General features: G+C 45.3%; 2 protein-coding genes across 7 annotated transcripts; one reads left to right on the forward strand and one right to left on the reverse strand.

Moving 5' to 3' along the window:
- Positions 1-18,116: 18,116 nt before the first annotated feature.
- On the reverse strand, positions 18,117-50,023 carry WDR93 (WD repeat domain 93). 5 transcript variants are annotated; one of them, XM_081171136.1, is made up of 18 exons: positions 49,909-50,023; positions 47,902-48,230; positions 46,901-47,111; positions 43,934-43,998; positions 42,075-42,153; positions 40,208-40,365; positions 38,782-38,823; positions 37,584-37,671; positions 36,307-36,490; positions 34,878-34,948; positions 34,554-34,640; positions 33,289-33,420; positions 31,460-31,667; positions 30,558-30,618; positions 29,624-29,780; positions 22,366-22,519; positions 20,015-20,134; positions 18,117-18,731 (listed from the first exon to the last, which is right to left on the reverse strand). In XM_081171136.1, the coding sequence occupies exons 2-18, from the start codon at positions 48,166-48,168 to the stop codon at positions 18,713-18,715; spliced, it is 2,103 nt and encodes a 700-aa protein (XP_081027262.1). In that variant the 5' UTR covers positions 48,169-48,230; positions 49,909-50,023; the 3' UTR covers positions 18,117-18,712. The 5 variants fall into 5 exon arrangements, with proteins under 5 accessions (XP_081027262.1, XP_081027258.1, XP_081027261.1 ...); XM_081171132.1 differs by having other exon boundaries at positions 40,193-40,365; XM_081171135.1 differs by having other exon boundaries at positions 40,193-40,358; positions 42,071-42,153.
- Positions 42,319-59,615, forward strand: PEX11A (peroxisomal biogenesis factor 11 alpha). Of its 2 annotated transcripts, none has more exons than XM_081171323.1 (3): positions 42,319-42,611; positions 55,543-55,658; positions 57,880-59,615. In XM_081171323.1, the coding sequence occupies exons 2-3, from the start codon at positions 55,562-55,564 to the stop codon at positions 58,434-58,436; spliced, it is 654 nt and encodes a 217-aa protein (XP_081027449.1). In that variant the 5' UTR covers positions 42,319-42,611; positions 55,543-55,561; the 3' UTR covers positions 58,437-59,615. The 2 variants fall into 2 exon arrangements, with proteins under 2 accessions (XP_081027449.1, XP_081027448.1); XM_081171322.1 differs by lacking the exon at positions 42,319-42,611 and adding an exon at positions 50,021-50,196.
- Positions 59,616-67,646: the final 8,031 nt, after the last annotated feature.

Below are 67,646 nucleotides of genomic sequence, written 5' to 3' on the forward strand. Positions count from 1 at the left end.
GAGAGAGAGAGAGAGAGAGAGAGAACGCTCCTTATGCTATTAGTAATTCCATTCCTACTAAGGGAATGGGGAAACTTAAGTTATACCATTCACAGGTTGCAGTCATATATTAATAATAATAATAATAATAACTTAGTTCCCAAATGTTTCGGCTCCCGAACATCACAAACCCGGAAGTGACTGTTACGTTTTGCGAACTATATTTGGAAGCCGAACGTCCGACGGGGCTTCCATGGCTTCTGATTGGCTGCAGGAGCTTCCTGTAGCCAATCAGATGCTGCGATTTGGTTTTTGAACATTTTGGAAGTTGAACGGACTTCTGGAACGGATTTGACTTACAAGGTACGACAATAATAATAATAATAATAATAATACACAATGGCAACTCGGTGAGACTTATTTCCGAGCAGACAGACACCCACGGGGCTGTGCTGCAAGTTCTTTTGCATTTGGATGAAGCCGCAGTTGTAGACAAGAGCCGGGAATTGGCATCATGATTTATTGCATCCGTCCCACCGCTGAATCCGATTTGCACACATGCCTCTGCAAAATGCTCACCTTGGCAGCCATCCCATTTCCACCCCAGCCTGCCAGCCCCACCTCAACTGCAAATATAGCTAAGGACATCAACAGCCGATGGAATTTGCAACATCGAGTTAACTGTCTCATCCATCTCCCTCACCATATTTTCATATCTTGTCCTGGGGTTCTTCTGCTCCCACCTCCTCTTTCTTCTTTGTAAATGCGTTGGGGGGGGAACATTTGTAAAATATTTGTCAAAAGAGCAAAAAAACGAAAGGCCAGTGGGCACAGATAATAATATTTGTTCCCCACCGCCAATGTACTTGAATGTACAAGTGGAGGCAGAAAGAAAAGTGGAGCTTACAGCTACATTTCGACAACAAGAGAAAGACAAAAAGGAATAGGCCAAGGAAACAAAAGGTGCATCCGAATAAATGCTGTTGGGCTCATTGCACTAGACAATTAAAGCCATATCAGAACACTTTAAGCAATTACAGTGGTACCTCAGGTTACATACGCTTCAGGTTACAGACTCTGCTAACCCAGAAATAGTACTTCGGGTTAAGAACTTTGCTTCAGGATGAGAACAGAAATCGCGTGACGGCAGCAGCAGGAGGCCCCATTAGCTAAAGTGGTACCTCAGGTTAAGAACAGTTTCAGGTTCAGAACGGATCTCCGGAACAAATTAAGTACGTAACCAGAGATACCACTGTATGGCTTCCCCAAAGAATCCTGGGAACTGTAGTTTGTTAAGGGTCCCGAGAGTTGTTAGGCTGAAACCCTGTTCCCCTCATGAATCTACAATTCTCAGAGTCCGCTGGGATTGAGGAGTGCTAGACACACACCCCCCCTCAATCTGTTGCAGAAAACACAACTGTATGGAGGGACCTATAAGACCCTTCCTGTAAGGAAACCTGTGTTTCCTTCAATGCATTATTGCATATTTCTTTATTTGATATAAGTTCTTTATTTTAAAGTTATTGTGACTCTTTATATAGGATCTGATTGTTACTATTCATGTCTGATGTTTTATTATTATTGTTGTTGTGTGTGCTGGAAGCCGCCCAGAGTGGCTGGGGCATTATTATTATTATTATTATTATTATTATTATTATTATTATTATTATTATTATTATTATTTCAGGTTCTGTTGGACCACAACTCCCATCAGCCCCAGCTAGCATGACAAGTGATAATGGGAGTCTTAGTCGTAGGATGGCCATGATCCTACTTTTAAGGTGGGTGTTTACACATCTTCCTAATGGTCATACCTTTCAATGCATTTTCCCATCATTTTCCAAACCAAAGTATTATTATTATTATTATTATTATTATTATTATTATTATTATTATTATTACTACTACTAGTAGTAGTAGTAGTAGTACTACTAGTAGTAGACTAAACCACACTGGCTCTCTACTACTACTAGTAGTAGTAGTAGTAGTAGTAGAGAGCCAGTGTGGTGTAGTGGTTAAGAGCGATAGATTTGTAATCTGGGGAACTGGGTTCGCGTCTCCGCTCCTCCACATGCAACTGCTGGGTGACCTTGGGCCAGTCACACTTCTTTGAAGTCTCTTAGCCCCACTCACCTCACAGAGTGTTTGTTGTGGGGGAGGAAGGGAAAGGAGAATGTTAGCCACTTTGAGACTCCTGAAAGGGAGTGAAAGGCGGGATATGAAATCCAAACTCTTCTTCTTCTTCTTCCTAACCCTTCTTTTAGTTTCTTTTAGATTCTTTCTATAGTCTTTTAGATATAGGTAAAGGTAAAGGGACCCCTGACCATTAGGTCCAGTCGTGACCGACTCTGGGGTTGAGGCGCTCATCTCACTTTATTGGCTGAGGGAGCTGGCGTACAGCTTCCGGGTCATGTGGCCAGCATGACTAAGCCACTTCTGGCGAACCAGAGCAGCACACGGAAACACCGTTTACCTTCCCGCCGGAGTGGTACCTATTTATCTACTTGCACTTTGACGTGCTTTCGAACTGCTAGGTTGGCAGGAGCTGGGACCAAGCAACGGGAGCTCACCCCGTTGCGGGGATTTGAACCGCCGACCTTCTGATCGGCAAGCCCTAGGCTCAGTGGTCTAACCCACAACACCACCCTACACACAGTATACATGGGTGGATTTAGGATAGTGGGACTGGTTCAGGCGCACTGTGCATGGAGCCTCAGGGGCAGCACAACTATGAAGTAGAATGGAAGGCGAGAGGCAGGGGGACACATTTTGGTGTTGCGTCACTGAGATTTGAGACTCCAAGAGCCACCTCTGCAGTACACTGTATAGATTCAAGGGGATCTGTTGAGCTAAGGCAGCAGTGTGCATTCTGTTAAGTTGTGGGCGAACATATCAGACAACACAGTGATTCTTCAAACAGCTCTTCTTTATTCTGAGGCCAGAACTGAACTGAGCTGAAGGGCTCAGTCAGCTTGCTTATATAGAGCTCCAGTACCTTGTTACTGTAACAACTTTCTAAAACTATCCAATCACTGAACGTCACTTTCGACCCTTCATTTGCATACAAACTATCCAATCACTGAACGTCACTTTCGATCCTTCATTTGCATAACTATCTACAGTATCCCCCTGCTGGCCCAGGGTGAGAACTTCAGTACATAACACATTCATCTACCTGAAATGTATAAACCTGGTTGGTTTATTGAACTCATTGTTAACTAAAGTGCTTGCACCCTATTCAAAGGCCACTCCTATTTCATTTCCCTCTGTATAGCATAAGAATCTTGGTGCTTCCCTGCAGAATGCATTTCTTTCACTTCCTTTTTAAACCAAATCCCTTAATAATCAACATTTTTGAAAACCCTCTTAATTAATAGAGTTGCTAAAAGCCACTCCGGCACACGGAGCAAAACACAACAAGAGACATTAGTTTGGCGGAAATGTAATAATGCAATCACACACAAATTACAGCGTGGCTAGAAATTATAAGCCGCAGCTGGTTTCAATTTGTTGTTTTGACCTTTAACTGAAAAATGAATTTTAATTGGCAATTGGCTTCGACAATGTGTTTGGTTTCCAAAGCAATATCGGAACGCAACGGTTAAGTGGTTTAAATAATTGAGGTTCAGCCTAGTCTAATCTTTTGAGGTTCAGTTTAGATCTTGAGCAGGGGGCGAAACCCTTTTTCCTGCAGTCTTTCCAACGAGAGGCGCTCTCAGAACAAGGTAAACAGCATGGCAGTTAGGTCTTTAGGTATAAGAGAAGGGATTGGATCGGCATCTAGTGGAAGAAGGGCCAGAGCATGGTTTGGGTTCAGTGGTTGGCCAACAATATGAGAAACTTCAAAAATGCTTTGCCGAAACCCAGTAAGCTTGCCACACTCCCACCATAAATGTACGCAGCCAAAAAATGTTAGGCTACACCAGGGTTTCCCAAATTTGGGTTTCTGGGCTACAGCTCCCACCATCCCTGACTGCTGGTTCTGCTAGCTAGGGATGATGGGAGTTGTGGTCTAACAAAGCGTGTTCTCACTAATAGAGAGAACATGTTGCGGTAGGGTCTAGCAGGCCACCCCACTGTTGCTGGGCTGATCTGTTTGGATGGCCACAGGCTGTGATTGGTTACTTGTGTTTCTGGGGAGAATTTGATGTATCCAATTTGTGGACTGGGCTAAAAGGTTTTAAATACTGGGCACGCAGCTTTGAGCGTCCTCTTTTGCTGCATGCATTGGATCACATGCCCACCCTCCCTGAAATGGGGATTGTGCACTTGACCTTAGAATAGAATCATAGAATCATAGAGTTGGAAGAGACCACAAGGGCCATCGAGTCCAACCCCCTGCCAAGCAGGAAACACCATCAGAGCACTCCTGACATATGGTTGTCAAGCCTCTGCTTAAAGACCTCCAAAGTTGGAGACTCCACCACACTCCTTGGCAGCAAATTCCACTGTCGAACAGCTCTTACTGTCAGGAAGTTCTTCCTAATGTTTAGGTGGAATCTTCTTTCTTGTAGTTTGGATCCATTGCTCCGTGTCCGCTTCTCTGGAGCAGCAGAAAACAACCTTACTCCCTCCTCTATGTGACATCCTTTTATATATTTGAACATGGCTATCATATCACCCCTTAACCCCCTCTTCTCCAGGCTAAACATGCCCAGCTCCCTTAGCTGTTCCTCATAAGGCATCGTTTCCAGGCCTTTGACCATTTTGGTTGCCCTCCTCTGGACACGTTCCAGTTTGTCAGTGTCCTTCTTGAATTGTGGTGCCCAGAACTGGACACAGTACTCCAGGTGAGGTCTGACCAGAGCAGAATACAGTGGCACTATTACTTCCCTTGATCTAGATGCTATACTCCTATTGATGCAGCCCAGAATTGCATTGGCTTTTTTAGCTGCCGCGTCACACTGTTGGCTCATGTCAAGTTTGTGGTCAACCATGACTCCTAGATCCTTTTCACATGTACTGCTCTCAAGCCAGGTGTCACCCATCTTGTATTTGTGCCTCTCATTTTTTTTGCCCAAGTGCAATACTTTCTCCCTGTTAAAATTCATCTTGTTTGTTTTTGCCCAGTTCTCTAATCTGTCAAGGTCATTTTGAAGTGTGATCCTGTCCTCTGGGGTGTTAGCCACCCCTCCCAGTCCCCCCCCCTCTTTCTTAGTTTTATATCTTAAATTCACATATTTTCCTGGCTTCCTCACATCGCCTGTTCTTGTATCCCTTTTAAAAGTTGGTTCAGCAAATTCATAGCCCTTAATTTATCTGTTGTTGGTTTAATCTTAAATTTTATCTTGTTGCTAGAACCCCCACAGTTCATTTCAATGTCATCAACATTCAGAAATTTTACAATATTTCTGCAAATAGATTTTAAATTTCCCCCAATCTTCTTCCACTTGCTCTTCTCCCTGGTCTCGGATTCTGCCAGTCATCTCCGCCATCACCCCTCCCAGTTTGGTGTCATCTGCAAATTTGATCAGGGTGCCCTTGAGTCCATCATCCAAGTCGTTGATAAAGATGTTGAATAAGACCGGGCCCAAGACAGAACCCTGTGGCACCCCACTAGTCACTCTTCTCCAGGATGAAGAGGAACCATTGATGAGCACCCTTTGGGTTCGGTCAGTCAGCCAGTTACAAATCCACTGAGTGGCAGCATAGTCAAGACTGCATTTTACCAGCTTCTATGCTATGCCTGTCATGGGGTCGCCTACTTTTGGGGCAGGGGCCTGGTAGGAATTTTGTCCATTTGGCTGATTGGCTGGAGCCATTTGGATTTTGCCTACTGCGTAGCAAATCGTCACAACTTGTAAGGTTTGCGGTTAGGCATTGGTTAAAAAATTGGTTGGTGGAGGGGTAAGTGCCTATCCCTCCAATGCTGGTGCTGCAAGGGAATTCCGTTAAAGGAATCCGGGGGCTTGCCATGTTTTCGTCCAAGTCCCTGGCATCGGGCTTGGGCCTCTGGGAGCATGCGGGGAGAGGTGAGGGTCTGGTGCCCAGCTTCATTTCTCCCCAATATTGTTTTCCCTGACTGGCTTCCGCTGAAATCCGGATGTCAGTTCTGTCCCTGGGCGGGGGGATAGATAGTCGGAACCAATGCCTAAGCAACCACTCACAGTTCTGTATTTAAATAAAGTTGTGGCCAAAATTATGCCAAAAACCTTAAACAAAAATTACGTGTGATGTGTGAGTTATTGGGGTGGCTTGGAGACCTCAACACGCAACATCTGGAGATCCAGCTGGGCTACACCATTCATACACCAATTCCTGTCTTCCATCTTCCACCCCACATGGTGTCAACTGAAGTAGGTTCACTTCACCCTGCTGCATGGCAGGGATGCTGCTGCTGCTGCCATGTTTTGGGTTTTCCCTCAGGTTCTAACTCGTATCTGGCGTTATCCTGGCAAAAGAAAAAAGAAGAAACAGCACAGCACAGCAAAACAAGCAGGCAGCAGCAACCACACAAGGAAAACAGCCATTTTTCTTCTCCTCCCCTCCCTTCTCTTCTTCCTACGGAGTGAAATGCTTCCCTAGTGACACAGTTTGAAGTGCGGACCAGGGTGTTTTGCACCACAGCTGTTCCTTTGACTTTTTATCTTGCATTGTGATTTCTTTTTCTCCTTTTCAAAGGCCTCACTACAAAGAAGTCTATGTAAACTAATGAGAAAAATATTACATCCCCCATCGTCGGGGAAGAGTGACAAACCGATCCCATTATTTTTCTTGCGGACTCCAGTCTCCCACTCCCAGCACACACTTTCTCTGCATTCCTGAGCAAAATGGAATGATTTTATTACCCGTGTTCCGCATGAGTTCCAGGATCTCATCAGTTTCCGAAATGCTACCACACGGCCTTCTCGGGAACATAGATTAACCTGCCTTTTGCTTCGAGAGGGGGAATAATGAATACATTTTTTCCCCTTTGGCAAACACAGAGTTTTAAGGCCATTTGGTAAAAGACCTGTAGTATTTATAAAATGTGAGTGCTTGTTGGCTTTAAGCAAAGCCTAGCCAGCTCAGGGTCTGAAGGCCATGCCATGGATTATTTCAGGGAGAGGTCAATGTGGTGCTTTTGATATGTTGCTGATGATAATTCCCATCAGCCTCAGCAGAGTCAATTGTCAGGGATGATGGGACTTGTAGTTCATAATGATGGGAGCATTATAGTCCATAAGGCCTGGAGGCAGTGGCGTAGCGTGGGGGTGCAGGGGGGGCCGGCCGCACCAGGCACAACATCGGGGGGGGTCGCACTTGCACTCGCAGCGCTAAAATCCACAGGTTAGGGGGCGCAAATTACTTGCCTTGCCCCGGGTGCTGACAACCCACGCTACGCCACTGCCTGGAGGGCACCATGTTGATTACTACGGCTGTGAATACCCCACCTGAATCTAAACTCCAAATCAGACAATGATTTCTTTTTTTCTTTCATTCTCTATGCTAGTCTGAAAGCAAAATAAAGTTTGATACCCCATTCTCCTCCATTCTGCTTTTATCCACTACGGATTTATGCCATGAGCTGCAGTCTGTAAGGTCAACTAGGGTATGGAAGATGAGAGAGGGATGGATGCAATACTCTGTTAATTTTCTGCATTTAAGGTCTTATGCTCTTTTACTCAGATGATGATGATGGTGATAATTTTATTATTTATACCCCACCCATCTGGCTGGGTGGCTCCCAACAGAACAATAAAAACAGAATAAAATTTCAAACATTAAAAACTTCCCTAAACAGGGCTGCCTTCAGATATCTTCTAAAAGTCAGATAGTTGTTTATTTCCTTGACATCTGATGGGAGGGCGCCACTACCGAGAAGGCCCTCTGTCTGGCTCCCTGTAACCTCACTTCCCACAGGGAGGGAACTGCCAGATAAATATAATATAAATATCAATAATTATCAATAAAATAAAATAGAATCAGAGATAAGAAAGCACAACAGGCATTAAAATCCCAGTCTTCAGCAAATATCAGTGCAGATGTAGAGGCAGAAGTGCTAGTCTTGACTGTTTGGTATCAAAACAATTGACGTGGAAAGCAATATAAGGCTATATCTGTTGACTTCAGGCAAGCCACTGTGTTAAATGTACTTCTCCATTAGTGCTTTGAAATTTCAGTATGTATTTGCAGCAGCACTGTTGAGATGTGACTAGCCCTTTTATCTGCTGTAACATACTTCATGCTATGACTGATCTCCCTCTGTTCAACTTTAAAAATGCTCTCCGGGCTTCACCATTCTTTCTGTCAGGTTCAGCTTTGTTTGTAATCAATATTACAAATGTAAGTAGAAATTGCTGTGCTTGCTTGGTCAAAACAACAACAATGCACCAAGAGAGCCCCTGAAAACTTTGCCTTGTTGCAAGTTGGCCGAAATAACTTGAGTTGTGCTTTAAAATTCTCCGTTCATTATATCTGAGCAACACCGTTTCTCAGGTTAACCAATAATTCCAAATTAACAGGACAGAGATGAAAAATTAGCCAGTCTTAACAGGGCCAGATTTAGGTTTGATGAGGCCCTAAGCTACTGAAGGTAATGGGGCCCTTTATATGTCCAGGTGTCCTTTGTCAACAACAAATTGCTGTCGTTTTTTGTGTTGAGTATATGCTATATGGTAATTTATGGACCTAATAGGTATCTAAAGCCATTTTATTTGTTTTTTATCTTATATTGTGGAAATGTATGTTTTTGAGACTACAATTCCCATCATCCCTGACCACTGGTCCTGCTAGCTAGGGGTGGATGGTGGGAGTTGTAGTCCAAAAATAGCTGGAGGAGACCCAAGTTTGGGAAACATTGGCCTAAATTAAGAGAACTCCTGGTGAGTTTCGGCACCTCTTTTTCTAGAAAGATAGTGTAGCACCCTGCTTGTGGTTAACGCTTAGCTGGAATGAAATATTCAACGCAGCAACAGAGAAATTAAAATAATAATTTATTTGTCAGACAAATAAATGAGAGGCACAGTGGTATATGGTTACCAAGCTCTGGCCTGGCCTCCTGCCATTATGGCCAGCACTTATATTCCCTTAATCCAGCCCCCTTTGCTCCTCCTGTGGCTGCCTCTGTTCAATCAGCCTGGTTGAAATTTCTATTGGTTGTTTGCTATAACCAATCTTAAAAGATACACCCATATCCTCCTGTCCTTATATGGAACACAAAGAGCTATATATTGTTACATCTATAAATGACAAATAAGTAGTAATATATCTTACATGTGTCTCAACAAGGAATCTTAATTACCAGCTCACCTCTTGCCTTCCTTGCCCTCCAAAACAGATGGTTAATAATTTTAAATTTTTATCTTGAACAGATGTCAGAGACCTTGGGTTCATATTCTCATGCATCATCAATGAAATATCTCCTTTTGGAGGTCTTTAAACAAAGGCCTGACACCCATTTGTCATGAGTGCTCGATTGGCGTCTCCTGTCTGGCAGGGGGCTAGGCTCATCTGCCCCCCTGGTCTCCTACAGCAATATGACTCTATGAAATAAGAATTTAACATTTCTTTCTTTCTAGATCCTTTGCATAATTATATTTAAGCTAGTATATTTCATACATTATCATAGATAGCTTTTTAGAAGGATAAACTTCCTCAAAGTAAAAAGGAAGGAACAGTTTACAGCCTCAAAATAAAATAGGAAAAAAGCCTCTTCCCCTGTTTACACTCCCCCCCTTCTCCAGCCAGTTGCTTTGTTTCCATGTGCTCTTGGCCTTTTGTCCTGTGGCTCAAGTTTAACGGTTTTATTTTACTATTTACCAACTCTTAATTATGTTTATCTCTGCCTTTTTATCTTCTGTAACATGTAGGGTCAGTGTCCTCACTCTTAGTCTGTAATTCCAGCTTTTACGACTTTGAGAATTGTTTTCTGCTATAAATCAAGGGGCCCCTTGTCTAGGAGGGCTCTCTTTCTGCCAGCTAGTCTTCTTGCCTGGCATGAAACATTTGAAAATCTTTAAGCTCATTTTTTAGAATTTTAGGAACCTGATCAAGATATAAGCCAATATAAGCCTTGATTAAAATGCAGTCTATATTCAGATGCCTCAATAGCAATGCTCAAGCCTACATATACCTTCCTCTTTTGTGTCATTTTGACTTCATAAGCAGCGGCACTCACATCTGAACATGAGAAACAGAGAGAATGCTATATTGCTTTACAGCCTCCCCCCAAGTGGTTTATAAAATGCCGATACGCTTATCAACGAAAAAAGGATTAATGCAGCATAATAGGGAAGCATGACAGAAAAACATTTAAAACAACAACAACATATAAACTCACCAGTCCCAACAAAACCCAGGTGATATTTTTAAAAACACACTGAAAAGATAAGGGACTGCAGCAGGTGAGCTTTGCTGGGTATTATGAAAGATGGAGACAAACTACACTTTCTCTGTGCCGTGCAGAATATGATACACCTCTGTAATTTCAAGAACTTCAAAACTGAGAACTAGTGCTTGATGTTATGTTTTTCTTCTCTCTCCCAATCAATTTTCCTTTTCTGTTGTGTCTTTTATATTGTAACCCTGAGGGCAAGGACTATCTTATTACTGGAGACTCCGGCTAAACATCAGGAAGAACTCCCTGGCAGTAAGAGCTGTTTGACAGTGGAACAGATTCTCTTTGTAGGAAGGTTTTTAAGCAGAGATTGGATGGCCACCTGTCATCCATGACTTAGTTGAGATTCCTGCATTGCAGGGAGTTGTGACCAGCGTCCCTTCCGACTCTACAATTCTATAATTCCATGATTCTGTGATTCTATGATTGTTAAGAGCCTTCTTTAGTTGAAGAGTGGGATAAAAATGCTTCATATCAACTGAGAAATAATATTCTGACCTAAGACAAATGGCCCAAGAAATAAATAACACCAGAACTGTCCAATTCCCCCTACTTCTGCCCTTTCTGAAACGATCACACACAATTTCACGTTCTGTCATCACAATAGCATATTGCTTGTGTCGTTTCAAAACCGTGAATCCCACCTCCTTGCCAAAATGCTTATCTTTCCCCCTTCATTCCTCAATAAACCATAACAGAAACTAAGCCAAACATACCCCACTGTTTTGCTACTTGAGCCAGGAACGGCAGGAACCAAGGAAAACATTGGCAAGTTTAATTAAAAACTTAGCAATGTGGTTTAGAGTGAGCCATAACAGTGCAGATAGCATTGCAATAACCCTTTCCCATATTAAATATGGCTTCAATATTGTTCAACAGAGAGTAGGGCATTAGCACAAGTAATCATCCCTACCCAGTCAGGGTTAAGGGGAATTTGCTATAGCTAGAAAGGTTGTTTATATAATATTTCTTATATTTAATTTAATACCATTTCAGCACCGTCCTTTGGCCCAAAGTACAAAACAGAATTAAAATCAGGGGGGGGGGGGGAGAGAAAAATAAATTAAAAAATCAAATCGCACTGAAAGACAACAATTAAAAGCAGCAGCTACGATTGTACACATACACACATAACAGGTAAGTGTGTGTTTTCCCCCAAAAGGTCCTCCCCTGATGTCAAAATGAGAGCACAAAGGAATTTCTACCCGAACAGACAGGACAATTGGAAAATGAAAATGTGCGATCAAACCTAAAGGCACATACAGTCGTACCTCGGCTCCTGAATGCCTTGGGAGTCAAACGTTCCGGCTCCCAAATGATCGAAAACCAGAAGTGAGTGTTCCGGCTTTTGAACATCTTTTCAGAAGCCAAACATCCAATGGGGCTTCCACGGCTTCCGATTGGCTGCAGGAACTTCCTGCAGCTAATCAGAAGCCACACTTTGGAAGTTGAACGTTTCAGAAGTTGATCGGACTTCTGGAACGGATTCAGTTTGACTTCCAAGGTACGACTGTACACTTGAGCTTAAGTGGTTTCTGAACAGCAATTACGAAAGATACTTAGGGTGCAGTAAGTGAACAGAACTGAACAATGTGCAATGTTCTGTGTACAATGGCATTTCAGACATGATCCTTCCATTCCAGATTGTCCTTAAAGATTTGGCTAAGTTCATGAAGATTTCAGAAGGTTTTGCTGATTTTCACAGCCTTTTTAAAAGCATAATTGTGACAAAGGCAAAGTTAGAAGCTTGTTAGCAGTCTTGCTGATTCTCAAGACCCTATTTGCTTTCGATGTGGCAAAATGATGTTAGGGCAGGGAAATTTGGCCTTCCAGATGATGTAAGATCTAGCTCAGCGACAACTGGGGGGCTAAAGGTTCCCAACACCTGTGTTAGGGGGACACTTGCAGAGAACAGGCAGGTTTGCAGGAAGCCCCTCAAAACCCTTCCCTCACCCGGGTTCTCCATGGCAAGTCCTCCCCACAGCTGCTTTTCCTGCCAACCCAGGGAACTCATTTGGCAACTAAAGTTTGACAAAGCTCTAATTTGGTTTGCTATCCCCTTGCAGGCAATTACATGGCTTTAACAAGGAAAAACCGCAGTAAATATTATGCCACAGTGAGATGTGTTACTGAGAAGCTTGGTTCAGCTAGAACTCTGCACGTCCCCTGGAGTTATGTAGCTATTTTGGCTGCGATCTGAGCAATTAGTGTGGTGCCACTGCAAAGCAACAAAGCAGCATTTGTCTAAGCTGGAAAATCTCCTTTAGCAGCTAGGAATGGGATTGCACAGCAACATCAGTTGAAATGTGTGTGTATATATATATATAGCCCAATTACACCCTGGAACTCTGCCATATTTAATGAAAGTACTTACCTCTCTTGGAGTATGGATTAACTCTGGCAAGAACAAGAGGCTTCCTTCCAGCAAGCATCTTCCACTAGCAATTATATGGAGTCTAAGTTTCCATTTTCTGGGCTAACGTCACCACTTTTCTTCAATGTGGGGAACTTTGGATCAGTGTCCTAATTAGCTAAGGAACCATCCATGACCATTCAGTTATTCTGTGTTGTTATGCTTGCTGACAGTTTACCTGTGTTCATGGGCCAATGTCTCTTCCAGCCATATCGCCAACATTATTATCTATTGTCTTAGTTCTAACGCCCGTCAGGAAGATCCTTTCCTATAAATGAGAATCTCAGGGGTCCCCAAAAGTGTGCACTGCATGAGTTTAATGCTTGCTAGGCTGCTCCATGTTTTCCTTCAAGCCTGCTTTACTCCATGGATGACTCTCCCCCCCCCCAATAATCTTTATTAGTTTTCCGGTTACATACTCCACATACACATAATGTGTTGCATTTTACATTTATACTTGCTCCTAAGCGCTGACTTCCCTCCTTCCTTCTTCTGGTTTTTTATATCACATATAATTTTATCGCATTATTTTCATCCATTTTGTATATTGTTATTCATTTTCCATATTTGTCATAGTATATCCATAAACAAATAAATCCTCCTGTTTATACAATTCTTGTTGTCTGTCTGTATTCATTTACAACTACTGTTAGTTATATTAATCTCCTTATACATTTTGCTTATTATTTTCATTATCCATCACTTTTCTTAATCTTTCCCGTTATGAGGTTTATTTCCAATTCTACTGGTTTCACTGTTTCATCTTATCTTTCCTATATACGACATAATTTTTTCCCATTCTTTTTCAAGTGTTTCCTCGTCCTGTTGTCTAATTTTCCCAGTTAATTTGGCTATTTCTGCATATTCCATTACCTTCTGTCGCTATTCTTCTACTGTTGGTATTTGCTGTTGTTTCCAGACCTGGGCTAGCAATAACCTTACTGCCGTTGCTGCATATAAAAACAATTTCTGGTCGTTCTTGACTCCATGGATGACTCCCTTTAACTTAGCCAAATCCCTTCTCCTTGCCTCTCAGGTACAGTTATTTTCTTCCAATTAGTCGGGGCCCATGCAGAAATTACAAGCCTGGAAAGCTCTTTGGGTTTCTGAACCACACTAAAAAGGCTTTGAAGGAACCTAGAACAGGAATCTGGTTATGGCTCAAGGCCAACCTATTCCTGGTCGCTTCATCCTGGCCTAAGGCTGTATATTTCTTTCTGAAAACAGAGGCAGCTGGGGCTAATTCTCTCTGGTGGAGGAACCAGCCACCCAAACAATTGAACTGCTGGCAAGAATCTATATATAGCCTCAACCTTGCACCCATAGATCATGGTGAAATTTTGGGAAAGCCTTCTTTTTGCACTCCCTTCCTGGTAATCATTAGCATTTCGCTTCTCTCTCCAACGCTTACTTATCTCATTCTCAAAATGTTGCTGTCTTCCAATCCTTGCATTATCCAAACCAACATCTGCAATCAAGCATCGAGTGCTGGTTCTACAGAATCCATCTCACTGCATGTGTGGCAATTCTCCATCCTCCGATTGTTTCTATCACTACATTAGTAACTGTTCCAAGTATAAGTATACGGGTCACACACCTGGTTTTGGGTAGCCTGTACAATAGCTTGCAACAACTAGCCATCTCCCTGTTTTATGCATGCTGTACTGGCACTTCAAGCTTCAAAGCCGATTTACACAAAATGACAGACAATGAGTAACTAAATATTTTATTTGTATTTATCTTGACATTTGTTGATTCTCGCCAAATCCTTCAAGTAATCAAGACAGTATTGGTAATTCTAAATTAATACTAACATAGTGCAATAGCCACTGTGGCGTGAAACTGTCTCCAAATTCAAGATCTCCAAACATGATGTAATATGGGTTCGTGTTTTTGTGTGTACAGAGAAACATTAAATCAGTTAACAAAGGTTTCCTAATCATGAACACTAAAATCCTACTCTGCAGGTCTTTTAGACTGCCAATTACAGGAATGCCCTTTAAAAAGTATCTCATCAATCATTTCTGCAGTGCTTCGTAACTGCCAGACGACCTTCTTGGGAGGTAGAACACAATTTAGAATGACTTTAGCTTTTACACTTGTCTCATGACAATAGAAAGGAAAATAACCCTATGTTCTAGCAGTACACGGAAGCAACTACTATAATAATGCGCTATCCAAATGAAAAGACAACCAGATTTTTCAAAAGGCTGGAATGTACAAGAAAATCATGTGTGCATCTACTAACAAAATAATTACACTGCAAGGAGACTCCCCTATAATGTTCAGAGGGGAAATGGATTTTAAAAGTCTCTTAAATGAAGCTGCACTGAAAAAGCCAAATCACAAAGCAGGAGTTCAGATTCTGTTCCAAATAGGATAGGTGGGTTGGAGAACCTTAAATGGCAATGCTGGGATCTCAGTTTAGCTGTGCTGTTTTTTAATAACAAAAAAATCCCTTCCATTTGTGTCTTGCTGACAAATGGGTGTGCGTGAGTAGTTCAGAGAATGCAAGAAGCTTGCAGTAACTGGGCTTTTGCTGCCTTTCTGCAGCAGTCCATGCAATGCAAGGTACTCTGTTATCTCTGCATCTGGCAGATAGTGTATTCTGTGTATATCATGGCGGAGGGACTTTGTGGAAGCATCTCCCAACTCCCTATGCTTCGACTGGCTCCATTCATGCTTGGCTGACATGAGAGTGGGAATTCGCAGTGCTTCCAAGGACACTTGGGTACGGCTGGTACAGTTGCTTGTCGTGTGCTTTAGAGCAGTGTTTTTCAAACTTTTTTGGGCAAAGGCACACTTGTTTCATGAAAAAAATCACGAGGCACACCACCATTAGAAAATGTTTAAAAATTTAACTCTGTGCCTATATTGACTATATATAAAGTAATTCTCTTGAATAGGAATCAAATAAACACAAAGAAAGTATTTTATAATTACTTTATTATGAAATAGTAAGTAAACAGAAATATGAAAAATTATAAAACACTTTATTCAGTGTGCAACCTGGGCCTGTTTGGCTGAACACAAAGCCGATATTCTGGCTGGAATCGAAGAAAGACACACACGTAGCTCTTCGTCAAAAGCTCTCAGTCTCTCTCTGTATTTAGTTTTTATAGCAATCATGCTTGAAAAGCTCATCTCACACAGATATGTAGTGGAAAATGGGAGCAATGTCAAAATAGCTTTGTTTGCCAGAAGGGGGAACTCCTTGGCAGTATCCAACCAAAAACTGTCCAAAGGTAGATCAGCAAATCTTAGCTTGAAACCACGATTTTGTCTCAGTTCAGTCAGTTCCTCCTGCTCCTGTAAAGTCATGTGCTTTCCACCAACTGATGCTGAGCTATAAGGGTCCCTAACCCAGTCAAGGCATTCAGTGGAGACTGAAGAGAAATAAAATGACAACTTCTCCGGTCCTCCTGGTGACTCGAGTCACGATGTCTTCTCTCCACTGCTGCACACACTGTGCTCGGGCGGGAAGGAAGTCGGAAGATGATGTCCTACTGTGATAGGTGAGGCTGGAGTCTGGACCAATCATAGCCCGGACATCAGAAAAGTGGAGGGTGTCCCCCTGAGGAGCGCCAATCGGCGCCCCTGCTGGCCGAGGGTGGGGTCAAAAACCCCACCCCACCCCATACCCAGGACACAGTCCGGCGCCCGCCTAGTGGGCGAAAATTTGAATTTTTTTTAAAAAAAAATCTTTTGAATTTTTCAATTTTTCCCACGGCACACCAGGCAACATCTCACAGCACACTAGTGTGCCGCGGAAAAGTGGTTGAAAAACACTGCTTTAGAGTACTTCTGTTTTCTCCTCACCTTCTGCACTAGAAATGCATAGTATCCCAACGTATGTCCCCTCCAGACCGTCCTCATATTGTGCATTCATGATGACTTGTGTGCATGATGGTATCAGAGAAGTTATCCGCAATTCCGCTGTCGATACTGTTTGAGAACTGCTTCGTTTGCAATTAGTGCATGTCCTGTAGCTCCCTGCTAAAATCCTGTAACGTTTATGCTACAAATGTTCAGGGGTGGAGGGGTTGTCCCACTTTTGTTGGATTACAGCGCAACGAGTGTCCCTCCAGGCAGTAATAATGTGGTAACAGGGAAGCATCGCAGAATGATGCTTATAAATCCACTATTAATGATGCACCTATTATTGCATCAATGGCATGTTGCAGAACACAGCCACAAACAAAAACCACCTGCACCACATTGATGATGGCTGTTGGCTTGCTGTACCCATAGGACTACCAAAGCCAGGATAATAATAATTGATTGCTACAATTATATGCTGATCTGGGGGGAGGATCTCCCTTAGGATGGAGGCCAAATTGTGCCATAAAGCGTCGCCCTAAGAGACAGCTTAACAACACACCAGAGGCCAGCGGCTTATTCACATTTGTGGATTAAACTTTTAAGATGGTTGTCAGGAGTATTTCCACATCAACACACAAGATAAATATGCTGATGGTTCGTCTGCATTTTAAGGAAGACTCCTGAATCAGCGGCCTACTTTGGCTGTGGCAATGCAGTGCTCTCTAGTGGAAAGTTATGCTGTTGACATTCTGCTCGGAAAATACCTCTTAAACTCATAAGCAAGATTGTCAGCTCTCACAAGTACTACCCAACTGGATCGCTGAGACGCGGATTCAAGTTCACCAAAGCTTATTCCACAGTAGGTTTGTTAGATTTTTAAGGAACCCCCGAGCCATTATGTGAAAGGTTATTGCAATCCCAAAGAGCAGGGTGTTTCAGACTTAACATTCCTAACCATGGTTTAGCACAATGTGAACAAACATAGAGAAGCCTTGAGATAACGTGTTTTCTCCCTCTACCCTAGGTTTGAAACAAACTCTGATGTGCCATTTCATCCTATTAAGTGCAAATCCTTGTTCTGAGGCTCAGACTAAATGCCAAACTCTAATATACCTCAAACCAGGATGAGAGACAGGTATGCAAAGAAAAGAATGAGTGCATCATTCCAAGGCTCCTCTTCATTTGTCCACACAAACCGTGGATTGCCATTATGTTTGAGCCACCTTGCAGCCTGTGGGACTCTGGGCCAATGAAGAGCGCTTCACTGTGATTTGGAAATACAACTACAGTGGTACCTCGGGTTACTTACGCTTCAGGTTACATACACTTCAGGTTACAGACTCTGCTAACCCAGAAATAATACCTTGGGTTAAGAACTTTGCTTCAGGATGAGAACAGAAATCGCGCGGCGGCCCCATTAGCTAAAGTGGTGCTTCAGGTTAAGAACAGTTTCAGGTTAAGAACGGACATCCGGAACAAATTAAGTACGTAACCAGAGGTACCACTGTAACTGCCAGTGGGAAACAATTGTGACTGTATCTCCACCACTAAAAGTACCTGCAAATAGAAGCAGCACAGACCACATTTTCTTGCTCCTCTGCAATTTATTTGCATGTAAGGTTCCCATTTTAACAAAGTGAACATAGTGTCTTCTGATATTTATTTGCTGTATTGTAGTAGCAGTACTGTTCATTTTTAAGATGTCAAATACTGGTAGGTGCCATGCAAGAATTAAAAAGCAATCAAACCTAGGCCCTATCTATAGGTTCAGGTTCTGAGCAGATGAGGAGGCGGTGATGGAAGAGACAGTAGACTTAGCGCACTTGCAGAGATTTATTCAATATTCTGTAGCACCACACATTCCAGTTTCCCAGTATCTTTGCCTATGTCTCCTGTATTTTGCTCCACTTCCCCCTTGCCCTTCTCTGACATTAATTAATTACATTTTAACAAGGTTTGCCCTTTAAGCTTGACAGTCTATTCCCGTTTTGGAACTCATTACCTATTGGGTTCAGAGCCTGAAGGCTTGTGATGGTGGATCGGGTGCTCTTTGAAAGGATCCAAAAAAAGGTTATGGGACAAAATAGCCAAGTTACGCTCACAGCCGGAATTCCTCAAAGCGCAGAATGTAATTCATTGGCTCATCACTGAGTCCTCTGACTAGTGTGCCGGCCGATGTGTCATGGCTCTTCAGCATCCCTGGGAAAGAAGTTAGAGCACGAAAGCAGAATTAACTGCTGATTTAATAGCTGCCATGTGCAAGGCTGGGAGGGAAATGTATGCAGGCACACCCACAGTCGCTATACCATTTAAGCTTTCCAGAGGTCTCTGGGCTGGAGCAAGTGCAGTGCATTGGAGCTGGAAGCAAGGAAGAACCCAGAGTAGGGTTTTGCAGCTAGAAGTTGGCTGCACTTTTAGGCACTGTGCTCACAAGGGACAGGAAATGGGTTTAGCTAGGGCTGCCATATGTCTGGAATTTCCCGTACATATCTGGACACAACTTTTGTGTCCGGATTTTCACTTAATGAAATATGGCAACCCTAGTTTAGCACAACCCTTCATGGTAACCCAAGAGCTGCCAATTATCCTACAGGACTCAGCTCAAAGGTTTTGATTTTATCATTTGAAGTCCTACACCTCTGTTTTTGGGACGCCGGTGGTGCTGTGGTCTAAACCACAGAGCCTAGGGCTTGCCGATCAGAAGGTAGGCGGTTCGAATCCCCGTGACGGGGTGAGCTCCCGTTGCTCGGTCTCTGCTCCTGCCAACCAAGCAGTTCGAAAGCACATCAAAGTGCAAGTAGATAAATAGGTACTGCTCTGGCGGGAAGGTAAATGGTGTTTCCGTGCTCTGCTCTGGTTCGCCGGAAGCGGCTTAGTCATGCTGGCCACATGACCCGGAAGCTGCACGCCGGCTCCCTTGGCCACTAAAGCAAGATGTGCGTCGCATCCCCAGAGTCGTCCATGACTGGACCTAATGGTCAGGGGTCCCTTTACCTTTACCTTATCTCTGTTTTTAAGTTTTAATGTTTCACTGTGCTTATTGTTTCAAAATGCTTTTGATGGTTCTTAAATATTTAAAAAATGTGTCCCTCTAACTTCCTTTTGTATCACTGAAGTGGTTGCCCTAAACGGCCTTGGCCCAGTATCCCTGAAGGAACATCTCCACCCCCACCGTTCAGCCTGGTCACTGAAATCTAGCACCAAGGGCCTTCTGGCGGTTCCGTCACTGCAAGAAGTGAAGTTACAGGGAACCAGGCAGAGGACCATGAGACACAGTCATTTTTCTAACACTAACTGGTCAATAACATCCTTCCTAGCAGGAGGCAAAAAGATAAAAAGCTCCTTATGACAGCAAAATAACCTGCTTTAGGAAATCGCCTGGACTGGCAAAGGATGGATAAGCAGCTGTCATTAAGATGACAGGCATGGGTTGATGAAAGATACAGCAACACAAAATCAGCCTCTGAGAGTGACCAACTCACCTAGTCTCCTCTTCCTCTACCTCTTCTTGTGCCTCTCCCTTTGCTAAGGATTTTGCACAGTTCTTCAGCAGGCTCCAGCACTCGGGCATCTGTTGGCTAATTGTGGACAGCCGCTGCAAGCTGGCAACGAGACAAAGACAGAGATTCCATCTCCCTGGGCTCCTGCCTGAGCCCACATTGCCATGCCTCATTCACTCAGTGCCAGATGGTTAAGTGATAAGGAGTTAAGTCAAAATGGTGCTCCCCAACACTGTAAGTAAGGCTTATCCTTCGTAATTCTCACTTTCAAGTTCTCAAAGTGATTCACATTCGTTCATTTTTATAACAGCCACATAAAAGTAAGTGGTCGGGACAAATGTAAAAACGAGACATATAAAAACTTTTATAAATAATGCAATTAATCCTCATCACCTCCTCATACCATTTAAACTGGTTTTGGTTGTTTCATATTATTGTTGCATTGGTTTTAACATGCTGTCAACTACCTAGAGGACACAATTGGATAAGCAGTATAAAAGCATGAGTAAATAAAATTACTATTACTATTATTAATTCAAATTATATCTTTCCTCTCAAAGGAGACCAGGACACCAGTTTAGGCCAATTTAGCCCTCAGAATAGGGAATACTCAGCATAAGGAAAGGTTTCATGGTGCTCATCTGTGTGGATCATGTTGTACTGCCATCTGATGACATTACAAACAAATTGCACCCTGTGGAACATATTACAATAAATGCAGTATGCAATCTTCCCTGAAATTGGGGCTTGATACATAGTTTATCCAAGGAGATCAAAAGTCTTCTCTACTGCTGCACCCAAAGTATACAGCAGCACCTCCGCCCAGAAGCATTGATACTGTCAAGGCAGGTACTAATCTATAGGCATATGGGTGCTATTAAATCTGGAAATCTTGGGACCTGGGGTACACCCCATTGCTCCATTAACAGTGGCCACTATCCTGTGGATTGTTTATCTCATTTGCTTCCCCTGAAACATCCTGAAGCAATTAACATCAGTTTTTACATCAGCGATAAAAACGTTTATGAAATCAATTTCAAGTCCAGTGCAAAGAAAGGCTGGGATAAAGCCTCTCCTCCTCATGGAGGGGAGGTCTTGTGGGTGGGACGCGATTTCTGTGTCACGCAGGGGGCGTTATGCCCCCTGCCCCACTCACCTGGCTGGCGCACCACGCCCACAGGTAACCGCCCAACCAGGGGGCGTGGTTTGCGGTTTAAGATACCGCTGCACCAGCCGTTCCGCCTCACTTTTCACCTTTTCGCCACGAGTCACCCACCCACTGCTCCCTTAGGGCTTAGGGCTTAGCTTTTCGCTTGACTTTGCTATGGACCTTTTGGTTGGTCGCCCAGGTTGCCCAGGGGGCCTGGTAGGAATTTTTCCAACTGGCATTAGGCCTTTTGGTTTTTTCGCCTACCTCGTAGCAATCGTCACAACTTTCTTGGTATTTGGCGGTTAGGCATTGGAATGTGTTGTTGGTGTGTGGAAGGGCTAGGTGTGGCCATTGCCTACCCCTTCAAATTTGGGTATTCCGTTAAAGGAATCCGGCGGTCGTGGATCCTGTCCGATGCCTGTGTGGCGGGGGGCCATGGCACGACCCTCGGTGACATCAGGGGAGAGCTTATAGTTGTATTAGCATCAACAGGCTCCACCTACTTGTGAATAAACCCCCTTTTAGGCTCACCCCTTTCCAAGTGGGTGGAGTCAATCTGTCATGGTCCAATGCCTAAGCCAATATCTTCTCACTTGCTGTAATCAATAAAGTTGTGGCCTTTTCTTGCCCATTAACCTTATACACTGTGTCCGTGTGTCTTTATTTCACAAAGCGGGGATCGGGTCCTCGAACCACAAAACTATCCACATAAAATGCTTGCTGGGAACGGAAGGTCTCTAAGAGGCACCCAAAAGTCAATAGAGACAGCACTTGTTGGACATGGAATGGGAGAGAGGGCAGGTGTTGTTGCTATACTATAAGCCTAAATCCCAGAACGGACATCCTGATTACCGTATATGGTATCTGCCCTCCTGCAGACTGGTGAAGCAACTGGTTGGGTATGCAATGGGTGAGATTATATTCCAGGTATCCTGGGCCCCAAGATGTGTGTAGATGTGTATGTCTGTATCAGCACCTTGAACTCAGCTTGAACAGAATATATGTTTTCCTTATGTCCTTGGTGCTATGCCAGAGGAGAGTCGGGATGCACCAAGTTTGTTTGAGAGTCTAACGCCGTTAGGCAGAGTGCTGATCTCTCCAGAGAACACTCCCGCTCTGGTCCCCTGTCGCAATCACATAAGCAAAAAATGGCTCACCAGCTCCAGGTCTTTTTCCGACTTACCTATCTTTTAGGAAGATGTTACAGCGCTTGTCCCAGGGTAGGACTGCTACAGCTAAGGATTCGGGTTGCTCTTCGGCTTTCAGGGTGAAAGCCTCCATGAATGGGTAAGTAGTGAAGTCAAAGATGAAAATAGTTTCAGTTTGCTGCTTGACCCCTGTGGGCAGAAAGAGAACAGCTTGCTAAGAGAGAAATACACACACACACACACACACACACACAAGTTGGGATGGGCACTATTTTTCTCTTTGGGGGGCTGTACTCCCATGGGAGAAATTTGTTAAGAGTCGCATGCCACTAATGTGTTATTGTTTTTAAATCACATACAGTCGTGCCTTGGAAGTTGAACAGCTCAGCTCCCAAATGTTTTGGCTCCCGAACGTCGCAAACCAGGAAATGACTGTTCCAGTTTGCAAACTATTTTTGGAAGCCGAACATCCGACGGGGCGTCTGCAGCTTCCAATTATAATAATAATAATAATTTATTATTTATACCCCGCCCATCTGGCTGGGTTTCCCCAGCCATTCTGGGCGGCTTCCACAAGAATATTAAAATACTATGATACATCAAACATTAAAAGCTTCCCTAAACAGGGCTGCCTTCAGATGTCTTCTAAAAGTCTGGTAGTTGTTGTTCTCTTTGACATCTGGTGGGAGGGCGTTCCACAGGGAGGGCGCCACTACCGAGAAGGCCCTCTGCCTGGTTCCCTATAACTTGGCTTCTCGCAGTGAGGGAACCGCCAGAAGGCCCTCAGTGCTGGACCTCAGTGTCTGGGTAGAACGATGGAGGTGGAGACGCTCCTTCAGGTATACTGGACCGAGGCCGTTTAGGGCTTTAAAGGTCAGCACCAACACTTTTAATTGTGCTCGGAAACGTACTGGGAGCCAATGTAGGTCTTTCAAGACCGGTGTTATATGGTCTCGGCGGCCGCTCCCAGTCACCAGTCTGGCTGCTGCATTCTGGATTAGTTGTAGTTTCGGGGTCACCTTCAAAGGTAGCCCCACGTAGAGCGCATTGCAGTAGTCCAAGCAGGAGATAACCAGAGCATGCACCACTCTGGCGAGGCAGTCCGCGGGCAGATAGAGTCTCAGCCTACGTACCAGATGGAGCTGGTAAACAGCTGCCCTGGACACGGATTTAACCTGTGCCTCCATGGACAGCTGTGGGTCCAAAATGACTCCCAGGCTGCGCACCTGGTCCTTCAGGGGCACAGTTACCCCATTCAGGACCAGGGAATCCTCCACACCTGCCCGCCTCCTGTCCCCCAGAAACAGTACTTCTGTCTTGTCAGGATTCAATCTCAATCTGTTTGCCGCCATCCATCCTCCAACCGCCTCCAGACACTCACACAGGACCGTCACCGCCTTCACTGGTTCTGATTTGAAAGAGAGGTAGAGCTGGGTATCATCCGCATACTGATGAACACCCAGCCCAAACCCCCTGATGATCTCTCCCAGCGGCTGCATGTAGATGTTGAAAAGCATGGGGGAGAGGACAGAACCCTGAGGCACCCCACAAGTGAGAGCCCAGGGGTCTGAACACTCATCCCCCCACCACTTTCTGAACACGGCCCAGGAGGAAGGAGCGGAACCACTGTATGACAGTACCCCCAGCTCCCAGCCCCTCAAGACGGTCCAGAAGGATGTTATGGTTGATGGTATCAAATGCCGCTGAGAGATCCAGCAGAACTAGGAAACAGCTCTCACCTTTGTCCCTAGCCTGCCGGAGATCATCAACCAGTGCGACCAAGGCAGTTTCAGTCCCGTGATGAGGCCTGAATACCGACTGGAAGGGATCCAAATAGTCCGCTTCTTCCAGGCGTGCCTGGAGTTGTTCAGCAACCACTCGCTCAATCACCTTGCCCAAGAATGGAAGATTTGAGACTGGGCGATAGTTGGCCATCGTGGCCGCATCTAAAGATGGTTTTTTAAGAAGCGGTTTAATAACCGCCTCTTTCAGCGGGTCTGGGAAGGCTCCCTCATGGAGGCAAGCATTCACCACCCCACGAAGCCCATCGCCCAGCCCTTCCCGGCTAGCTTTTATAAGCCAGGATGGGCAAGGATCAAGGAGACAGGTGCTTGGTTTCACTCGTCCAAGCAGCCTGTCCACATCCTCAGAGGTAACAGATTGGAATTGATCCCACGCAATTTGACTAGACAGGACTCTAGCACTCTCCCGCCCCGGTCCTGCTCCCACGGTGGCGTCTACCTCTTCCCGAATCTGAGCGACTTTATCTGCAAAAAACTTTGCAAAATCATTGCAGGAGATCATGTGGCCCGTACTGGGCCCCGATGTAGCAGGTGGTTCCGCTAAATTGTGGACCTGAAAAAGTCTCCTGCTGCTGTTTTCTGCAGATGCAATAGAGGCGGTGAAGAAGGCCTTCTTCACTGTCGCTACCGCCACTTGGTAGGCTCGACATTGAGCTCTAACCTGTGTCCGGTCAGCTTCAGAATGGGTCATCCACCACCGGCGCTCTAGCCGTCTCAACGATTGTTTCATTGCCCTCAGATCCGTGGAAAACCATGGGGCTGTCCGGGCTCCATGCAATCGGAGAGGGCGCTTCGGAGCCAAACAGTCAATAGCCCTGGTTAACTCCACATTCCAGCGGGCCACCAGGGAATCAGCTGAAAGGCCATCAACATGGGATAAAGCATCCCCTACCGCTCTCTGGAAACCATTTGGATCCATTAAGTGGCGGGGGCGGACCATCCGAATCGGTCCCACCTCCCTGCAGAGGGGAAGGGTCGCGGAGAAGTCAAGTTGCACCAGGAAGTGGTCTGACCATGGCACTTCTTTTGTTTCGCTTTTACTTAGTGTCAGAACACCAACATCCATGGAGGTAAACACCAGGTCCAAGGCATGTCCGTGGCTATGGGTTGGGCCAAACTTATTCAGGGACAGCCCCATGGAGGCCATGCTTTCCACGAAGTCCCGAGCGGCCCCTTGTAAGGTCGTGTCGGCATGGATATTAAAATCCCCTAGGACAACCAAACTAGGTGTCTCCAGGAGAACATCCGCCACGACCTGAAGCAGCTTGGGCAGGGAATCCTTGGTGCAGCGGGGAGGTCGGTACACCAAAAGGAATCCTGTACTGCCCCTATTGCCCAACTTCCAGAACATGCACTCAGAGAATTGGGTCTTCCCAATAGGACGCCTGGTGCAAACTAATGACTTCCTAAAAATCACTGCAACCCCCCCTCCCCGCCCACAAGGCCTGGGTTGCTGTGTGTAAGAGAAACCTGGTGGACAAGCAGCGGCAAGAACAGGCCCATCTGCTTCATCCAACCAAGTCTCTGTTACACATGCCAGGTCAAATCCTCCATCCATGATCAAGTCATGGATGGCAGTGGTCTTATGAATCATTGACCTGGCATTGCACAGCAGCACCTTCAGGTTATGTGGGTATCCTTTGCTGATTCTAGTATCCGTCCGGTCAGGACCAGACCCGGAGGCAGGGATAGTCCTCAGACAACGACTAAACCTGCCTCCTCTGTAATGGCATGGTCTGGTCTTAGCGTAACTCCTCCTCCTACCCGTGATCACTGAGATCGGTTGTCCCAGCGCATCCCCCTCTGTGGAACATACCCCAGCCATTTTGTTGGCTGGGACCCACTCCCCGGCAGCCCTGACCCCTCCCCTTAAGAACAAAATAAGACCTTAAAACAATAAAAACAAAAAACAAAAAAACCCCAAAAACAATACAAATGGAAAACTATAAAAATTACAAATCCATTAACATCAAACAAATTCCCAACTAAACATCCATCCCGCCCCCATCCCCATCCCCGCATATACAAAAAAAATAAAAGGAAAAGGAAAAGGAAAATTTTAAAACATTTTAAAAAGAACTCTGCGCCCCTCCAGATCCCCCTGGGCTACAGCAGCAGTGACAGCAACCGTCCCTGTGAGGCCTGTCCTCCTGGGCAGCAGAACGCAGCAGTCCTTATGAGGCTTCAGGCCCTGCCCTGGGCCAGGTGGTAAGTGGCAGGAAGGAGCAGGGCCCTCAGACACTCACACAGGAGAGTCCTCCTGGGCAGCAGAGCGCAGCAGTCCTTATGAGGCTTCAGGCCCCTCCCTGGGCCAGATGGTGAGTGGCAGGAAGGAGCAGGGCCCTCAGACACTCACACAGGAGAGTCACTGCAGGAGCTTCCTGCTACCAATCAGAAGCCATGCTTGGGCTTCCAAACGTTTTGGAAGTCGAATGGACTTCCATTACAGATTCCATTTGACTTCCAAGGTATGACTGTATTCTACTGTTGAAAGTAATTTGAGTCTTTGTGGTTGACAGTGACAAACAGACAAACTCATTCATTCATTATACGATAAGCTTATCAGCTTGGCAGAGTGGTTCTTGGTTCTTGCCTCCAGGTGCAAGCAACAAAGTTCAATAAATAGGACCAGGAAACTTCTAGAGAGGAGAGAAGACACAGGGAGATTCCACATTAAACAGCGGGTGTGCTGGATCACTGCAATAGGATATCTGAAAGTCCGCTGCCTGCTAATTGATACATTTCTCCTTTGGAGATTCCCTCAACTAAAAGGAACCTGATAAGAACTGGAAAGAACCATGTGGGGGCGGGCAGGCTTTTTCGTGTCACTTACAAATGTGACGCTCACTTTCACTTCCTGTGAACCAAAAAAGCCCAGCAGTCTCAAAGTGAGCACATTTTGCATACAGAAGGCCCCAGATACAATCCCTAGCATCTCCAATTGAAAGGATCAGGTAGCCAGTAATAAGAAAGGCCTTTGCCTAAGACTCAGGAGAGTCATTGCAAGTCAGAGAAGACACTGCTGGACTAGATGGGTCAGGGGTTTAACGGTATATGCCACCTTCATTTGTTCATGAGGTTACAACAGTGGGAACTGTTAATTAGCCAGGAATTAGACCAGAAAGGAAGTCACTCAGCTTGTAAATTGCTGCATGCAAGCTTCATTGCCTCAGAAACAGGGTGGGAGGGTTGCTTGCAATTTAACTGGAAATATTATGAACTACAATCTTGCACATGCACGGCATGAGTCTTCCATCGAGAGATGGGGAACCTGTGGCCCTTGAGATGCCATTGCCCTACAATTCCCAGCAGTCCTGGCTATGGGCCATGGCTAGTTGGGGCTAATGGAAGTTCCAGCCACATGGTCAAAGGCAGCTGGAGTTGGGCTTTGTGCATGCTCATTGTTGAACCAAATTGTCCACATTTCAGCTGAAACCATTGACTTGGCAATCTAATTTCTCCTACGTGACCTGGAGGCAAGGCAATGGGGTCACACAGGAAATTTTACATACCACAACATTCTACAATGCAGATACAAAGCACAAAAAAAGTTGCAAATTTTGGAAGGGGGGTTCTGTAATTACAGAAGTTTTAGCAGAAGCATCTAGTTGGCCACTGTAAGAACTGGATCCTGAACTCAATGGGTTCATTGGCCTGATCTAGAAGGCTCGCTTTACATTCTTAAACTGATTTTTGTGAACCACCCATCAATTAAAAAATTATTCGAAAACTCAAAATCGCCAAAAGAGAGGAAATGCTTCAGCAAAAGAGGACCAAAGAAAGCAAAGATTTTCAAATGCTAACTGAGAGAGAGAGAGATGCAAATTTAGAAGCAATTATTGTGATTTAAATAGAAATATATTGCATCATATCAGGGAAGACTCTGGGCAAGTGACCTGTGCCCTTGCTCTGTTTCCTGTTCAAGTGTTAACCACTATTGAGCAGCTTCAAAGCGCCTGCCCTCACTTCTTCTGTTTTCACCATTAACCAAACTTTAATTGGGCAGCCCTCCAAATAGAGGACTCCTTCAAGTTGAGGTCTGACCTCTGAAAAGTAGGGTGCATGGCCACCCCATCTGTCTATCAGATCTTGGCCTTCTTCCCATATGTTGTGTCAGATACTAGAGATTCCTGAAGAAAACATAAGCAATCCTTTTCTTTTAAACAGGACGTAAGAAAAACAGAACGGTAGAAGTGGGGGAAGGGAAAAGGAGAGAGGACATTCTGATTAATAATGAAGATGATGATGATGATGATGATAATTTTATTATTTATAAACAGCCTCAGACTTGTATACTTGAAGGAGCGTCTCCACCCCCATCATCCATGAGGTCCATGGGCCTTCTGGTGGTTTCCTGACTGTGAGAAGTGAGGTTACAGGGAACCAAGCAGAGGGCCTTCTCAGTGGTGGTGCCCGCCCCATGGAACGCCCTCCCATCAGATGTCAAGGAAATAAACAACTATCTGACTTTTAGAAGACATCCGAAGGCAGCCCTGTTTAGGGAAGTTTTTAATGCCTGATGCTGTATTGTTTTTAATATTCGGTTGGAAGCCACCCAGCCAGATGGGGAAACCCAGCCAGATGGGTAGGGTATAAATAATAAATTATTATTATTATTATTATTATTATTATTATTATTATTATTATTATTATTATTATTATTATTGTTGTTGTTGTTGTTGTTGTTGTTGTTGTTGTTGTTGTTGTTTAATAATAATACCCTGCCCATCTGGCTGGGTTTCCCCAGCCAGTCTGGGCAGCTCCCAATAGAACACTAAAAACAGAATAAAACTTCAAACACTAAAAACTTCCCTAAACAGGGCTGCTGAACAGTATTATGTTCTCCAGCCTCAATTCCCCCATCTTCCCAGGTCAGAGGAAGACTCAGTGGGAGGAGGCATCGCCCAAGAAGCAACTTTCCCTCTGCCCTCATAGAGTCCAGATTGCGTGGCTCTTTACTTAACTCCTCAGACTCAGTCGCATAATAGGGGTTGGTGGCTGTAGAATTGGACAACAGCCCTTTTGAGAAACACTGACAAGCACCTCAGAGGTAGCAAGTTATCTGCAGGTCCAGACTAGCCAGCCTCCACATGGCCTCAGCATGCTACTGAAACAACAGCTCTCCTTGGGCAAGTTTCAGTCAGCATCTGCCACAGCTACCTGTCCATGGTCCTGAAAGGCCATGCTTTGCCTTGCCTGTTGTAATCCTGCATAGTCTCTTTTGACTTTGCCCTGTCAGATGCGGCCCTGCAATGCCAGTAAGTCCCTTGCTTTAATCCATCATCTCCTGGATTGAGCCAAGCTAGGGCACAACAAGCAGGCATCTTAAAGAGTTCTCTGTGATGCTGCAGCGACCACAATAGAAAAACATTTGCTAACCACATGAGGCATGTTATGGGGTCTTCCCACTTCAGGGGAAGGGCTTGAATGCCTTCAAGTGCTATTTCTGAGTTTTGAGTACCTGCTCCCTTTTGTATCTAGGAGATCCTACCTTGGAGGAGCAAGTATTGGCCCTGAGTATCCACAGAAAAAATGGGCTGCCAGGAAGTTGCCACCTTGTAGGAGGGAGGCATGATGAACTGGGAAATATAATCTTCTGTGGTGGTGTCCATCAGAATGACCGTGCCATCCCAGAAGAAAAGCAGCACCTGGAACAATGAAAGTTCATCACTTATGACAGAAACCCACCTAATGAACTGATAGGGTTTCTATAGCTACTTTCTTGGATGGGATCAGCAGTAGGTCTTGGCATTTTCCCCGGTAGGTTATGATTCACATTCGCAGGCACAGCTGTGCAGAAGATTTATTTAGGATTTTAACAGCGCAACGTAACAGGGCAGAAGCCTACTAGCCTGGCTTCGTCCTTCCCTCAAAATCCAGATGATGAAAGAAGTAGGGCTAGGCAGAAGTAGAAATCCCACTTCAGCCAAAAATGTATTAATTGATGCTGAGAAAACTCAGTTTCTTAGCCTCAGTTCTCCACATGGAGAGAAAAGTAGTTCAACTCAATATAAACTGCAGACAGATGATCACTACTGTTGTTGGACTGGACAGCCCCTGTTAGGGCTACTGACCTTTTGATTTTGTGTGCTTTTAAGTATACAAGCATAGTTTATGTGGATAGTGGGGTTTTTTTTAAGTCTGACAACTACTCTAGGCCCCAGTTTAGATGTGCTATGGCTGCCCACACACTTCTATGGGCTAGCTGTCTATACAGCAACCATACTCTACCCACAAGAAATTGTAAATCTTAACTGAAAATTTCAATTTCATGCCCAGATACCTTAATATTGGTGTGTTAATCTAACTAAAACAGTATCTCCTCTCTCCCCCCACACCCGCCCCACATCCACTATACTGCTTTCACAATTCTGGTATTCAGAAGCTGCAGAAGACATTATGGGAGGTAATCAGAAAACACTCACTGTATCAGGTAAGGAAGAAATTGTTGCTATAGCAGTGATGGTCTGATTGGGAGTCTCAGGCCTATGAAAAAAAAACCCAAGTTTGTGTTACTCTTTGTGCATTTCTTCTTTGGGCATGTTGGGGGGAAAGCACATCAGTGAGAGCAGAGAGGTGGATTCACATAACTATTCTGGGGAAATGGTTTGGTTTTGCTTCATATTGCAAATGAGGCCAACAGAGTGTTCTACAATGTTCAAAAGTCATTGCCTCCAGCAGACATAGCCTGATGTATTTTTTTTTTATTTTCTTATCATTTTTAAACAATACAAGTCTCAGAATTCCACTTTGGTTTCATTTCTCAAAAAAAATCCCGAAACACCCCCCTCCCCCCAAAAAATTATGTTGTCAGTCAGGATTGCTGGGTGAAATCCTGCAAATACATCAGGAATTTCCTCTAAATGCTTTAAAACTCTGGGAGTGGAGGTATTCATTTTAATTAATGAGAAACTGGACTTCCACATTTCACCCAGTTCCTTGGCCTTCAGGATTATCTTGTTAGAGGTCACCTAGTTTATCTGTACCTGCTCTTACCTACTTGTGCTCTGTTTCCCTAACAATACCCCCTTGTATCCCAAGTGGCCTTCCCTTGTCCCTCTGGGTGGTATTTTCCAGCCGCAACTATGAATTCCAACTCCCAATACTCTTTTGGAACCAGAGTAGTCCCAACCAACTCCAATAAAAAGAGGACTAGAAAATGAAGTACCCTCTTCTTCTGGGAAGTACAGGAGTGGAAGACAAGGTATGCAGCCCTATTTGTCTTTGGAGGGCCTGGGCTAAAGAGTCCTCTCAATAGGAGAACCTCTCCCACCCTTCAAACAAGGTTCTGGGTCTGTAAACAGCCAGGATCCTGCCTCATCCGTACCCCAGCAGCTTGGTGTCAAATTCTTTGGCCCCCGATGTAATCATGTGGAGAGACCCATCTGTGCACAACACCAGAAGCTTCACTTTGGTGCTCGCAAGAACTTCACTGGAGCCAGGCGCTTTCTCGCAGAGTGAGGGTAAACCTGGCATAAACTGGATGCTTCGTATAACGTATCCATCAGGGAGCACAGTCACAGACAACGGGAACCCTAGGAAAGCATAAACATCACAGAGGGAGAACAGGAATGACAGCAGGATCCTCCTGGCCAAGATAAGACAGATGGTTTCTACTAGACTGGCTGATAGGTGGGTGGGTGTGACCTGACAGCAACCATTCTTCATATCTGAGAGCCACACTTATCCAATGCTTGGATTTTGCAATTTGCTGGCCAGCCCACATCTATCACATGCTGTAGCATATTAGAAGATGTTTTTCTTTATATTTCTTAGTTTACCCACTTGTTTCCAGGCACAATTCAAACTGCAAGGTTTTATTTATTTAAAGTGTTTTTTATCCTGCTCTTAAGCTAAAAAGGCTCCCAGAGTGGCTGGCTTATCGTTACATGAGATCGGTAAAAACAAGAAGCGTGCTCACCTACAGTCTAATAATCTAAAATACATGATACGAAAGGGAAAAGAAAACTAACAAAGCCATGCACCAATTCTTAAAGTTACACAGGAGTAGTTATAGTGGCTAGCTGGAATGGAAACAGTTCAGGGAGAAGAGAAATCAAACAAAGCTGGTCTCCTGTCAGAGCTGATGGAATGGCCCTGTTTTTCCCCTCACACTGCTGAAGCCTGACCTACAAATCCTTAAACAACCTGGGTCCAGAGTACTTGGAGGTTCATGGCTGTTGCGTGTTTAGACCTTTAAACCTCCTCCTTAAATTAATTCAGGCAAGACTCAAATTTTGGTTTGGTTTTTGGCAGAATTTAGGCCACAACTTTATTGATTGCAGCAAGTGACTGGTTGCATAGACTCTGGTTCAACTAGCTCCCTGCACCGTTGCAGGTAGCGCTGACCCAGGGCACCAGCATAAGTCAGCCAAGGGTGAACACCTGGATAAGTGGAAAGCCAGGAACAGGCTATCTCCGCCACCCAAATGCTCCCCTGGACTGAGGCACGGGCACAACCCGCTCACAGGTTGACCAAACCATTGAGTCCCTGAATTCCTTTAACGGAATACCCTTCACATGGGGATGGCAAGAGCGTTCTCCCATCCCTATCACCTGAACCAGAGCCTATCCGCAACCTTACGCTGTGACTATTTGCTATGCGGCAGGCGAAATCCAAATGGCAACAGCCAATCAGCCAAGTGGGGAAATTCCTGCTGTGCTCCTGTCTCAATGACAGACGACACACGATGGCATAGCAAGGTCGAGCACACAAGCCCTAACTATAGGGAGAGGTGGGCGGGTGTTCCGATGAACGCACCGAAAGAGGAAGCTCTGGGTCATGTGCATAGGTATATATAGGTCCCTTGAGCCGTTTAGCCTGCGTCCCATTGGCCTGACTGAACCCTACATTAAGGAACCTACCAATCGGGTGTTGTGGCTATCCAAGCGTATCCACCCACAATACAGGGTTAGGTTGCCAGGTCTCACTGCAACATGTGCCCTCTTTAAGGGAGGACCCCATTTCCCACATGGATTGGCCCAATCATTAAGATCTTTGGACACCATGCTCAGGGTGGAACCCCCACCAGGACATTTTTGGTTGTGGTGCCTCATTTCTAGAACTCCCCTTTTTTTAAATTCACCAAGTGCCTTCGCTTATGGTTGGCAAGGGAATTGCCCCATGGCAATCTCATGAAAGCTGGCAAGGCTCACCAATAGATTTTTCCCAAACCGTAATGGTTCCATCTTCGCAAGCAAAAGCCAGGTAACAGGAGCAAGGTGTGACGGCTGAGTACGTGAGTGGAGAGGCACAGGGCCAAACGATGTCCGGTTTTGGATCAGAATCTGGAAAGGAATGAAAGAGCTTATGAATGATGGGGCCTGCAGGAAGGAAAGAGACAGTGCCTTTTGCTTAGTGCTACCCTTCATTTTTGCACTGTTTCCCCCCTGTGCCTCAGAGCACCAAGGTGACCAGCATGCTGAACCCAGCCTCATATTGGAAAGTGAGCAAGGTCCCAACTAAAAAGGATTGGCAACTTAAGTTGACAGAATATGCAGAACTTGCAGATTGAACATATAGAATAAGAGAGGAAGAAGAATGTATGGTACATTTAAAGAAGACTGGAAAACATATACTGAATATATGGAAAATAACTGTATGCAACTGAAAACGCTGGCAGCATTAAGATAAATTAAACAGAGTAAATAATTTTTGGTGGATGTAAAATGGAAAACTCATTTGAATGGTTATAGTAAAATATGCAGGGATGTATGATATGTAAAATGAACCATGGAAAGAGAAGAAAGGATGCCACTGTATATTTTAAAGTTTGTAAAATGTTTATTTGGAAATGTAAAATTAAAAATTTAATAAAACTATTATAAATAAAAGAATCCAGCCTCCTATGAGTTGCTATTTGGCCCTACATCTTTTTTCACACTGAGGGGGTACTCTGCCCATCTGACTAGGTTGCCCCAGCCGCTCTGGGTGGCTTCCAAAAGAAAATACAAAACACAACAGTATGCCACCACCAAGAAGGCCCTCTGCCTGGTTCCCTGTAACCTCCCTTCCCGCAATGAGGGAACCACCAGAAGGCCCTCCGAGCTGGACTTCAGTGTCCAGGCTAAATGATGGTGGGGCAGGTGAGAGGTTCCTTCAAGTACACAGGGCCAAATGGCTATTGTGGACCCTCTTACATCATGCCAAGGGTCAGAACTACACTGCCAGACAGATTAGGCTTATGCCAAAACTGGCATCTCTGAACAGCAATATTGTATCATGGGAACACTAGACATTACAGTGGAGAAAGCAGCAAGGGGATGGGAGCCCGCAAGTGGCAGGAGTAGGAGGCCGAAGCTCAGCTTAAAAATGCCACAGTTCCGTTGCAGATATGACGAGAAGAGTCTTTCTGGGATGGATCATGAGGAGGTTTGACAATGCAAATAATATTGCAGCTGTTACTTGCACACTGCATTACCAATTTTCTCCTTTGCTGGGCGACTGAGAAAGTAGTAGCAGAGGTTGTGGCTCCTGCTCCAGTGAATGCTGAGAGCAATGGGCATATCTGGAGAACAAGAGAAAGAGAAGGAAATAAATAAAGGGCCAACAGGGAAGATAGGCACTTCAGAACCCCAGCAGCTCCCCTCTCCCCAATCCTGGGAGCAAAATGAGAAAGCCAAAAACAGAGGTGGGTGGGCCATGCAAATTTCAAATCCCAGACACAAAGTTCCAGGTTCCCCACCTAGTTTTGTTCAGGCTTGCCTCTCTAATTCTGCAGAAGGAACTTCCACAGTACAGTTACCTGGCTCAGCTCTGAATTCGGTTCCAACAGGCAAAGTGCGGCCAGGCAAGTGAAAATGGAACATAGCATTGCTGAAATGGTGGCCAGGGGCGGGGGGGGGGGGAGGGAGAGAGAGAAAGAGAGAGAATAAATCATTTTAAAACATATAGGATATATATAAAGGTTCAGGGGGGAGGGGAAGATAGTCAATGACACTGGTATAAGTAATGTTTGTGCTAAACCACCACAAAAAGCAACAACAAACATTGCAATGTGACTTCCTGTTAAAGTATACATTATACTAGGGGCTGCCACCCCTGCTCACTCCACATGTCCGTTCACCTACCTGCCAACCCCCACACCTGGCCACCTCCTCCTGCATAATAATAATAATAATAATAATAATAATAATAATAATAATAATAATTTATTTATACCCTGCCCATCTGGCTGGGTTTCCCCAGCTACCCTGGGCGGCTTCCAACAAAATATTAAAAATACAATAAAACATCAGGCATTAATAACTTCTCTAAAACAGGGCTGCCTTCAGATGTCTTCTAAAAGTCAGACAGTTGTTTATTTCCTTGACATCTGATGCGAGGGCGTTCCACAGGCAGGCGCCACTATTGAGAAGGCCCTCTGCCTGGTTCCCTGTAACCTCACTTCTCGCAGTGAGGAAAGCACCAGAAGGCCCTTGGAGCTGGACCTCAGGCTGAACGATGGGGGTGGAGACGCTCCTTCAGGTATACTGGGCCAAGGCCATTTAGGGCTTTAAAGGTCAGCACCAACTCTTTGAATTGTGCTCAGAAACGTACCGGGAGCCAATGTAGCTCTTTCAAGACTGGTGTTACGTGGTTCCGGCAGCCACTTCCAGTCACCAGTCTAGATACCTTTGCATCTGACCAAACCCCATTCCTTTTACACCTTACCCACCACCTCACCTATCCCCCTCACAGCTCAACCCACTTCTCCTCACACATTTTAAAGAAGGGAGAGGCAATTCAGAGAGTAGTTTTCTGAAGCATCTCCCTCCCTACATTAAACTACGCTGCAGCTGCATTTAACAGAAGGGGAAGGCACTTCACAGACTGGTTTGCCATACTGTTCTGTGAATCATCTCCCCCCGCCCCTCCGTTAAATGGCTCACCTGGGCTGCCGGCTGCCTGCACTTCTCACTCACCTGCATGCCGTCCCGCTGGAGCTGGTGTGGCCACCTATCAGCAGCCACGTGAACTGCAGCGTGACGACAGCCTTACATTCCTATGTATATAGAAAGAAATCAAGCCACTGATTAATATATTGTCCCATGAACCCAGGGTGGGCTGGAGGTGAATCTTTCCAGCTTTACTACTACAGCAGAAATAAACTCTGGGGGTCTTGCTGCTCCCAGGAGCATAACAAGTATAGAAGATGGAAATAAATGTTAGATGTAATTCAACCCCCCACTCACCAGGGTTTCTCCTCCTTGATCTCTAGCTCATCTTCTGTCTCCAGATACTGTTGGAAAGTGCTGCTAAATATTGTCTCCTGCCGCTCCCATTGGCTTTCCTTGAGCATATGGTTGTATCCCAAGCCAATCACACTGCCATCATCGCTCTTCATTAAGGCTTCATAAGGATGCTTAAATGTGCTTGCTGAGTTTAAATGTATACAAGACAGTGTTAGAATCGGTCATGGAGTCCTTGCCATGAAGAATCCTTGTCTGATACGCAGCAGGAGCCAGTCACAAAGGGCTACGTCATGTCCTACTAGCCTAGACAGGAAACCTGTCGCAAACTTGCATATTGTATTCTCACTGTTCATTTTTTAGAGAGAGAATCCTCCCCTCCTAATGGCCTTTAATCAGGGAAGGAGAAACAGTAGGCATCAATTGAAAACATTCTATTTTCTTTCGGTGCACTAAATGTTGTTCAGTATAGCAGACCGGGTTCTGCAGGGATTGCAAAGACAGGCCAGCTCTGGGCTCTGATGGCCTCTGCTGGTCAATGCTAGTAGTGCTTTCCATTTCTGACAAAGGAAACACTCCATGTTAATGGTGGAAGAGGCACTTGAGAAAGTTGGAGGAAGTGCATGAAAAGTCTTAATATTTATGTCCCCACCTCCTGCAGGCTAAGGAGGTGCAATGAACATACCTTGCCAAACAACACGCGCACCCCGAGTTCCCATTTCATTCCAACTCCCCTTGCTATTTTATTTTTTTAGATTGTGTGCCTGGAGGCGGGGGCTTTCTTTAAAAAATAAAACTAAAACTGTACCACTCCAAACATGCTTTACTTATCCTTTGTGTAAAGAAGGTGGACAGAAAGAACTTTTTCTCCCTCTCTCACCATATTAGAACCTGCAATCAGCCCATGAAATTGAACAGTAGTAGCACATTCAGAATGGACAAAGGAAGTATTTCTTCAGTGTGCAAAGTTAAGACAATGAAATTTGAATGACAGAAATTGCTTTAGAAGGGGGTTGGACAAATACATGGAGGGCATCAGTGGCAACTAGTCACAATGGCAAAATTCAAATCCCAGGACCAGAGACAGCGTACCACTGAACACCAATTGCTGGAGAACCACAGCAGGAGAGGGTTGTTTTATTTATGTACATTTTAGTTGGTCCTAATACATGCATTTATCACACTATTTTTACATTTTGTATTTTTACTGTTGCACCGTTTCAACAAAACACAGAAACAGAAAAGACAGGTAAACAGAAGAGGATAAGGAGAGTCCATACGTGCAAATGGTTTGGGTGATCTGATCTTCAGCAACAGAACAGGGGGAATCAGCCTCGATTCAAGCCTGCTTAGAAGCACTTGAGGATCCTGTAATGAAGCAGAGAGGCAATTCTAATCAATTCCACTTCCAGAGTCCACTTCCCATCTCGCCCCATACACTGAGATTTTCGGAAGCCAAGCAATTTCTGGCTATCCTCTTTGGAATGTTAACCAGTCACTTGATACGAAGACTGGGGGACCTCCTCTATCCTACAATAAAAGTGGCTGGACTCCAAAAATAGTGCATGTGTCTCATAGCGTCACTCCAGGTCCAAGACACAGGGCAATGCATGGTATAAGCATTGCACTCATCTAAAGCAAAAATAGGGGCCAGAAATTAAGGCTGCAAAGTCCAAACCAGCCCTGGAATGGCTGCTGGCTGCTCCCCCCTCCCCCACGAGTTGTCAACCAAGAAGCAATAATGGTGTAAAGGAGTAGCATTTAGGAATATGATCTTCAGGTTTGTTGCAATTCTGCCTGTCTCACAGCAAATAAATGGTTAATTATTTCATAAGAGGCTTCCTTTACAGATAAGCTGCAGCGGGAATTGGCTGACTTCCACCTTGCGTGGTCTACTTTTTTTGTTTACTAGCATTTCCATGATCCAGTGATGTGTGTTGTGTTTTTCATACAAGATGGCATGTTCAGAATCTCTCAATAGTTATGGAATAATTCATCTGTCTTAAAGGACCCTGGGCACATCAACCAACACCCTTCACTTCAAGAACAGTTATATCACCTTAACAGTCATGGTTTCCTCCAAATAATGCTAGGAACTGTAAAAAAAGGTAAAGGTAAAGGACCCCTGGACGGTTAAGTCCAGTCAAAGGCAACTATGGGGTTGCGGCGCTCATCTCACATTCAGGCCGAGGGAGCTGACATTTGTCCACCAACAGCTTTCCAGGTCATGTGGCCAGCAACATTCTGGCACAACAGGACACTGTGATGGAAACCAGAGCACACAGAAATGTTATTTGCTTTCCTGACGCAGTGCTACCTAATTATCTACTTGCACTGGTGTGCTTTTGAACTGCTAGATTGGCAGGAGCTGGGACAGAACAGCGGGAGTTCACCCCATCATGGGGATTCGAACCGCCAACCCTTCAGATCAGTGAGCCCAAGAGGCTCAGTAGTTTAGACCACTGTTAGACTACTTACCACCTCTTCAGCAACCAATCCTTGGATTTCCGGAGCCTTCTTCTACAGAACCAGAAAAGGCAGCAATTATTATATACACATTGGAGTCCCTCTAATATACGTGATGCAGGATACCCCAATTTCACCTAGGACCACTGCAGCTCCCTCAGCTCAACAAACCTTTAAGACATGCTCATTCCTGCTCCCAGTGAAAGAAAAGGAAAACACACAGGGAGCAGGTGGTAATTCCTCCTTGAAAGAGGAGGAAATGGGGAACATGCAAGCCCATTTCTGAAAGGTTTGCTTGTGCTAACGCTACAAATGAAGGGGCAGCACATTCATGGGTTTGTGGATCTCAGCATTTCTTTATCTGTTATTTTATCTGCACACCAGTCGAAGAGAAATATTTTTTGATCAAGTGGTTCATACAAATAAATAATTTCCAGGCATGCCTATCCACAATAGAAAGACTACTTGCTCGTGAGAAGAGAACTCTGAAACATTGTCATCTGGCTTCACTGAATACAAATTTTCTGCCTCTGAAAAAGTTTGGAACGTACACCTGTGTATAAATGGTATCTAGACAGAAAAGAACTAAAGACAAAACTCTCTTGAAGAACTACAGTGAAAATAGGGCACCCATTTCCCTTCAAATGATGTTGGACTCAGTAACGTTCATTACTGAGTTATTTGCAGATCACTCTCCTTCCCAGGCTGAGAGGAAAAATAGCGAAAACAGGATATTCAATGGGACGGTGTGATTTTTGCAGCTGCTTTTAAAGTTGCAAAACAATGAAGCACGGGATGGAGCAATGGGGAATTTCTGAAACAACAATGGGATATTAGCTCCGCCCAAGGCATGATGGAGAACAGCAACAACTGGGAAAAGATAGATATAATATTTTACAAGGACAGGATAATTGCCACACACAGGAAGAACAAGGATATAGTTTGAATGCTTCACCTGCAGGTTTATAAATCATTTGATGTGTTGATACGAATGGAAGTCGTTAACATTGCTATTTTGACTATAGTGTAATTGAAATTAATAAGATTTTTGGAATGCAGAAATAAAGTAAACCATCAATTCTAGAATGGAGGGGCACCTAAATTATATAATTTGGCATCTGAATGATTGCTATTAGTAATTGTATTATAATTTTGCATTGTTATAATGAGGCTATTACTGGATTGTTGTAACTGAAAACTAATAAAAATTATTATCAAATTATGTCGGACTAAAACTCCCATCATCCCTGAACATTGGTCATGCTGGCTGATGGAAGTTGGAGTCCAACAACATTTGGAAGGCCACATTCATTCATTTATTCATGTGTTGATTCATTCATTCATTCTAATGACAATTGAAAGGTCATGGAGGGGAAGGGCACAAAAAACTTTTGAGGGGCTAGATATGATCCATAGGAATTACATTTTTTTTATCCACCTCTACCCCAGCCTTCTCTGGCAGGGTTGCCTGGTTAACTTTCATGTCCTTGGTGTTTGCTGGAGTTGTAAGTGCGACATTCTGGGCATTTTCTGTTTCTTTTAGCCAAGAATCCTTAGGCAATCGGTAGATCTCCAGCCAAGCCTCCGAGCTGCCTGCTGTGAGGAAACAGAAGAAAACAGATGAAGCAATGGGGAAGGAGAAGAAAGGTCTCTTAGTCAAGCAATCTTTCTAGTTTTGCTCCCTAAAAGGCAAATTCCTGCTTACCCTTGGCCACTTATACATAGTATGTCAGGAGATACAGATATATAGGCATGTAAGTGGCTCTTAAAGTTTTGAAGCATATGAGGAAGGGGGGAGGAATCTTACCAAAACACACAAAAAGTCACACACATTCAAAGTATCCATTACCCAATATCTGAAAGCATCCTATTTTGAAACCTCAAACCCTATTGTGAAAGTTTCCATGCCAGTGCCATAGCCTGGATTGTGTCACAAAAACTCTGCAACTAAGTCATGCAATATGCTGATGCAGTTACTTGCCAAAATTCTGGTCCTTTACCATCCAGATTGATTTATTCTTTTTGTGATAAAGTTCATACATGTAAATACATTCTACAAATATACCCAACAGTGTAAAAAAAAACTATGCTGAGGATCAGAAACCCCGACGGTTTGATAAGGGGTGTTTTCTAAAGCTTTTTGAGGATGCTTCTTCTAATAGTTTTATATTAGCAGAGTCGTATATTCTCAGTGAAAGCCAAAGGAAATGGAATCGACCTCTGTAGGGAACAGAAACAACTTCCTCACCATATGCATGACTGACTTACAGTGCAATCCTATACATGTCTACTCAGAAGTAAGCCCCACTGAGTTTAACGGCACTTACTCCCAGTAAGTGGATAGAGGTTTGCAGCCTTAAGGAATGAACAGGAAAGGCCTGTTGTATCCATATACCAGAGGTAGGGCCTTATTGGTGGTGACCCCATATGTCTAGAATTCCATGAAGGCCCTTTCTCTAATTGGTCTTCAGTTAGACCTACCAGCTGCCAGTGTGGTGGGACAGAACCACCCCCCAAACAGCAGCATTGTTGCAGCTTGCCTTGAAGGGGCCAATAGCCAGAGATGAAAAGCGTTGTAGTCCAAGAACATCTGAAGGCCACCGGTCCCTTCCTCATATTTTAATTGATGAGGCTTTTTTATTGAGATGTATTGTGATTATAGAGACACGGGTGGCGCTGTTGGTTAAACCACAGAGCCTAGGACTTGCCAATCAGAATGTCAGCAGTTCGAATCCCGACGATGGGGTGAGCTCCCGTTGCTCAGTCCCTGCTCCTGCCAACCTAGCAGTTCGAAAGCACGTCAAAGTGCAAGTAAATAAATAGGTACCGCTCCGGTGGGAAGGTAAACGGCGTTTCCATGCGCTGCTCTGGTTCGCCAGAAGTGGCTTAGTCATGCTGGCCACATGAACCGGAAGCTGTACACCGGCTCCCTCAGCCAATAAAGCGAGATGAGCGCCGCAACCCCAGAGTCGGCCACAACTGGACCTAATGGTCAGGGGTCACTTTACCTTTACCTATTGTGATTATAATGACTATTTCTGTAAGCTATCTTCTGAGGACTTGGTCCCCCTTTTTTTAAAGCTATAAATATGTATTTGAAAAGTTACTTGTCTGCGGAGAGTGGTCTGGATTTTTTATTTGGAAGATTAGACTGAGTGGGTGCAGTATCACAAAATGAACTACCCAAAACACATCGTGGTAAAAAGAGAGATTCCAAAGGGAAACCTGAAGGATATAAAAAGTGCCACACTCCAGCCTGCAGGTTGCAACTTGTCTGGCTAAGTTTGACAAATGTTGAGACTTGCCTTGCAGCAGAAAGCCTGCATAATCAGCCCCACGAGAGAGTTCCAGTGCAACACATGTATTTCGCTTACTAATATCTTCCTGCCAAAAAAGAGATAAGAAGATGGTAAATATATATTCTGAAATTAGAGCGGGCTGGGCTTGTGGAAGCTGGAATGCCAAGTCGGGAAACCTGATCTGGCAGGTTTGTTGCAAAAGAAGCTCTTTTGTCATTTATGTGTTTGACTCTGAGCACACCACCTTTCATTAGAAGACTCTGATGAAGAAACCTTGATGTTCTGCCAGGGAAATGCACAATAAAGCATACGTGGCTTTATCACATTCATCATTGCCTCCAGAGTTCAATAGAAGTAACTCATTTTAACAGTTGGACTTGGCTGCAGATAAGGACTACACAGTGGGGAAAGCTGTGCCTATTGATTTTCCGCCTGCCGCTGGACGGTTGATGAACGCAGAGGACCTCATTCAGGAAGAAAGCTGGCATCAACAGGAAGGTGGACCATCAAAACACTCAGCCCAGAAGTGACAGTTCTATGCAGGTAATGCAGAGTATAGGCTGGCTGCAAGAGGCTTGGAAGGATAAGTATAGTCAGGGCTGACACATCCAGTTTTGCTGCTTGAAGCAAAATGAAAAAGCAGCACCCCACCCTCTCCGCTGCTAGTGGAGAAGCAAGCCAGCGCCGATTTCCAGTGAGATCTCACCAAAATCTGGCGAGATCTCTCACACTCTGCAAGATCTTTCAAAATTTCAGCAAAAAATTGCCAGAAATTGGCAGCAGAGGCAATGGGGTGAGACTTTCTGCTGCCCAAAGTGGCTGCTTCATCTTGCCTTGTAGGTGGGCCAGCCCTGAGTATAGCAGATATGTAAAAACCTTGAAGCAGCACCAGTCGGGACTTTTAGCATGCATGCATAAAGTCAACAATAACTGCTGACATAGTACAACCAAAATTAAGTCCCATTAATATTTACGGGAAAGGATATGCTAATGGTTCAATTTTATACACACATACTAAGTAGCAAGCAACAACAAAAAAATCCTTCCAGTAGCACCTTAGAGACCAACTAAGATTGTTATTGGTATGAGCTTTCGTGTGCATGCACACTTCTTCAGATACACTGAAACAGAAGTTACCAGACCCGTCTATATAGTGAGAGGGTGGGGAGGGGTATTACTCAGAAGGGTGGTGGGAATAGGTGATTGGCTGATAGGTGTGGTAAACCTGTTGACGACCGTTAAGGACTGCAATTGGTCTTACAGGAAAAAACAAGGGGTGAAATGGCTAAAATTGGCTTTATCATGTATGTATCATGTAGCAAGCCCTCCTGTACAAATCCTGTACAAAGTCAGACCTACTTTGGAGTAAAGATGCATAGGACTGAGTCATGCATCTCTTCCACTGGCATCTGTGAGACTTCTTATGGTTTAAGTTTGGCCGCTGTCGGTCATTCACATTTAACCTCATTTTACATTCAGACCGAGCCAAAGCATGTTTACTCAGATGGCCTACTGAGTGAAATGGGACTTGTAAGTAAGCAAGTCCAAGTAAGCATGCAGAAAGTTGGGGCACTGTTTTAGAAACACCACTGAAAATATAAACACCACTGAAAATACAGGTCTTCCAAGTAAAGCAGGACCGTTATCAGGCTGTATATCAAATAGTATGGGGAAAAGATGTGTGTGTGTGTGTGGTGTGTGTGTGTGAATAATTATACATATGGATGGATGGAAGTGCCTTTTACTTAGAATTGTACCAATATGGGTACAATATGGGCACAATGGATTTGGATAACTGGGTTTTCCAAAAGCTGAGATTCAGACAACCAGTAACTATAAGAGATAGATATATAGTGGGGACTCACCACTTCATTTATGGCTTTTATAGACAGCAGATTCTCCTTGAAAAAGTAAAAAAGACGAGCAATACCTGGAACACAACAACAGAAGAAATTGCACTAGGATACCTTTTCTTTCATGTTCATTAGCACATCAGGTTTCCTCTTTTCCATTATCCATTAAATGACAAGTCTTATAAATGATCAGTTTTCCCTTCGGAGAGTTCTGAGAGGTGAAAATACTAATTCCTGCTCATCCATGAAGTTCGCTCGTGACCTTGGGCCAGCTACTATCTTGTAGCCTAACCTACCTCATAGAGTTGTGGTGAGGGTAAAATAGAAGCGGGAGAATCGTGGATGCTGTGCCTTGAGTGCCCTGGAGTAAAGGCAAGATATAACATCTGCATAGCTGAGGAGCAGCCCTGCTCCTTTGAGCCCTAGCATCTCATGCTACCCGGCTTGCTGCTTACCTGTGAACATCTCTTACCTGTGACCATCAGCAATCCAGCAAGTCACCAACTGGAGAAGCAATAGCAAAAGGGGGTGGGTTTTATGTAGCAAAGGGATCTCTGTAGTTAAGTGGCAGAGAATCTGCTCTGCATGCAGAAGGTCCCAGGTTCTATCCCTGACAACAGCTGAGATTAACTTATCTAAGTTAGCCATGGTCATTCATCTCAGTGGGTTTACTCTGAGCAGGACTAACATTGGCTATGATCCAATAGAGATGGTGCTGGTTTGAAACACAATGGAAAGGACCGGTGCTGTCATGCTAAAATCCCAATTCCAACATAGTATGGAACAGGCCTCCTGATGAGATGGTATCTGCAGTTTCATAAGGGAAGAAACATTATTTCAGTTATCCTGGTCCCAAGTTGTATAGTGATTTCTGCACCAAAACCCGCACCATGAACTTAGCTTAGTAGCTGGCAGCCAGTGCAATTCTTCCAGCAGCAGGGGAACATGCTGGTGGTATCCTGTCCCAAGTTCAGCTGCTGAATTTTGCACCAGCCCAACTTCAAGGACAACCCTACATAGAAAGCACTGCAATGAATTGCAGTAATCCAGCTGGGAGGTTACTACAGCATGGAGAGCAGTAATTGTACTATCTTGGTAAAAGGGAATCCTAGCCACTGAGGTCACCTGAGCTCCAGTCACAGAAATAAATCCAGGAGCACCTCAGGGGAAGTATATCTATAGTAGGCAATTGATCAATTATCCAGACTGGAATTGGTCAGGCAGTGCACCTCCATCTTGCCAAGATTCAGATTCAATTTGCTGACCCTCCTCCAGCCTACCATCAAGCCCAGGTGCTGGTCCATGGCTTACACAGCTTTCCTAAATTAGATGATACACAAAAAAATAGAGCTGGGCATCATCAGCGTACTCATCACACCTTACTCTCTTATTTGAAAAAGAGAATGGTTGCTAGCGTGGGGGCAGTTTCTTGCAAAATCCGAGTCATGCACCAGTTCTGGCACAGAACTGGCTGAATGTGGGTATCCAAGTAGCAGGACAACTCAGACATATGACTACAGAGCTGCTTCAGTTGCCAAAATTAAGCTGAAAAAGACAATAAACAACATAGTCTCGGGCAGGATTTGTGCTTCTTAGTTGTCATTAAAGCACAGGGAGGTTTTCAGAATACAACCAGGCAACGAGAAAAGGCATGGGGCCACTATGTGGTTCCGCTCCTTCCTCCTGGGCCGTGTTCAGAAAGTGGTGGTGGGGGATGAGTGTTCAGACCCCTGGGCTCTCACTTGTGGGGTGCCTCAGGGTTCTGTCCTCTCCCCCATGCTTTTCAACATCTACATGCAGCCGCTGGGAGAGATTATCAGGGGGTTTGGGCTGGGTGTTCATCAGTATGCAGATGATACCCAGCTCTACCTTTCTTTCAAATCAGAACCAGTGAAGGCGGTGACAATCCTGTGTGAGTGTCTGGAGGCGGTTGGAGGATGGATGGTGGCAAACAGATTGAGATTGAATCCTGACAAGACAGAAGTACTGTTTCTGGGGGACAGGAGGCGGGCAGGTGTGGGGGATTCCCTGGTCCTGAATGGGGTAACCGTGCCCCTGAAGGACCAGGTGCGCAGCCTGGGAGTCATTTTGGACTCACAGCTGTCCATGGAGGCACAGGTTAAATCCGTGTCCAGGGCAGCTGTGTACCAGCTCCATCTGGTACGTAGGCTGAGACCCTATCTGCCCGTGGACTGCCTCGCCAGAGTGGTGCATGCTCTGGTTATCTCCCGCTTGGACTACTGCAATGCGCTCTACGTGGGGCTACCTTTGAAGGTGACCCGGAAACTACAACTAATCCAGAATGCAGCAGCCAGACTGGTGACTGGGAACGGCCGCCGAGACCATATAACTGAAAGACCTACATTGGCTCCCAGTACGTTTCCAAGCACAATTCAAAGTGTTGGTGCTGACCTTTAAAGCCCTAAACGGCCTCGGTCCAGTATACCTGAAGGAGCGTCTCCACCTCCATCGTTCTACCCGAACACTGAGGTCCAGCACCAAGGGCCTTCTGGCGGTTCCCTCACTGCGAGAAGCCAAGTTACAGGGAACCAGGCAGAGGGCCTTCTCGGTAGTGGCGCCCTCCCTGTGGAACGCCCTCCCACCAGATGTCAAAGAGAACAACAACTACCAGACTTTTAGAAGACATCTGAAGGCAGCCCTGTTTAGGGAAGCTTTTAATGTTTGATGTATCATAGTATTTTAATATTCTTTTGGAAGCCGCCCAGAGTGGCTGGGGAAACCCAGCCAGATGGGCGGGGTATAAATAATAAATTATTATTATTATTATTACTATGTGATCCCGAGCAAGCCACTTCCTTCCTTTAGTTCTCCCTTCTGTAAAATAGAAACAATACAGATCCCTCTCACAGGGTTGATAGGACAAACATAACAGAGGCCTGAGCTCCTCATAAGACAGGTGGGATAGAAAATAGTGTAGAAAACATAATTAATTTGCAGATGGGTGTTAAATATACTTACCCAGCTCATCCACTGAACCAATGAGATAGGAGCTACTGCCAAAGTTTGAAACCTTGATGGCACAAATCTCAACGTTGGCTGCCTCCCAAGCACATACCTTCTCGCATGTGGGCTTTTCACATGTAGGTATGCTGAAGACAGATAGTCCCATAGAAAAGCCAATGAAGATGAATTCTCCAGCGGCTACCATGCAGTTTGCCCTTCCCTCAACCTGGGAATATGGAAAGTGAAGAAAGCACAATGCCCAGCTCAGCAATTAATCCCATTACATGCATTAATGCACTGCTGATAAATATTAGTGTTATTTTCAATGCTGCCATATTAATAACCACACTAGCCATTTTGCACACATGTTAAAGGTAAAGGTAAAGGTACCCCTGCCAGTATGGGCCAGTCTTGACAGACTCTAGGGTTGTGCGCCCATCTCACTCAAGAGGCCGAGGGCCAGCGCTGTCCGGAGACACTTCCGGGTCACGTGGCCAGTGTGACAAAGCTGCATCTGGTGAGCCAGTGCAGCACACGGAAACGCTGTTTACCTTCCCGCTAGTAAGCGGTCCCTATTTATCTACTTGCACCCGGGGGTGCTTTCGAACTGCTAGGTTGGCAGGCGCTGGGACCGAGCAACAGGAGCGCACCCCGCCGTGGGGATTCGAACCGCCGACCTTTCGATCGGCAAGCCCTAGGTGCTGAGGCTTTTACCCACAGCGCCACCCGCGTCCCCTGTTAAATAACCACCACAGTCTGTGCTTACTGCAGTTCATTTCCCTCTTACCTCACCATCCCACCCACTAACAATCATGTGTATATTATATGCCTACCACCTCAGAAAAACACTTCATACATATGGTGAAGTAGTTTCTAGTCCACAAAAAGCTTATGCCATAATAACTTTGTTAGCCTTTAAGGTGCCACAAGACTCTTTGTTATAGCCTACTGAATTCATTGGGGAGCTACTGCTAAGTAAGAACTAATCATCCCACAATTTGCCCGGGAATGAGTACCTGGAATTCAGATGAAGGTGGGTACTTTGGGGGCGGAACCTTCGGCTGCCTGGTTTCCTGTAATGGTTGCGGCCCCTCAACAATTTCCCAGGTCCGCTCAAGCAAAAGATTCACCAGTTTATTGATCATCCGATAAGGCTGAGGCAAAAAATCAAGGTACTCATATGGATCTTTCAAGTATATGTCCTCTTCTTCATCTTTCTTAATCCAGTCCTTTTCAGTGGGTGAAGGTATGTCCAGGGGCTGCTTCCGGAGGAAGACGGGCATTTTTGTGCCACTTCTATTGTCCCTCTACAAGAAGTTTGGCAGCTTTGAATATTAAGAAAGCCCTGTAGTAAAATATAATCTGATTATTGATCAGGTATTTCCCCCCACTCAAAAGCAGTTCATTATATTTTGAGAAGCAATACCTGCTTCATACCACAACCAAAAGGGAGGGTGAGGACAGCACTATGGTGCTGAGGTCCAGCATTTGGGCTTCCCATAGGCATCAAGTTAGCCACCATGAGAACAAGATGCCTAACTAAATGGGACTTTCATCTGATCCAGCATAGCTCTTCTTATGTTCTGCTCTACCAGAATAGAATTCAGTGTGACTGTGTTCCTCACTAGAAAGCAAATATGCCCCTGACTCCTCAGAAGTAAAGTTCAGGAAAGTCTTGCTTGATAAAACAGATAAAACAGTGCTCTCCTACTAGGGATCCCCAGCAGATGTTATTCAAAGCCATGCTGTCTCCAACACTAGACTAATAACTTTATCGTCCAAATGGATACTCAAGTGGGTGAAACCCTGGATCAGTTGCTTTCCCTCAGCTACCTCACAGGGCTGTGTGCAGGTGTGTGTGTTTTATAATCACCTTATACACTAAAGGGCTCCAGAGAGTGTAGATGGTTCCTACTCCCAGTTGAATCTGCACAACCACCCTATGAGGTAGATTACACTGGGTGTGCCTGTGTAAGCAGCCCAAGGTCACACAACGAGCTTTATGGGTACGTGAGGGATTTGAACCTGGATCTCCCTGGACCTAGTGTCATAATAAGAATTATTATTATTATTTATTTGTATCCCACGTATCTCACTGAGTTGCCTCAGCCACTCTGGACAGCTTCCAACATATATAAAAACAAAATAAAACATTAAAAAAACTTCCCTATACAGGGATGTCTCCTAAAGGTGTTTTACACACACACACACAGAGAGAGAGAGAGAGAGAGAGAGCGCTTTTTTTCCTTAAAAAAATGTTTAGGGGTACTCTCATTTTGACACAAGAAAACCCCCATTTTATAGTTCAAATTGGGAAAATTAAATACAGTAAATGGACAAAAGTACAAAGATGTTTAGGGGTTTGTGTCCCCCCCCCCCAGAAAAAAGTACTGTAATATATAATTTATACTTTTTAAGTATAATTTATACCTTTTAATTTATAATTTATACTTTTCAGATTTATACATTTTCACTGATTTCAAAACTTGACTTCCTCCCCCGACTTCTGCAGTTCCTTAAATTTATTTTTAACATCTTCTGCATATCTACATTAACTTAATTTGTTCATTTATTAATCTTCTTTAAATATATACACTTATGAAACTGCAGGTTATTGCAGTAATCCCGCCAATGTTTTCAATCTCTTTACAATTTATCTGTAAATATTCAATAAACCATTCTAAAGGTTATATAGTTCCTCATCTCCACTCTTACTCTCAAACCAACTGGCCCCATTTAAAAAAAAAGTGCATGTGAGGAAGATAAATATGTGTGTGTGTGTGTGTGTGTGTGTGTGTGTGTGTGTGTGTGTGTGTGTGTGTGTACACACACACACACACACACACACACACACACACACGGTGCTGAGCTCCAGAGACATGTTAATGAATCTTATTAATTGATTTCACAATAACAAATCACAACCCCTTACTCCGCTTTCCAAACCCCAGCCCCGCACTTATACACGTGTACACGCGCGCACACACACACACACACACACACACACATAAAGCACCCTGCACCTGTTTCCGGAAGTTGACACGTTGCCATAGTAACCCAGACCCGGAAGGAAGGAAGGCCAGCCGTTTTTGAGAGGCTGGGCGATCTACGGGCGGGGAGGCGGGGCTAACTCTGACCACGCCCACTCCCCGAGAGCCAGCTGATCGCACAGGTGGCGCGTTGCGGGAAGTTCCGTGTCGGGGTTCCGAGCTGCTTGGCCGCCGTCCGGCGTGGGGTTTGCCGCCGCCTTTGCAAATGGAAGCGTTTGTGCACTTCACCAACCAGACCCAGGGTCGAGATCGGCTCTTTCGGTGAGGGGGGAAGGAAAGAGGCGAGTGGGTGGGCGGGCTGAATGGCAGGTGTCCTCCAAAAGTTTTGGTTTTGTTTTAGCTTTATTTTGCATTTATTGCTAAAGGCACTTTTAAGGCGGTGTTCAGATAGAGTTGTCGAATTCGCAAGCCTTTCCCACCACACCAAAAACAGAGAGAGAGAGAGAAGCAATTGTGCAATCCTATATACTCGCCGTGCTTTTTTTCTAAAAGTTTAGGGGTACTCATTTGGACTCAAGAAAATCACCATTTTAGAGTTCAAATCGGGGGGAAATAAATACAGTAAATGGACAAAAGTACAAAGATTCACAAAATGTTTGGGGGTATGTGTACCCCCAGGAAAAAAGCACTGTATGCTCAGTAGTAAAAGGTAAAGGTAAAGGTACCCCTGCCCGTACGGGCCAGTCTTGCCAGACTCTAGGGTTGTGCGCTCATCTCACTCTATAGGCCAGGAGCCAGCGCTGTCCGCAAACACTTCCGGGTCACGTGGCCAGCGTGACAAGCTGCATCTGGCAAGCCAGCGCAGCACACAGAACGCCGTTTACCTTCCCGCTGGTAAGCGGTCCCTATTTATCTACTTGCACCCGGAGGTGCTTTCGAACTGCTAGGTTGGCAGGCTCTGGGACCGAACGACGGGAGCGCACCCTGCCGCGGGGATTCGAACCGCCGACCATGCGATCGGCAAGTCCTAGGCGCTGAGGTTTTACCCACAGCACCACCCGCGTCCCTATGCTCGGTAGTAGCTCCCGTTGAACTCAGAAGGACTTACTCCCTGGTAAATTAGGTTGTAGGATCTCTGCCTTAAGTACTGCATACAACTTCATAGAAATGAAATGCAACCCAGGAACACCCCTCTGAACCAGGCATAGGCAAACTCGACCCTCCAGATGTTTGGGGACTACGACTCCCATGATCTGACCAGTGGTCAGGGATGATGGGCGTTGTAGTCCCAAAACATCTGGAGGGTCGAGTTTGCCTATGCCTGCTCTAAACCATAAGGGGTGTCCCCTGCCTGAAACCCTGGAAAGGCTGCTACCAGTCCGAGTAGGCAGTAGATTATTATAGAATCATAGAGTTTGAAGGGAAGCCGAGGGTCATCTAGCCCAACCCCCTACAATGCATGGTGCCTTCGTTCCATATCTTTAGGTGCCAGCCAAAAACATTCCTCTTTTCCTAGGCCTTTGGCAAATTTAACAATCTGTGGTCCACAGCTGTCCCTGGGTAGGTTCAAACTGCCAACCTTCTGGTTAACAGCCAGACCCATTGTGCCAACATACTGAGCTCGATGGGTCAGTGGTATGACTCATAGAACAAACATAAAATACTGCCTTCTACTGAGTGTAACACTGGAGCTAGGAAAACTGAGGTTCAAATCAAGTCTCCACCCCCGTCATTCAGCCCAGATACTGAGGTCCAGCTCCGAGGGCCTTCTAGCGGTTCCCTCCCTGTGAGAAGTGAGCTTACAGGGAACCAGGCAGAGGGCCTACTTGGTGGTGGCGCCCGCCCTGTGGAATGCTCTCCCACCAGATGTCAAGGAAATAAACAACTCTCTGACTTTTAGAAGACATCTGAAGGCAGCCCTGTTCAGGGAAGTTTTTAATGTTTGATGTTTTATTGTGTTTTTAATATTCTGTTGGGAACCTCCCAGAGTGGCTGGCGAAACCTAGCCAGATGGGCGGGGTATTAATAAAAATAATACTAATAATAATATCAACATGAAGCTCACTGGGTGACTTTGGGCCAGTCACTAGTTCTCAGCCTTGCCTATCTCATTGGGCTTTTGTGAGGATAAAAATTAGGCATGTATTGTCTGAGCTTCAGGAGGCGGAAGTGGCTTATAAAAGAAATTGATTATAATTATTTTTGAAACTGCGGTGCTCTTGTCAGCAGCAGTTTAATCTGGAGCAATGAACAGCTGATCTCTCGATCTCTCTTCTGTGAAAACCCAATCATGTGAGGAATAGCAAAGCTAGTTATGTTTAGCCTGGAGAAGAGAAGTATTCACATATCTGAAGGGCTGTCGTGCAGAAGATTTGGCAGACTTGTTTTCTGTTGCCCTGTGTGGTGGATGACCCTTGCTCCGAAAAGCGTGGTCAGAATTAAAGGGTTCAGGAACTCAGACCAGACCGAATTTCATCAAATCATGCACAGACTTTACTAAAAGAAAACTCTACAAGAGAGGGTGGGGAAGCAAATCTGTTATGATTGCATTTTTATGAGAAGCTTTTTGAACCAACATGGAAACCATTACCAACTATTCTTCAAAATTCACACTCCTTTGATTTTTGCGAGGCTGGTCTCCCGACAGAAAATGTACACATCAATGTATATATCTGGGGAAAGTGTGCATGAAAATACATTTATTGGTGAAAGTAGCACATAAGCATGCAATACAGTGGTACCTCAGGTTAAGTACTTAATTCGTTCCTGAGGTCCGTCCTTAACCTGAAACTGTTCTTAACCTGAAGCACCACTTTAGCTAAGGGGGCCTCCTGCTGCCGCCGCACCGCCGGAGCACGATTTCTGTTCTCATCCTGAAGCAAAGTTCTTAACCTGAGGTACTATTTCTGGATTAGCGGAGTCTGTAACCTGAAGCGTATGTAACCCGAGGTACCGCTGTATATTGGAGGGGGAGGGATCCGCTTGCAATGATGTGTGTCTTGGTTGGAACGGCATACAAAAACAGGTAAAATTCACGTGGAAAAATACTGGTGGATTTTTATGAGGATTAAAAAACAAAAAACAAAATAACAGCCACAAATTTCCGGAGAAATGGACCTTGAGCTTGTTTGGAGGTTCTAGCAGGGGAGCGCAGCTATCGTATACCCTTGACCGAAGAACGGTACACTCCTTCTATCTGGGATGGTCGTCCTCTTCCACCGAGCGCGCAGCTTCGGGAGGGACGCACATGGAGCGGTGAGGGAGGAAGGGGACACCCGCCTAGCCAGCCAGATCAGCCGAATCAACCCTGGCGATCAATGGGGTGACAGATGTCACAGCCAGATCGAAACCAGGAAAGGGGGGGCGAGAGCTTTGGAATCCAAAGGGTGTACAATTATATGTTGTTTTATGTTATTATGTTTTTTAATTAGTTTAAAAACTGGGAAATTTGTGGAAGGGAATGTAGGTCGACCTTAGAAAAGGATACAAATGATGGGCATTCTGGTTCAATTGAGGTTTACAAGTTAAATTCGGTTAATTAAGAAGAATTAAGTAAAATATTAATAAGGTTAAAGTTGGAGATAAGAACTTGCTGAGTTAATTATTGGAATTAGGATGCAAGAAGGGGAGGTGTGGGGAAGTCAGGGAAAGTGGTTAAGAAATTAAGGATTTGAATTTATGCATGTTTGTCTTTGTGTTTGTGTGTTTGTGTTATGTATTGTGTATGTTTATATAAACTGTGAAAACCCAATAAAAATTTTATTTAAAAAAACAAAAAACAAATTTCCGGAGAAATGTGGAGGACTCAACCTAAGGCTGGAAAAAATGAGAAAGTTAATAGAAGTCAAAAAGGACAGGTTCATCCATCCCTGGTAGTGCTAGAAAAACAGGAACGCAGCTGATGTGCGAAGCAGCCGAAGGGAGAATGCTGCCTCATTTAGTCATAACTCAGTAATAGGGCAAATTCTTTGCACACAGAAGGTGCCAGATTCAGTCCTTGGTATTTTTGGGAGATGCTGTAAGATGCTCCTGTCTGAAATTCTGTAGAACTGGTGCCAGGCAGCCTTTGCCAACCTGACGCCCTCCAGATATTTGGGAGGAAACAAAGCACAGTCCCTGGCTTAGATTCGCACCTCAATCGGGGGTCATGGTTTGTTTTCTAAACAGTCCAGGAAGGCACATCATTAACCTTGGTTTAGCACAATGTGTGAACTGGGCCAGACTTTAGGAAAGAAATGGGAGTCAGGGAGATGCTTGCATGCTCCAAGCCAACACATTTCAAGAATACCTGCTCTTACTCTTGGGTGTTTGCTAATAATATACATTTTTAATTTATATATTTTGATTCATTTACATACCACTTAATCATTTCTAGGTGCTGGACATAAAAAAAAAACAACCCACAGAAAATGGGTCAATAAAACAATACAAAGTTCGAAGGAAACCAAAGACCACCTTTCAATGCTTGCTGGAACAACAAGCCTATAACCAATAACCGTTATAGGAGGCTGGCTGTTTGACCACAAACTTGACATGAGCCAACAGTGTGACGCTGCAGCTAAAAAAGCCAGTGCAATTCTGGGCTGCATCAATAGGAGTATAGCATCTAGATCAAGGGAAGTAATAGTGCCACTGTATTCTGCTCTGGTCAGACCTCACCTGGAGTACTGTGTCCAGTTCTGGGCACCACAGTTCAAGAAGGACACTGACAAACTAGAACGTGTCCAGAGGAGGGCAACCAAAATGGTCAAAGGCCTGGAAACGATGCCTTATGAGGAACGGCTAAGGGAGCTGGGCATGTTTAGCCTGGAGAAGAGGAGGTTAAGGGGTGATATGATAGCCATGTTCAAATATATAAAAGGATGTCACATAGAGGAGGGAGAAAGGTTGTTTTCTGCTGCTCCAGAGAAGCGGACACGGAGCAATGGATCCAAACTACAAGAAAGAAGATTCCACCTAAACATTAGGAAGAACTTCCTGACAGTAAGAGCTGTTCGACAGTGGAATTTGCTGCCAAGGAGTGTGGTGGAGTCTCCTACTTTGGAGGTCTTTAAGCAGAGGCTTGACAACCATATGTCAGGAGTGCTCTGATGGTGTTTCCTGCTTGGCAGGGGGTTGGACTCGATGGCCCTTGTGGTCTCTTCCAACTCTATGATTCTATGATCTCAATTGGGAAGGAGTTCCACAGGCACTGAAAGAATGGCTTCTAAAAGTTATGAGCCATGGGATACCATCAAGGGACTCCACAAAGATCACAATGAATGGGCCATGATATAAGGGACCCATATGAGCAACCAGTGTAAGTTTTTAATCACCAATGCTGTGTACTGGTGGTAGTCTGTCCTCATCAAACGCAGCATTTTGCACTAGCTGGAATTTCCGGATCAGCCACGATGGTCGCCCCACACACAGCATGTTGCAGTAATGGATTCTTGATTATAGTGTGCGTGTCCTTGTGTGCATGTTCACACTGCTTGAGTTGCCTCCTAAACCAGGAAACATAATTGTGTGCGTAAGGATATTTTGTGAGCAGTCGCCCCAAGGAAAAGGATAGTTCTGTCCCTTTGATGCTTCTGCCTTAATTTAATTGTGGGAGAGACAGTCCTGTCCCTCTGCTTTTGCCTGTGATGTGAATTGGGTTCTCCGTGTTTTTCCTCCCCATTCCAGAGCAACTCAGTATGCATGCATGCTGCTTAGCTATATGTTAGAGCATAAGACCAGCCGAGAGGAAGTGATAATGAAGCTCAAAAACCTGGAGGCGAGCATGCGCTCCGGCCGCAAGTGTAAGTATGTTTTCTTATAAGGAAATACCAAAAGAGAGAGAGAGAGAGGCACGTCTTTTGTAGGCATAATCTGGGGATGGGGAGCAGAAAAAAGGACCAGTTGCAAATGCACAAAAGCAATATATAATTGAAACAGATCACAAATGATGATGAAAACAGTAGAGCCTGTGTTGCTGCACTTGAGCTACTTTGGAGTCCTGTTAATTGAAATGAGAAGAGCACATGCTTCTAATTCTTCATAAGATCTATCAAAAATGGTCTGTTGTAGGGGTGGGGGACCTTTGAAAGCCCAAGGTCCACATTCCCTTCTGGGCAACTTTATGGGGGCCACATGGCAGTGGTGGGTGGGGCTAGAGGCAAAATGTATGTAAATGTTATCTTTGTACCATAAGCTAGTTGGTACACACCCACACAACCCCACTCCAGCCAGCCAAGCACAAGGCATTATCAGAGTTCAAGGACACGTTCCAGACAGGCAAAAACAACCAAGGGGGGTGCAAAGCAGGACCAGTGAGGGGTATGGTCTGGGGACAGTATCAAAGGCTAAATAGAAAATTTTGGAGGACTGCATTCAGCCAATGGGCCTGAGATCAAACACAACAGAGGTTTTTGCAAGGTTTTTTTAAATTAAGTAATTTGCATTAATTATATGTGTGATTTCATTGATGTAGACATGAATGGACATAGTGACTCAGGCTGCATTTCATCCACCCTTATACCTGGAAATGCTCCATTTGAGGAGGACATGCTTGCACATAAAATCCTATACATCCTCCTTTGCTTTTGCACAGTTTCAGCATGTCACCTTAATTGGCTTTTAATAAATAAATTGCTCAACATGTAAGTAAGCAGTGTACACTGGGGGGGGGGGGAGCCAAGTGGTTGAAATAGTTTTAAAATCCATGACTGATTCCCAAGGGCAGATCTTGCCTGTTAGCTTCCTTCTAAAACTGTGTGGGAAAGGGGGATGCTGTGCTCGCCATGAAAATGTGCCCTGTTCTAGAGATCTGAGCCCAATTCTTCCTGTATAAGTCTTATCTCCTCCAATATCCAGCTGTTGGTACCCAGTGTGAGGTATATTGATGGATCTTGGATTAAGTTCCTATACCAGAAGCATCCATGTCTGTTGACTGGGTGATGAGGTTTGAGGGTTTTGTTGTTGTTTTCAATCAAACAGTGTATACCTTTTATGAAATAGGAAAACAAAAAAATGAAAGCTGCTTTATCATTTGCTTGTTGTTGACACGTCCACTTACCGTACCTTTAACGGTCAGGCGGCTTTTCGGCCTAGCCTCATCCCCATTCACAATCTGGCAGTGACGGCTTGGTGGGGAGTGCCCAGCCAGCAAGTGTGGTCTTCTGGAGGATAAATTGAGGCCTGCCCAGCCTCTTCACCTCGTTCTCCTTGGCGGAATACTTTTTGTGCAATAGGTGTGCAAGTCTACCCATCTCATCACCTTTTGTATTGCTGAAGCCATGTAGTAAATCTGTTTTGTTTTTAAGTACTCTTCTGCTCTGGTTCGCCAGAAGTGGCTTAGTCATGCTGGCCACATGACCCGGAAGCTGTACGCCGGCTCCCTCAGCCAATAAAGCGAGATGAGCACCGAAACCCCAGAGTCGGCCACGACTGGACATGATGGTCAGGGGTCCCTTTACCTTTACTTTACTCTTCTAAAGACCCTAACTTGCATTATGTGTTGCTGTTATATATTGTTCGCTTGCCTGCAAGAAGCTGATATTTAGAAGACTGTAGGACCCTGTCCATCCAGCCAAATGATGGAGTGTAATTGGGATAATAAATGCGATTAACTCCAGCCAGTTCCAGGTGGGATTTTGTGGGTGGGGTTCACTCACAAACCATCAAATTCAGGATGTGCTGTTAAAGTGGATTTGGCACTCTTGTGCAACCAGCTGGCTTCGTGTGCGTGTGTTTTTGTAAGCACTTTCCCTACACATATGTATATACATACACACAAGATATGTATATTTGTGGTAAGGAAAGTAATGGGAAAATCCCCTGAAAAGTGTGTGTTGGGGGAGATAATTGCTTTACATTATGTCTTACAGTCACCCCCACAAAAACATCATAATGTATGCTCAGTGAACGGTGGCTGTCGTATAATCTCCTGTGCAAACTTTGACCAAGCAAATTGGGATGAAAGCTCAGTAAACAGACTGTCTGGAAACAAGGCCATTCTAATAATTGTGGGTTCTCTTGCAGTGTTCAGGCTTGGTAACATGCTGCATGCCTTCGTTTCGGCCAGACACGCCTCCCAGTTGCCAGATTTGGTTCCCCGCTGCTGCCTGACTGCCTCCAACCTCAACCGTGTCCTGTACTTCATGTGCGACACTGTCTTGTGGGTGAAGAGCGTGGGGCTCATCTCGGATATCAACAAGAAGAAGTGGCGTAGCCGGGCGACCAAATACTACTACTATTCCCTGCTGATAAACCTGGTCAACGACTTGTATGAGCTCTGCTGGTGCATGGAGCAGACTGCACGGAAAGAGAAGCTTCAAGGGGACTCATCTCGGCTCCAGAGCTTAACTTCTCTGGCAACTAGTGGCCTGCAGCCATTTCTCCTCCTTCTCTACATCACGCTGAAGAAACATCCTCCTTTGCTTCTGGACACGGTGAAGAACCTTTGCGATCTCTCTAGTCCGTTGGACGTGCTGGGAATCTACAAAACCAATCCTGGAATCATTGGGCTCTGTGGCCTTATCTCCTCCTTGGTGGGGATCCTCACCATCGCCGTCCCACAACTGAGACTGAAGCATTGACTTTTGACACTTCCCTGATGGCTTCCATTTTGCAGAGCAGTCCTTTGGATATCAAGTTGAATTGGGTGGGCTTCCTCTGTCTTGTCAGCGGACTTGTTCTCTGCCACTGCCTTCGTTTCCGCCTCTTTCCTCATATGGTTTTGCCGCCCTTCGATGGGAGACGGCATCAATCAGTGATGGCATCAGAAAGAGTGTGTCGGATTTATGTGCAAGCTAAACAAGCTATAGCTTAGGCCCCCACTCTCTTGGGGGGCCCCAAAAAAATTTAAAGGGGAAAAAACCCACTGGGTGTACTTTGATAAAATACATACTTTGTTATGTGCAAATGGCTTTAGATACCTATTAGGTCCATAAATTAACATATAGCATCTATTCGACACAAAAAACAGCGACAATTTGTTGTTGACAAAGGACAGCTGGACATATAAAAGGCCCCATTACCTTCAGTAGCTGAGGGCCTCATCAAACCTAAATCCAGCTCTAGGAAAGACTGAAGGAAATGACTTCGGAACTATGTAACAAAGAATGTGAAATTGTACAGTCAAGATTTGGGTCTGAATGTAGAAAAAAATGGCCCGCGGCCCACATGAGACTTTGGCTGAGGGCAGTCAGCGGGTTATGTCCAATGTAGCACTAAACAGATATTCTGATCTCCCCATCTCCTCCCCTGCTCACCCTTGAAACCTATTCTGGGGGCTTTCCCTAACCTTCCAGAGCAGATTTGGGAATGGTGAGGGGGGTGTAGAATCCTCTAGCCCTAATCCTTACACTGAAGTCTTGTTGAATACCACACAGTTTATCTTTCACTGGAGAACTGAAGTTGGTTTGGAATCACAGAATCATGGCATTGTAGAGTTGGAAGGGACCATGAGGGTCATCAAGTCCAACCCCCCTGCAGTGCAGGAATCCTTTGCCCTTGAACCCATGACCCTGAGATCAAGAGTCTTGTGCTCTGCCAACTGAGCTATCAGAGGGGTCATATCTCAGGCTATGGGCGCTTTCACATCTGATCTAGTTTTGCAAGTTTTTTGTTTTGTTTTTTAATCGCTTCAAAAACTTGCCAAGCTGTTTGACTAGAGGCTATAGTGGGAAAGCAAAGCCTTGTAAAAAAAACCCCAACAACAACAAGACTGTTGTGTGTACAACTTCATTTTATCCAAATGCTGCTTCCAGTCAAACAGAATACAGTGGTGCCTCGCAAGACGAAATTAATCCGTTCCGCGAGTCTCTTCGTCTAGCGGTTTTTTCGTCTTGCGAAGCAACCCTATTAGCGGCTTAGCAGATTAGCGCTATTAGCGGATTAGCGGCTATTAAAGGCTTAGCGGCTATTAAAGGCTTAGCGGATTAGCGGCTAAAAGGCTATTAGCGGCTTAGAAAAAGGGGGGGAAGCGGGGGGAAATCGGAACACTCGCAAGACGTTTTCGTCTTGCAAAGCAAGCCCATAGGGAAAATCGTCTTGCGAAGCAGCTCAAAAACGGAAAACCCTTTCGTCAGGGGTTTTTCTGTCTTGCGAGGCACCACTGTATATAAAAGTGCAAAACCTAGTTCACCTTTTGTATAATGACATGAGTACGCATACTATGAGGAAACCATTTGACTCTTTGGAGAGTGGGGAACTTCTCCCCGCACCCAAAAGATGTGAAGGCATGGGGGGGAGGCAGAAAAATGTGCTGTGGGAAACAGTGTGGCTACTGACTCTTGATATGAACTCTAAAAAAGGTAAAGGGACCCCTGACCGTTAGGTTCAGTCACGAACGACTCTGGGGTAGCAGCGTTCATCTCGCTTTACTGGCCGAGGGAGCCAGTGTACAGCTTCCAGGTCATGTGGCCAGCATGACTAAACTGCTTCTGGAGAACTAGAGCAGTGCACGGAAATGCCGTTTACCTTCCCGCCAGAGCAGTACCTATTTATCTACTTGCACTTTGTGCTTTCGAACTGCTAGGTTGGCAGGAGCAGGGACCGAGCAACGGGAGCTCACCCCGTCACGGGGATTCAAACTGCCGACCTTCTGATCGGCAAGCTCTAGGCTCTGTGGTTTAACCCACAGCACCACCTGAGTCCCTTTATGGACTCTATGACTGCCCAAATACAGTTGTACCTTGGAAGTCGAACGGAATCCGTTCCAAAAGTCCGTTTGACTTCCAAAACGTTTGGAAACCAAAGCTCGGCTTCCAATTGGCTGCAGAAATCTCTTGCAGCCAAACGGAAGCCCCTTCGGACGTTTGGTTTCCAAAAATAGTTTGCAAACTGGAACAGTCACTTCCGAGTTTGCGGCATTCAGGAGCCAAACCTTTCAAGAACTAAGTTGTTCGAAAACCAAGGTACAACTGTATGCAATTGCAGGTATCCAGGAATTCTGTACATGTTCTTTATAAGGCTACCTCCTGGCCCATATTTATCCTGGCCAGTCTGCAGATTCTCACTCCCAGCCTCCTAACATATAGGGATGCCAGGCCTAGCACAGAATATGCCTTACTTTCTCAGATAGCACTGCCTTTCTTGTTGCTTATGGTAGTGGGAAAATCACTTTTTCCAAATGTCACTGGGTGAATGCTTTGTTTGTGTTTCCCTGCCCCCTTGTGGGGGGGCATGTGGGGGTGCAGTGTATGCACACAGATGAATCTGAGTTAAGGCACAACTTACTTTACAACAAAAGGAAGGGGTTGCTTTGCAACAAAAGGAAACCATAGGTCAGCCGTAGTTGGAGAAAGGCCCGAGGAACAAGCTGGGTGGCTTGAGACGGGAGAACATTGTGCAATGTTGCCAGCAATTTTGTAAGGTTCCGAGCAAGCAATCTTAGCATTATCAGAGCTTCGTGGTTCTCCCCTACACACACACACACACACACACACACAAACTTCCAGGCGGCAGTAGGTTTTGGTTTGGTTTTGAAAATTAAGGGTGTAATAGGATACATTAAGGGGACGCAGGTGGCGCTGTGGGTTAAACCACAGAGCCTAGGGCTTGCCAATCAGAAGGTTGGTGGTTCGAATCCCTGCGATGGGGTGAGCTCCCGTTGCTTGGTCCCTGCTCCTGCCAACCTAGCAATTCGAAAGCATGTCAAAGTGCAAGTAGATAAATAGGTACCGCTCCGGCGGGAAGGTAAACAGCGTTTCCATGTGCTGCTCTGGTTTACGCTGCTCAGAAGCAGGCAGATTAGTCACATGACCCAGAAGCTGTACGCCAGCTCCCTCGGCCAACAAAGCGAGATGAGCGCCGCAACCCCAGAGTCGGCCACGACTGGACCTAATGGTCAGGGGTCCCTTTACCTTGGATACTTTAAGAGCCCGGCTCTTTTGGTGTAGAGGATGCAAGTTGACTTTGGAATTCCATTTCCAATGCAAGCCTGCAGGTTTCTGAGTTTTAGCAAGTCATCAATTCCCCCCCCCCCCGCCGCCGCCAAAAAAACCACACCCCTACTTTGCAGGGTTGTTGTGAGGCAATCCAGTGTACAGCTTCTTGGAGGGACGGGCAAATGAAATAAGCAAACAAGAGTCTAGGTTGTCTGGTCTCAGAAGGTGGTGGACTCCCCTTCGTTGTAAGATTTTAAATAGAGGTTGTATGGTCATCTATCAGGGATGCTTTAGCTGTGCTTCCCGCATGACCCTTGGGGTCCTTTCCAACCCAACGATTCTAGTTTTCCTGCTTCTTACTCTCTTAATATTTTTAACTGTTCCCTTTTGCCGAGGATGCTTTTGACTGCACCTATAAGCCCAACAGACATAAACTCATGACATAGAAATGCACTGTCTTCTTGTGTTCAACAGAATTCTGATGAAAGTAATGAGATGTATTTCTGTCTCATGAGATTAGGGCTGTTGGGCAATGCTAGCAGGTGCCGTCAGAATCGCCCTCCAAAAGAAGATACTGTATTGAAAAGGCTCATTTTTAAGACTAAAATCTGGGAGTAAACTGTTGGGAGCTCACACATTAGGATTTCTAAAAGCTATGAAATTAAGCCATATTTGTGTGACTCGGGACAGGGTGGAATCCTTTTCTTGGTGCCTTTTAATCTTGCATATTGGGAATTTTTTTAACGGTGTTTATATTATAAGAGATTTTAACTTATGCTAATATTTTGAATATGTTGTAAGTTGCTTTGTGACCTTTTTCAGCAATGAGCAACTAACAAGTTTAATAACATGAATTTTAAAGAGCACCCATCACCTTGGATATCACATTATCTGGAATAAAAGCTGCTATACTGTACTTTCATTTTTTCCAGAAAAAAAAGAAAAGCAATTGCAAACTTCTAAGTTTGAATTTGAGTCTTGTGTTTGGTTTGCACATGGTAGGTGAAAAAAGTCACTGATAGAGAAATTGGTGTTTGTTCCTTTCTAAAAAGGGAATACAAGAATGGAGCCTTGAAATGTGTACTTCACTGTTCAGCTAAAGAGCTTCACCCAGCTGCTGGCTTTGCAGCCTAACCAGACCTTAAGAGGAATGAATTCCTGTGGAATCTCTCAAGAACAATCCGATTCAGCAAGATGTCTGTCAGCCTCCAGATTGTCACATCAAAAAGCAGATCCCCTGCTGCTTCCAATTTTTTATTGCTTCTTGTAAAACCATCTTAGAGGACATTTCAGCCTTCTTTCCGCTTTGCAACATACATTCAAAGGTGGTTGGAACTGAATAATGTAGGTCCGCCTTTCTCAACCTTGAGTTCCCAGATCTTGTTGGACTACAACTCCCATCATCCCTCCCCACTGGTCCTGCTAGCTACAGATGATGGGAGTTGTAGTCCAACAAGATCTGGGGACCCAAGGTTGTGTAAGGCTACTTTAGGTGGTAAAATGTGGTTTAAGCACCAGCTCACCCCTATGAATTCAGGCCTTGGAACAGGGATGGAGAACCTGTGGTCTTCCAGATGTTCTTGAACTACAACTTCCATCACTGCTGACCAATGACCATGTTTGCTGGGCCTGATAGGAGTTGAAGTCCAGCAACATCTGGAGGGGCCACAGGTTCCCCATCCTAACTGTTCTGCAGCTTCATTGATAAACCGTGATGTGGCACCTAGCAGCGCTCCTGTGAAGCTCTTGAATTTTAAAGCCTATTCTTCAGCTGTTTATATTCCACTATTTGAGTTTAGCAGGTCTCACTGCATGCATCTCACAGACCTAATTGCAGGCAAGAATGTGTAGGATGGCAGTGTTGTACAATAAGATGAGTCAATCAAGTGTTCTGCTCTTGTCTCAAACAGAACAAGAGAACGGTATAACAGCCAGTGTTTGCATGTTGGATGGGAAAGAAGCAGCACATCATTCATTTGAATAGTTCCCTTCACATGAAAGGGCCATGGCTCAGTGGAAGAGCGTCTGCCTTTCATGCAGAAGGTTGCAGGTTCAATCCCCAGTACCTCCAGGTAAAGGTAAAGGTAAAGGGACCCCTGACCATTAAGTCCAGTCGTGACCGACTCTGGGGTTGCGGCGCTCATCTCGCTTTATTGGCCGAGGGAGCCGGCATACAGCTTCCGGGTCATGTGGCCAGCATGACTAAGCCACTTCTGGAGAACCTTCCTGCCGGAGCGGTACCTATTTGTCTACTTGCACTTTGATGTGCTTTCGAACTGCTAGGTTGGCAGGAGTAAGGACCAAGCAACGGGAGCTCACCCCGTTGTGGGGATTCGAACCACCGACCTTCTGATCGGCAAGCCCTAGGCTCTGTGGTATAACCCTCAGCGCCACCCGCATCCCTATCTCCATGTAGGGTTGGGATAAAACTCCCTGGCTGAGGCCGGCAGCTTCTTCTGGTGTTCCTGTAAATTTAGCTGGCAAGCACTTGCAGGACTGTAGGCAAGGAGAGACAGAGACAGTGAAGGGGTAACTCTCATGTGCTTGGCATGAAATTTATTCCAGGTCCAAATGTCTCCCTGAGGAAGGACTTGTTCTGAACCATGTTGAGCCCAGAATAAATTTTGTTTTCAGCCCCTAGTTTATTTTATTCATTTGCCTGCCATTTGTACTTTCCCGGTTTTGCGGCTGGTTGTCTGACAGGATTGTGGCCAAAAGGGAGAAAGGAGAGAGAGGTGACAGCTTGCCCTGGTGAACTCTGAAATGCAGAACATCTTCAGGGGAAAAGATTAAGGGTGCAACCTCTCCCCGCACTCCAAAAGATGAAGCAGCAGCCCATGGAGGCCTGAGAATGCTCAGTGGCCATACAATACTGACCAACGGTTCAATGGGAATGAAATAACAAGAGGGAGGAAGAATGGTGTATCCTGGAAATGGGCAGGGCGGGCAGAAATGCTGAACAGGAGCCCTCAACCCTGCACTTGACACTTCCTTAATGGCAGTCCTGAAGATACAATCACCCACAATGCTTTGATCTTATGGTAGCTATTTTAAATCAGAAATAGCCAGTGCACTTTCTTTTTTTCTTTAAAGAAATGTTTAGGGGTACTCTCATTTTGACTCAAGAAAATCACCATTTTATAGTTCAAATCGGAGGGAATAAATACAGTGGTAGCTTGGTTTGCAACCATTTTGGATTACAACCACTTTGGATTACAACCACGTCAAACCCTGAAGTGGGTGTCCCTTTTTTTTGGATTACAACCCATTTTTTTTTATTACAACCCATTATATTTTTTTGGGAGGCCCCATTGACGAAAACGCACCTTGGGTTACAACCTGTTTTGGTTTACAACCGGACCTCCGGAACAGATTACGGTTGTAAACCAAGGTATCACTGTACAGTGAATGGACAAAAGTACAAAGATTCATACTATGTTCATACTATTCATATTAAGGGTATGCGTACCCTTGAGTCTCTCCCCACCCCCGAAAAAAAGCACTGGAAATAACTATCCTGTGTGGGTCTGTGGATGGGAGTCTGAAAGTGTAACAAGGTGGGGAATGGGTGCTACTTGTTTCAAAGTGCAAAGCCAGGATTTACGGCTGCTGTGCATTTTCTTTCTGTGCATGTGTTTCATTGGGCTGAAAACCAAGTGGTCTGATTTAACCCCATTTCAGTCTAGGACAAGGAGCACTTGTGCTGTGGGATGGTGGCTGCTCTCTCTCTCTCTCTCTCTCTCTCTCTCTCTCTCTCTCTCTCTCTCTCTCTTGTCATCTATGCCAAGCAGAGTTTCCTTTGCCAAGTGCCCAGCCCGCTGTTGGGGAGCAACTGCTGCACTTTGGACTTCTGTCTGCGGAGAGGAATGATTAATTCCCAGACCTAAGGAAATAATTTCCACTTGGTTGCAGCAGCTTTGCTTCTTCACCTATATTTGTGGCAACAATGGATTTGAGGAAGGAGGAGGAGGAGGAGGGGAAAGCCATACAGAGACACGGGCTGGTTTGAAGGGCCAGTTGACGCTGGAAATAAAGTCTAGGCCCTGTTGCCAAAATGCCTGGTCTGAGACCACTGGTGGGTCCCATCTGCACTATGCATTTAAAGCAGTATCATACCACTTGAAACAGTTTTGGCTTCCCTGCAAAAAAATGGGGGACTGTAGTTCGTTATGGATTCCGGAGAACTGGTAAGAAACCCCTATGCTACCATTTGCAGAGTGATTTAACAATCCATTTTCACAGGAAACTCTGGGAATTGGAGCTCTAGGAGGGCAATAGGGGGTCTCCTACCAGTTCTCAGAACCTGGAGCAAACTGCATTCCCCAGGATTTTGAGAGGGAGGAAGCCATGGCTGTTTAAAGTGTTATACAAATAGAAACACTGGCTAGAGCATGTGCTTCTGAAGACAGCTTTGTTTAGGGAAGTTTTTAGCATCTGATGCTTTATTGTATTTTTAATATTTTGTTGGAAGCCACCCAGAGTTGCTGGGGAAACCCAGCCAGTTGGGCAGGGAATAAATTATTATTATTATTATTATTATTATTATTATTATTATTATTATTATTATTATTATTATTTTCTCCAGTGCCTATACTATAGAGACATTCATATTAGCCTCATCTCCCAACTAATCCCAGGGCACACAGGATGTCATCCCATCATCCCTAGCTAACAGGACCAGTGGTCAGGGATCATGGAAATTGTAGTCCCAAAACATCTGGAGGGCCGAGTTTGCCTATGCTTGGTTTGGACGAATCCCCAGCAGGGCTGGCAGCACAACAGCAAGAGCAGGGCTCAGATCCGCCGCCTGAAGCAAATGGCTTCACCTTGCCTTATGCACGGACCACCCCTGTGCTCAACAGCAACAATTTAATTCAGCTCTTACTACTCCTACGTATATTCATAATCACACTGTCAGCCGTTGATATATTACAAGGCACAATCAGAATGCAATTTGAGCTTCAGGTGCTTATGGAATGTACCGTATTTTGCGCCCCATAAGACGCTCCGGCCCATAAGACGCACCTAGTTTTTTGGGGGGGAAATAAAGAAAAAAAATTTTATTCCCCCCCCCCCAGGTGCGGGGCTGGAAGAACCAGGTCGGGGAACAGTGGGAAGGCACGCTCTGCCTCCCCGCTGTCCCCCGAGCTTGTGGGGCTGGCGATGGGGAGAAGTGCACCAGTCCCGGGAGGGCAGGCAGCTCTGCGCCACCATCCCGAGCGGGGCAGGACTTAGCGCCCCGCTCGGGATGGCGGCGTAGACCTGCCTGCAGTCCCGGGACGCCAGGCAGCTCTGTGCCGCCATCCCGAGCGGGGCGGGACTTAGCGCCCCGCTCGGGATGGCGGCGTAGACCTGCCTGCAGTCCCGGGACGCCAGGCAGCTCTGTGCCGCCATCCCGAGTGGGGCGGGACTTAGCGCCCCGCTCGGGATGGGGCGTACACCTGCCTGCAGTCCCGGGACGGCAGGCAGCTCTGTGCCGCCATCCCGAGCGGGGTGGGACTTAGCGCCCCGCTCGGGATGGCGGCGTAGACCTGCCTGCAGTCCCGGGAGGGCAGGCAGCTCTGTGCCGCCATCCCGAGCGGGGCGGGACTTAGCGCCCCGCTCGGGATGGCGGCGTAGGCCTGCCTGCAGTCCCGGGACGGCAGGCAACTCTGTGCCGCCATCCAGAGCGGGGCGGGACTTAGCGCCCCCGCTCGGGATGGCGGCGCAGAGCTGCGCTGGTCCCAGGACCGCAGGCAGCTCTGCGCGGCCACCAGGAGCGGGGCGGAGCTTCTCCCCCGGCTCCCGGTGGCCGCGCAGAGCTGCGCTGGTCCTGGGACTGCAGGCAGCTCTGCGCAACCCTCGGAGCCGGTCTCCCGAGGGTTGCGCAGAGCTTCCTGAAGCCTGGAGAGCGAGAGGGGTCGGTGCGTACCGACC

This window comes from Podarcis bocagei, assembly GCF_964188305.1.
Source record: "Podarcis bocagei genome assembly, chromosome: 14".
NCBI classification, from domain to species: Eukaryota; Metazoa; Chordata; class Lepidosauria; order Squamata; family Lacertidae; genus Podarcis; species Podarcis bocagei.

Coding starts and splice junctions, on each gene's coding strand:
- WDR93 (XM_081171132.1), bottom strand. CDS start 48,168: ATGCCCGTCTTCCTCCGGAAGCAGCCCCTGGACATACCTTCACCCACT. Junction 47,112..47,901: donor CACCTTCATCTGAATTCCAG/GTACTCATTCCC, acceptor CCATATTCCCAG/GTTGAGGGAAGGGCAAACTG. Junction 20,135..22,365: donor AACATCTTCCTAAAAGATAG/GTAAGTCGGAAA, acceptor TCTCGTTGCCAG/CTTGCAGCGGCTGTCCACAA.
- PEX11A (XM_081171322.1), top strand. CDS start 50,141: ATGGAAGCGTTTGTGCACTTCACCAACCAGACCCAGGGTCGAGATCGG. Junction 50,197..55,542: donor GGTCGAGATCGGCTCTTTCG/GTGAGGGGGGAA, acceptor TCCCCATTCCAG/AGCAACTCAGTATGCATGCA. Junction 55,659..57,879: donor CATGCGCTCCGGCCGCAAGT/GTAAGTATGTTT, acceptor GTTCTCTTGCAG/TGTTCAGGCTTGGTAACATG.